The sequence below is a fragment of the Centroberyx gerrardi genome, chromosome 9, assembly GCF_048128805.1.
Source record: "Centroberyx gerrardi isolate f3 chromosome 9, fCenGer3.hap1.cur.20231027, whole genome shotgun sequence".
NCBI lineage: Eukaryota > Metazoa > Chordata > Actinopteri > Beryciformes > Berycidae > Centroberyx > Centroberyx gerrardi.
The window spans coordinates 25254490-25325723 of NC_136005.1; the positions used below are offsets into that span (position 1 = coordinate 25254490).

General features: G+C 42.5%; 4 protein-coding genes across 9 annotated transcripts in view; 1 reads left to right on the plus strand and 3 right to left on the minus strand.

The window, feature by feature from the left end:
- The first annotated feature begins 708 nt into the window (after positions 1-708).
- On the plus strand, positions 709-6818 carry mcoln3b (mucolipin TRP cation channel 3b). Its single transcript, XM_071917315.2, has 13 exons — positions 709-924; positions 1007-1174; positions 1636-1789; positions 1940-2015; positions 2120-2216; positions 2677-2776; positions 2960-3072; positions 3321-3470; positions 3696-3797; positions 4510-4632; positions 5043-5249; positions 5509-5639; positions 6117-6818. The coding sequence occupies exons 1-13, from the start codon at positions 709-711 to the stop codon at positions 6154-6156; spliced, it is 1677 nt and encodes a 558-aa protein (XP_071773416.2). The 3' UTR covers positions 6157-6818.
- On the minus strand, positions 6663-26927 carry LOC139925825 (G-protein-signaling modulator 2-like). 4 transcript variants are annotated; one of them, XM_071917317.2, is made up of 15 exons: positions 26797-26927; positions 17926-18147; positions 17240-17375; positions 16420-16559; positions 15647-15770; positions 15263-15378; positions 14482-14637; positions 13482-13590; positions 12829-12994; positions 11214-11314; positions 10802-10987; positions 10406-10568; positions 8978-9163; positions 8769-8884; positions 6663-7958 (listed from the first exon to the last, which is right to left on the minus strand). In XM_071917317.2, the coding sequence occupies exons 2-15, from the start codon at positions 18144-18146 to the stop codon at positions 7791-7793; spliced, it is 2088 nt and encodes a 695-aa protein (XP_071773418.2). In that variant the 5' UTR covers position 18147; positions 26797-26927; the 3' UTR covers positions 6663-7790. The 4 variants fall into 4 exon arrangements, with proteins under 4 accessions (XP_071773418.2, XP_078141634.1, XP_078141633.1 ...); XM_078285508.1 differs by lacking the exon at positions 26797-26927 and adding an exon at positions 24187-24310 and having other exon boundaries at positions 16420-16508; XM_078285507.1 differs by lacking the exon at positions 26797-26927 and adding an exon at positions 24187-24310 and having other exon boundaries at positions 16420-16550.
- A 1641-nt stretch (positions 26928-28568) lies between these two features.
- Positions 28569-35840, minus strand: LOC139925837 (alpha-2-HS-glycoprotein). Its single transcript, XM_071917329.2, has 7 exons — positions 35604-35840; positions 34391-34501; positions 33935-34022; positions 32639-32805; positions 32015-32122; positions 30552-30638; positions 28569-29398 (listed from the first exon to the last, which is right to left on the minus strand). The coding sequence occupies exons 1-7, from the start codon at positions 35838-35840 to the stop codon at positions 28886-28888; spliced, it is 1311 nt and encodes a 436-aa protein (XP_071773430.1). The 3' UTR covers positions 28569-28885.
- Positions 35841-69750: 33910 nt separating this feature from the next.
- The window catches only part of LOC139925823 (ephrin type-B receptor 1-like), a 43472-nt gene continuing 41988 nt past the window's right edge, over positions 69751-71234 (minus strand). For all 3 annotated transcript variants that reach the window (XM_071917314.2, XM_071917313.2, XM_071917311.2), the window contains exons 17-19: positions 70992-71188; positions 70664-70822; positions 69751-69862 (exon numbers count right to left, since the gene is read on the minus strand). In XM_071917314.2, the coding sequence (XP_071773415.1) occupies positions 69751-69862; positions 70664-70822; positions 70992-71188 (468 nt within the window). The remainder of the gene's footprint in view (positions 69863-70663; positions 70823-70991; positions 71189-71234) is intronic.

Below are 71234 nucleotides of genomic sequence, written 5' to 3' on the forward strand. Positions count from 1 at the left end.
CCAGGTGGAGTTAATTAGTCAAGTTGATTAACTTGCTGCGTAACTTTAGGGCTGTGTGGTGAGTTGGCCAATTTTGTCTTTAATACCTTTGTTATTTACTGTTGTCCGGATTGACATGATTTTTTTTGAACTCTTATCAAATACAAATCATATCGTATTTGATAGTTTAACGCAATGGTTGAAACTGATCAGGTGTCGGAATGCGAGCTGCTGTTTATTATTCAGCAATGTTCAGGTAGGAACACCTGACCTTTTCCGCTTAATCTAACTTCCTACTCAATCATTGATGTGTTTACTAAATAGCTACCCTCTGACACTTTAGACAATGAAAGTAAAACTATCCTATTAGAGCTTCTATCTATCCTGTGACCAACCAATACATTTGTGTCCTGGCAGCATTATGTATGTTAATATAAATCAGTCATGCAAGCTTGGCTATTGAACCATGATTGGACTATTTTGTTGAAGAAGTCATTCTGGTAGATAGTTAAATATTTTGACTTAACGTGTTAAAGACAGAGGTTCTCAAACCCTTTTGTGCCATGGCCTACAATAGATGTTGAGCCCATGTGGATGGGCCATGTAGTTAATATTTTCTCATTTCTGATTCTTACATTCCACTATGTTAATCTCAGTGATTTTATTAGCATTTGCCAATTCCTATCCAAACCTGGCACCAAAGTTGTCCATAAACCATCACTTTTAGACATGGAGGAGTCCAGTGACTCGTACTCGGTGCACGGCCACCCTTCCTGGCTAGAACATCAGCAACAGCAGCACCAGGAGGACCTGGACAATGTGGAGAGCCTCAGACGGAAGATCAAATACTACTTCATGAACCCCTGTGAGAAGTACCACGCTCGTGGCCGAAAACCATGGAAACTCATTCTGCAGATCATCAAGATTGCCATTATTACTGTCCAGGTAGTGAAGTCACACATGGCCTAAGCAATCGTCATGGTGTTGTTTTACCACCTTGACTAAAGATGTCTTTATCTCATCCCAGCTGGTGTCTTTTGGGCTGAGCAACCAGATGGTTGTCACCTTCAAGGAAGAAAATCTGATGACTTTTAAGCACCTCTTCCTGAAAGATTATGTTGATGGAAGAATGGCGACATATGCTCTCTACAGACAAGCAGATGTCTATGATCACATCGACTATGTAATTGAACAGGTAACTGAATGGCAACATTGTTTTTTTCCCCTCTTTATTGCAAGAAACACCATCAAGATTATTTCCTTTTATTCTCTGGAATTTAGTGGTGTCACAAGATGTTGTGGCGGTATAGCAAAATATCCTTTCCCATTTTGATTTTGTATTACTGTAAATCATTGATGGAGTTTTATTACTCTGCTCACATATAGGGCCCAAAAGCGTATAAAGTCCTGTCTTGTCATGGGACTTTGTTCTTGTCATGTCAATCTCTCACTTAGTTTTGTGGATTATACTTGTATAAAGCTGCTGTAAAATGACCATTCCTCTAAACAAACTAAATTGTTTCAGTCTTTTTTGTTCAGAAAGGTACTTATTAACATGTACAATAGTTTAATATGCACCAAGATACTGCCAAATTTCCTTATGTTTAAATAAAGTGCCTATATACCAACTGAGAGATTTCAACTGTCCATTTGTAGTATGGACTTCTGCGCAACATCACAGTGGGCAATCATGCATATGAGAAAGAGGGTGTCATCTACACCCCCATGTCACTGTGTCAAGAGTACTACAGGAATGGCACCATCTACCCCGGAAATGAGACCTTTGAAATTGATGCCCAGGTGGAAACTGGTATGATTATTGTTTTGATCTGTATTTTAGTGATTTTTATGGTTGAAATGCAACAGGCCTAATTGATGGGAGTAGAGAAATGGATAATACCAGTTTTATTTTGCAAAACGTTTTACATTGTAATATTTTTTTGTTGCTTGTCTCCAACAGACTGCCTTGAGATTTCTCCGATGTACCCCCAGTCATTGCAGGAATTACTTCCCAATTTTGAATTGCATTTCAAAAGGTTGGCAAATCAACATTTAAGCGTAGTCTTCATCTTATGGCAGGAACATACTGTTGTACATGATGGGAAAATTCCTAACTTCCCCTCCCTGCCGTGTTTTCCAGGTTGCTGTCTGTGAAGATCGTGTTTGTTCTCAAGGCCATAAACTTGCAGACAGTGAGGCATCGAGAGCTGCCAGACTGCTACGACTTCACTGTCATGGTGTGTCACTTGACTTGTCTTTATGGCTGGGTACACACTTCGAGGATCACGTCAGACTTTTTTATTCCAGCAGTGATGTGACACAGATCTGATCACTTCATTGCTGCCTTGACGGCGACAATGATTGAATGTTCCATTTACCGGGTCACGCAGCAAAGAGTTATATGGCATTGAAGAAAAATGAAATGAGTCATCTGTGTGAATCCTGCATTTAACTCAGCAATTTTAGTCTGTTCAGTCAACCATTGTGTGAAGCCAATAATTGGACACAGTTCTAAACAATTTGAAGTAAGTGCATTTTCCACACGGTGACCCATGTGTAGCCGTGGGGTTTGAATAGTTGAATGTTTAGCTTTAGGGCTTGGCTAGTGAATGTTTAGCTTCAGGGTTTGGCTGCTTGAATGCAAGCCTTCTTTAAGATTCTGTACTCCCCCTTTGAATACTACTCTCTGGTTAACAGATCACTTTCAACAACCTGGCCCACAGTGGCAGGATAAAGGTTGACCTGGAAAATGATGTGGAGATCAATGAATGCAGAGACTGGAAAGTAACTGGAGTATGTAAGTCAGATGAGCTGATTTTAGATGTATAAAGGAATCTGTGTTGCAGGATTGCTGGAGTTTATGTAGGCTGCTGTGTCATAGTGGTCTTGCACGATACTTGTAAATGTACTCACTTAAACTGTGTTTGAAGATGTGCTTCATTTTCAAACGTGCATAATCTTAATTTCTCTGTGCCTTCAGCTGCTAGAAACATATACTTCACTTTGCTGTTTGACTGCCTCATCATTATAACATGCATCACCTCCCTCACCCTCTGCACCCGCTCAGTGCTCAATGGGATACGGCTGCAGTTTGTAAGTCAACTGAACTGACACTGAAATAGTAGAGCAATTTCAATTTGTGTATTTTTCTCTAATGTATCCCATACAATGGTTGCTTTGTTCAGATCCAACAAGGGGTATGGTGGGGAGATACAGCACTGTGTTCATGCATGCTCTCCTAATATAAAGGGAATAAAGGCAAAAAAACATTGAATCACTCCTCAAATTGACTCCTGCCTTACACAGATTTACTGTTCAAGTATATTTTCTATTCCATATAGGAGTACACAGTCTACTGCAGGAACTGCAGTGGTAAAGAGGTTCCATGGTCGGAGAAGTTGGAGTTTCTGAGCGGCTGGTATATCCTGATCATTGTCAGCGACACACTGACCATCATTGGCTCCATTCTCAAAATAGAGATCCAGACCAAGGTGATGGGCTTTTGCTATCATGGCTGAGGTCAAATCATATTCCAATCAATTCAAAATGTGAATTGCAGTGTCACTCATTCTTTTATTAATAACAGAATATTGAATAATATTCAGAAAAAAGTATGTTTGATCACTATGCAGGTATGAAGTTTATCCAGAATATTAGTTACTGTCTACATTACTCACAGGGTCCGTCAAACATCTGATTTCACACTGTTTCTTTAGGCCCTCACAAGCTACGATGTGTGCAGCATCTTCCTTGGCATAGGCACTATGTTGGTCTGGATTGGTGTCATACGCTACATGGGCTACTTCAAGAAGTACAATGTAAGACTGGATCATTTTCATTTGCTTTTCAAATGTCCAACTTGCATACATACATGACATCTTCAGATTTTATGACTATATCATACCCAAAGCAATAACTTGGGTCACACCAAAATGAAAATGACCTTCGTCTTTCTAGCACAATCTATTATACCATACGGCTATTTGACCAAAAAACGCAAACAAAAGTTTTTTCTTGTGTTGTTATATCAAAATCTCTTTACTTCCTGGAAAACAGAAAATCTTTAGTGGTGACCTCATTGTGTACCAGGAGGCGTACATAAAAATTCCAGCAAATTAAACCATCACAGATTTTTGAACAATCCCGCTGCTTCGCATCAAATTAAACAGTTTCTCTCCCTAACTGATATCCCTACACGTTTGAGTGATCCATCCCCACGTTTTGTCCCATACCACGTTATCTGTCTCACTCATCGTCTATGGAGCAGTTGAAGATTTTACAACTTGACATCACATGCTCAAGTCTTACTTCTATGGCTTTGTTATTCATGCTTACTCAGAATAGAATGACTGGCCTCCTATATCACAAGAAAATAGTAATTGTTAAATGGGAAGGTAGTCTCAAATGCATTCTTCTATGTCTCCAGATACTTCAAGTTTTATCTTCTTCAATCTGCCCTGTACTTGGATCAAGTATTGTCTGGGTGTGCATGTTCAAGTCTATTACCATGTTTTCTGTGGATATTTCCAGATTCTCATCCTCACACTGAGGGCAGCTTTCCCAAATGTTATCCGTTTCATCTGCTGTGCCGGGATAATCTACCTGAGCTACTGCCTCTGCGGCTGGATTGTCCTCGGCCCATATCATGAGAAGGCAAGGAGTGTTTACATAATACAAAGAAACCTGGCTGGATTTACTCGGGATCAATCATAGACTGTAAAAAGGGATCAACCAAAACATGTTTTTTGACTGTGATCCAACTTTGTTCATTTCAGTGCTCAATAATCATGCAGGATAAGCATGATAAAAATGGTCAAAACTGTTTAATAACCAGCTCTATTTTTGATCCAGTGTAGACCCAGCCTTAAGGTATTATAAGGCCTAATGCAACCTTGATATAACAAGGATGTGATCAGAATTATCCCCCCCAAATTAGGAAGTAATGGGGGAGTCTAGAAAAGAAACAGAATCTTCATTAGAAAATATGTCAAAAAGCCTGACATCTTGAAAAAGAACATGATCACATCTCTGACCTAACTTTTCCCATCTTTGACCTCTGTTAGTTCCGCACCCTGAACACGGTGTCGGAGTGCCTGTTCTCGCTGATCAACGGAGATGACATGTACCCCACCTTCAAGAACATGCAGCAGAAGAGCAGCCTGGTGTGGGTTTTCAGCAGAGTCTACCTCTATACCTTTGTCTCGCTCTTCATCTACATGATCCTCAGCCTCTTCATCACCCTCATCACCAACACCTATGACACCATCAAGGTGAAGGATACTCTCACTTTAATTTGCATCATCAAATTTGAATTTGGAACCCAGTGTCACTCATCTTTAAATGACGCAGTTGTGTGCTGGCTCAATTTCAGTGTGTTAAGCAGAGAATAGTGCCGTTTCTCTTAAAGTTGGCTTATATGGCTGTTCCTGAGAATTCATTTTGTTCCACTTTTAACAAATGTTTCCCTTTTCTGTGCACAACAGTTTTGACAGTGCAGACTAATGCAACGTTCTGATTTGTATCGTTCAGCAACAGCAGCAGAGTGGAGCCCCAACGTCAGAGCTGCAAAGATTCCTGTCGATGTGCAACGATCTGCCGAACTCTGGGGTGTACCGGCTCGAGGAGAAGCGCAGCTGCTTCTTTAACTGTTGTGCGAATAGGTGAGGTCAAATGCAGCTTACTCCAGTGGAAACCAAGAGGCCAATGCCATTCCTCTGATCATTGCTTTGATGTTTTAAACTAGGGATGCAAATAGAGTGAGGTCCAAATGGCATAGGATGCTGTTTAATCACTTCAGCTACACCAGTGGCTCTCAATCCTGGTCTTTAGAAGCTAGAGTCCTGCTGGTTTTCTATTTCACCTGGTGCCTCAGCTCTCATGCAGCCTCTAATTACACCAGGTGAATGTAATTAACCACCAGATAGTCGAAAACCAGGGGGACTCTTGAGGACGGAGGCAGAATGGGATACTTCTCATACTATACACACTACATGCAACATGTAACTCTATGGCACATGTAGTATGTTTGGTTTGGTAGTATCCCATTCCGAACACGGCCTAGGATTAAAAATTACTGATCTAGACAAATACATAAATAATAGAAACAACAAAGATGATTTTTTTTTTCTTCCTTGCAGATGCAGGGGGCATGAAGAGAGGCTGACTTCAGTGGCATAACAGGCCTACATTCTGTTATGGGTACAGTTGTATAATGGACTATATAGCCTAAGCCATGTGACATGCACTTTAATACATGGGGCCCTGTGTCCACCCCCCACCCTTCTCTTTTTTGCTTTTGGAAAGCTGTAGTCATGGCAGCCAAGTGTTGAAATATGAATATTGAAAATCTGTTTGAAGCATAGTACTCTTTGGTTAAACTTGATGTTTTTACCATTAAGCCCCATGCGGGTCGATCAATTAAAAAACGTACTCAGTTGTTAGATCTGGTGAATATGTGATGGCAGGTCCTTTTCCTTGGAAGAAGCCATTGCTGAAAAGACAGGACCCCAGTGCACATGTAGCATAAATTACTGTCCACTTGTTTTGCACTCACCTGTTCTAATTGTATGAATCTGAGCCATTGATAACATTTGGTCTGAATATGATGCACTGGTACAGAGAATGCTTTGTAAATACACTAATTTATATTGATATATAGATGCAAAAGATTTGACACTGAAATTCTATTTTGTTTACCAAAGCATGCCACTTGAAGAAATCCCATGTACTTTGTAAATAATGAGGGTTAAATAAATGGAGTTAGAATGTAGATTAAAAGTTGTGGCTCTTCTGATTAAAGGTTTTATTTCCCCAAGGTCAGGAGAAATTGTAAATATAAAAGCAAGAATAAAACATTTCATTTTTTCTCACATTTGTCAATCCCCTGTAAAATCTTATCAAAGATGAAAAATCCCACTGATCAGTTAATTGCATTTACACATATTGGATTGCTGCAAGCATAACATTAACAATATAAAATGGACATTGTTAAAAAAAAAAAAAAAAAACAACCTCCAACACAATATACAGAAGCAGGAAACTATATAAATGGCTCTAATTACCTCAAAAGTTGCAGATCTGAGTGTTGGGTAAAGGGCCATTTATTTCCCCAGAGAAGATTCCTGTCATTTGGCCTTCTGTGATAAAGACATGGTTGGAGGTCTGAGGTGAATTAAAATCGAGATTAGGAAGATGATTGACTGTGCAATGTTACACATTTCCTGACTGGAGAACAGCTCCCTTAGGCATGACTAGCACATGCACTTGACTTCATGCCACACTTTAAAAACAGGGAGGTGAGAAGTTAATGGAAGAGTAGTCTCTTGACCCTCATCACAAAAGCTGAAATCTCTTTGGTTTGGCTTACGATCTTGGAATACAGGATGCTTTGTGTCAAAGCCAATGAACGACCACAACCCACAGCCTGTATGAGTAGCTTGATGCAAGCTTCCATAGTACACACAGAGTTCAGCGGTGCTGAGGTCTCTGGCAAAAGCAGCCAACAGGGAATACCACCGCAAGAAAAAGGTGGTGACTACCCAGAGGAGCCACCAACTAAAAAGGACCCTGAAAAGTCTGGAAAAAACTGGAATCTCTTATTGTAGAGTCTTACATGCCCAGTATCGCATTAAGTGGGTCCATTATTCCTTGGAGCATCCCTTGCATTCTTGGCAGTCTTGATGAGGTTGTAGCCTCACACGAATGTCATCAGGACAATCCAAAAAGGCAGGAAATAAAAGGTGGTGTGGGTTACGAAAACCAAAATCGACTTCAGCTGACATCCTGAGATAAGGTGAAACTCCACCCTGGAGTCAGTCTGGTTTGGACTGAGTGCAGCCAGGGGGCAGCAGCACCCTCTGCTCCTCCATCCTGTTGGCCTGAGAACGCAGGATGAGGCTGAGGAAGTCCTCGTCTGGAACAGTAGGTCCCTTAGTTGTAGGTGGGGGAGCGGCACACCGCTGGTCGTTCAGTCTGGAGCCCTGAAACAAATGGAGCGACAGTACAGTTACTTTAGCAGACACTTATCTAGAGCAACTTACAGTGTGGCACAAGAAAACATGTATGTATCGTTGGCATTTTAAAAAGGAAAAATTCACCCTCGGATACTGTTAAATAATACATTTATGATGAACAAATTCCACGAGTTATTTTGTGATGTAGTGTTGTAATTTCCTTTTTTGTTGTACCCACTTTCCGTCTACCTGCCTCGTCTATTTTCCTACATTTCCCAGAATTCCTTTCGACAAGACCCAGAGAGGAGACGTGAAGTATAGTAGTGATAATGGTGTAAAAGGACTTCCTGTCAATGTATGAGCCGCGCTGCTCACTCAAAATGCAACGTCTTTGGTATTTGGTACATTCCTCTTCTACAATGGATTTCTCCCTGTATGACTGTTGAACACTGGTGCAAAATGGTGAGTCCAGAAAGAAGCCCTGGCTCTTTGATTCTGAGGGGCTGACACCAAAACCTGATGTTTACTGTTAAATGTTTTATGTAGCTGAAAATTGAACACACAAAAGCAACGTTCAGTGTGACTGTTGGCCCAAAAATAAATCCTAGTGCCCAGAGATAGTTGAGTAGTTAAATACAGCACCTCTAATTAAAAAGGTCAGTGATTTGCCCACTCCCCTTACAAAAAGAATCCATGACTATGACCTTCAATAAAAGTAGCTGAGAAGGATTTGCATCAGTAATATGGAGCACACTCCTTATTGGCTATGGACAACTGAAAGGTCATTATCAATCAGAAGGTCTTGGGCAGCAAGCATATTAGAGTCCTTGTTTTTACCTGGCACTTGACAAGCATGTCAAAGAAGACATCGTCCCCCTCTGGGTGCTCAGCGCTGGCTTCCAGACGGCTGTACAGGGAGGGTGTGTGAGGAGGATCTGTGCTGGAGATGGGGGCTGGGAGGAGAAAAGGAGCACAGGTCAGGACGTGCGGACAGTGAAACTGTGGGAGACGGCGACAGTTGGCGGTACCTCCTCCTGTTTAATCACCTTGTGAGTGGGCTTGATCTGTGTTGGAGGTGGAGGGTGTGCGCGGCGGGTCGGAGCTGCTGAGTCGCAAGCCAGGAAAATGGCTCAGGCTGGCTCGCTGGTCGTTCAGACGACGGGCCTGGGAGCTCGCCAGCAGCTCCAGGAAATGACCAAGATCCTGCAATGGTGTCTCGCACTCCAAAATAGCTGGAAGCAGAGATGATTATTATCAGTGGGAGATTTGTTCAAATTTAACAAAGGGAGAATGGTGCGCAGGTAAATCGGCATTGTCCCTTGCGTTTAACCTCCATAACGTTAGCAAGGGGGATGATGTTAGCTTTGATTGACAGGTACAGTATACATGGATTGGTGGAAAACCTGTGACTCAAAAGCAGGAGGTTTTGTATGCATGGTGGCCTCCTATGAAGAATAGTGAAGAACATGCTTGAAGAGGAATCCACTACCAAACCTTCTGAACTGCTAACAGAAACTGCCCCCGCCTGCCTGTTTGTTTTTTATTGCTGGACTTGTTTTGTTTGATGATTCAACATACAATGCTAAAAACAAACCTGGATAGAGGATTGTTCCTCATAAGTACAGAAGGAGCTGGTCGCTCATAGTGGAGCATGCTTGTACTGGTACTGCTCTGACAGTGGAAGGGGTGAGCTCTGCCTTTTACTCATCAACCAGTCCTTTTTCCTTCTCGTCATCACATACATGTACACACGTATCCAGCACATAGGCTCCACCTTTTGTTAGAGAGCTTTTAGAGTTATCCCCCTAGATAGCCATTGTGAAGCTCCTATTGTAACATTTTTGGAGGCTGGTTCAGGATGTGAACCCAGGACCTCTTGCACCAAAGCGAGAATCATTCCCGTATTTAATGATTTAGCCCCTTCAAATCATCCACAGGTAAATAATATACATGAAGGAAATAAGAGCAGAGGGAGAGAGAGTGATAGGATAAAGAAACAGGAGGATGGGATGGAGGGGGTTTACAATTATAGTATGAATATGGAAAAACTCTGGAAAAAGAGTCATCTTTCACACCACAAGAAACACAAAGGATGAGGTACACAGCAAAATTGTCGGTGTTAATTGAATTCTGAACGTGTTAAAATCATGACTGCCAGTGTTTATACAAGTCCAATCAACACTTATTAACACTTGAAAATTCGCTGTGTACCCAACAGTTATTAAGGAAAGCACATATTTTTGGTCATGCTGCATTCACACCATATGACTGGACTCGAAATGCTATGTTTCCTAATTCAGTGACAGACATTGGAGGTTATATATCTTACACATATTTCACTCAGTTGATGCAATGTCATTCACGGGAAAAAATGTATTGTACTGCCTCGACTTCCCTCAGGACCAGTTCGTTTTTACAATTTCTTGCATATGGTGTGAACACAGGGTAAAACACAAAGGGAGGGGCCAACTCACACTTCCTCTCGGCTACAGGTGGGGTGGAGGAGGGAGAGGATTGGGCAGGGAGACGGCTCTGGCCGTCCAATAGGGAGCACCTTTGGTCGTCCATTCTGTTGCCCTGGAAACGAGACAGGAGGTCGAAAAAGCCATCCTCTCCCAGTGTGTCCCGTGATCCTGACTATAGTGTAAAGAAAAGCACCAAACACTTAAGTATTACAAATAGACTTGACAACATCAGAAAAGGCCATCAGAATTAACTAAAAATTAAGTTAACCAGTGACAGGCATCTTTGCTTTTTATAGTCATTTCCAAGTGGTCAAAAGTCAAAATTGCTGAAAAGAAAATTCTAGAAATGTATCTGAAGGTATAAAAGCGTACTGATGATGTCAAATGGTGACTGTTTAGAGGTACCTTCGCTGACGCTGATGGGTCCAGCTCAGGGACTGAGCGCTCCTTGCTGCTTTCCTGCTGGCCTTTAGGGGACGATTTGTTGTTCTTCTGCTTCTTGCTTTTCAGGCGGTGGAATAGGAAGAGCTTAGTGGAAGCCTTGATTGTGTTATTTTTGGAAGACCTGGCGAATACGTCCTCATCCCAGTCCTGTGCATTCAGTGTGCATACACAGTCATGATGTTAGAAGAACAGGGTTCATACTTTCGTGATATCAAGGAGGTCTAATGCTTTACACATACACAGATAGGCGGTAGAAATATGAGAATAATACACTCCAAGATGCGCCTTTGAAAAAATAATATTGCACTTTGCTATCAAAACAAAACGATTTTACATCAGACATTGTTGCCTTGTGAAGTAAATGTATACATACTGAATGTGGCTGTGTACGCCCAGGTGGACTTTTGTCTGGACTCGGTCTCAGCAGTTCCAAGTTTTCTGCACTGCCTCTCCTCCCTGACGGGGACTTGACTCCTGAAACAAAGACACAAAATCCAACAGTGTGGCTGAATTCATGGCTGTAGCCACATATGAGGACACCAAGGTCCAGACCTTGGTAACTTTTCCCCATAAAATTGAACATTTCCACAGCCATAAGCATAGGCGGTGGAAGTTGGGATACAGCGGGTGTGGCTACACCCCTATCAGCAGCTCCCCTTTATTGCCTCTGGTCTCCTGGTTTAGTTCATATGCGTCTGTGTGCAATTACGCACTCACAAGGGCAATGACTTCCTTTCACAACACTTTGTGTGTAGGCTGTGTACGGTTAGAAGCCTTTCTTAACTTGAGACTTATTAATTTCATAGACCCACAAAATCGGGTCCAACTGTGCAAGCGAGGAAGAGGAGTCATTTCCCACACGGTAACAGCAGCCTGAAGTGGCTGAACAGCAAAAGGAGACACCGGCAGTGAAATGCCTTAGTTAGTGGAGCTTCACACCTTCACCGCAAAAAGTCATTCATAAATGTTAAATGAGCCTCCAAAACTTTATGGCTCGTTTGGCTGCTCGTTAAAAAGTCGCTTGTGCCCAAGTTGGCATATAATAAAGCATTTATCTGACAAACATTTTATTATTGTAAGCTACTGCATGAGCTTTTGGATATCATTAAAAAACAATGTGGTATTTTGCTAATCTGTAGGAACTGCAGGCTTCTGTAGCTCATTAGGTGTTACAGGCTACTCCAGTTGTTCGTTTGGACTAATTAGCCTGTGTATCAGCCACTTGAGCTATTTGTTTGTATTCATCTATGCAGAGTAAATAACATAGATTTCATGATTTTCCATGTCTTTCATAATAATCTAGACATTTCAGTCTGTTTGGCTGCTATGGAGAAATATTCCAGACACTGAAAATCTTGGAGAGCGACAAGACTGTCAAGTGACGCATACACACACACCCACACACACACAAGCTAAATGAAAACAGACATGTATTTTTATCCAAACCAGTCCCATAACTTCTGTCAAAAGTCACCAAACCTGTGCATTAAGAAGTAAAATGTCACCCCCCGTGCCTACTTACAGCACCCCTTGTTCAGTCAGTTCAACAATGTATCACATTGTAAAAAAAAAATAATTAAAAGAATTGCAAGCAAATGGAGCTACATAGTATAATAAAATAGCTTCTAAAAAAACCCCTCTGTTCATGTTTTTTTTATGTCTGCAAACTCAGCCATGCTACAGAAGTTGCTTTGAACCGGACCCAAACCCTGCATACGGAGTAGCTCTTCAGGATGTGGCTTGTCTGGCAAAACCCCACATCTACTTTTAACATAATAACGGGGGTGTTGCGATCACTGGAGATGGAGGAGAATGTCATGTTTTCTAGAGTTCAGATGAACGTCATGCAATCATGCAAATTTATTGTAAAAATGCAGGAAATGGGCTTTAAATAGCCAAAATGTTTCTGATGGAGGACCCAAACAAAGAAATACATCGCTACATGTCCCAAGCTGCATTTGTGAATGTGTCCAGGAGTGCAGACTTACCTGGGAGGGAGTGGTAGCCCTGGTGGCTGGCAGGCAGGACGGAGCTGTTGGTGTTGGTGTTGCAGTAGCTGTTGAAATGGATGTTGGAGTTGGACTTGAGGCTGACGACCAGCCGCAGGTCCGACAAGTTCATCCTGGCCGTCGCCTCGCCACTTTTGTCTCCAGTCTGGACCGAACACATGAATACAGCTCAGTGTGAGTATATGACTCAAATACAAACAAATGTGACAAGATTTGATTGGGCTTTTTCAGTACACCGGTTTTGTAAGATGTGTGCACAAAACATTCCTTAAAAATCAGTAATATGTCCAATACAAGGACGTTCTCTGTGGATCCACTGTTCAATGTGATTAATTACAAACAGGCAGAAGGAAGGACCAGCATACAAAGTGACACAAAATTACCAAGGTCTTCTTTGCTGTCTTTGCAGTATGATTTTTAGACTACATTTTTTAAAGAAAAGAAAAGTAGGTGGTGGTGACTAAGGGTCCTGGCCAATATTGGTGGTGGCCAGTTCTCCATGAAGTCAAATTTTAGTTGTGGAATATTGCCACTTCCCCGCTGTTCCCCAGACAACCACCAGATGGGGGTGTGACCAGATGGCAGATACCGATTGCATTCTCCTAGGAAGGAGGTAAACAGTAAACAATCACCTCTTTGGCAATTTCCAGATGTTTCTCAGCAAAGTGCATGGCTTGCTCGTGATTCCCCAGGGCAGTGTGGGCATTTCCTAGACTCCAACATGCTCTGCCCTCACCGACCCTGCAGCAACACACAGAGAGAAACAGGCTGAGTAACTCCAGCTTGGATTATGCAAGAATGGGTAGGGCACACATTGTTGTACACCGGCCACATATAAACACAGTGAGTGGAGTGTGAATGAAATGGCCTACATAAACGAACAGGGACGGGGGTGTGGGAAAGCAACACCAATTCGCAGGAAAAAAAAATAGGAAACAAGTGAGGAAAACAATGCTGCATTATACATCCAGATACATTGGATATCGGGCGTAATCTTCTTGAATAAAGCTTTAATTAAAGTCACGATGAAATGAAAAATGACTTTCACCTTGTTAGCCAATTCTCTACATCACAACGTCCACCAAAAATGTATATCATATCATATCATATCATATCATATTATATCAGAATCCCATTACTTTTACTTACAGGAAAACCGGATATCTTTAATGGTTTTTATATGGCGTACCAATAAGCGTAAATAAAAATCCAAGCCAATAATACCATCACAGATTTTTCAACAATCCCGCCCTCCGCCTTCCCACCATATAAAACCTGCAACTTCGCAACGTTCAAAGTGAAACAAGTGGCGACATGGCATGGTAACACCCGTTTCGTTGGTTGCGTCCCAGTGGCTAGCATTTATTCATTCTGAAGAATCAAAATTTGTGACAGCTCAAGATCATGCACAAGCTGCCCCAACATGTCGTTTCAACCAGATATACTGTACGTCGAATCATGGAAGGAAGACACCATCGAAATGCTGTTTCCCTTTGACTTTAGCCGATTTATTGAAGTTCATTGTAGCTCAATGGGTAGAGCATGGCAGTAACAAAATATATGCAGCCACTGTACTTCAAAGGCAGTTTGTGGGAGTAAATGCCTACAACAAATGGCATTTATGGCAGATACCGGTCTTTGAGGTCCTGAGCGATGACCAGATGTTTGAGGTGGTAATCAATGGCTCTCTCATAGTCCTGCAGTAGTGTGTAGGTGTTCCCCAGACTGTAACAGGCCTGGGCCTCCACTGCCCTGTCCTTCAGCAGCCTGGCCAGCTGCAGAGTCCTCCTGGGGGCAAAACACAAGGAGGGGGGAGAGAGGAGGCACGTCAAAGAATGTCTAGGGTGGGTGCAGAAGAATGATAGTTATCTAGTCTTTTATTCTCTCCCTTTGTTGCCATTTTCTAAGAGCTTCTGTATCTAGAAAATGGCAGAGTAAGGGAGTGAAAAGTTTTGAATTTCATCCAGTAATGCTCCTGGATTATGAAGACACTGTATCGTTATTTGTTTGCTGTATTATTCTAAATACGCTTCGTTGTTGTAATTAATTGGATTGTGTTCAGTGCTCCCCATTTGTCTTATCCTTATCTATATCTTATTCTCTGCTGCTGGGATGACCCAATTTCCCAATAGGGATCATTTAAGTTTCCTCTAATCTACTTTATTCAAATTGATTCATGGTTGTTTATTCATTAGTATCATTTTGACATTGTTGCCCTGGCTGATTATTTAAGCTTCTTACTGCAGTCAGCAGACAGAAAAAAGTGAATTGTAGTTCAGAGGCAGAATCATGATAGAATGAAAAACCCTAACAACAACAACAACCTAATCATATCGTGTCCAAGTGTGATGATCATATAGGGAGATACCGGCCAACCTCCACCACCAGGTGAGAGGCCTGCTGGTTTACTTACTTGTAATGACCAGCTGCCACGTCAAACTGGCCGAGGAATATGTGAGCGTTGCCAAGGTTACAGTGGGCCCTCCTCTCAGCAGACTTATCCCCGAACTCTTTAGCGACGAGGAGGCGCTGCCAACCAGGACAAACAGTAGGGTGCACATTACTGCCACTAAGGTCAAGATTAACGGGCAACATTTTGAGGTAATCAAGACGGGGAACATCGCCTTAACAGTCATGGGGACTGACAAAATGGAGGAAATCTATGTGGATAAAAAGGCAAGGCTAAAAGAAAGAAAACTATAAATGGCAAATAGAGTTGAAAAGCAACTTGAAGCAGGTGTTGTGTAGCAGACACTGAAGATAGACTTCTGATTGTCACTAGTAGTTTGATGCTTACCTTTTCATGGGCGGCTACAGCGTTTTCAAAGTCTCCCAGCAGATAGTAAGTGTTACCAAGGTTACCATAGGTCCGACCCTGAGCTGCCCGATCGCCCATCTCATTCACCAGGCCCAGGTTTGCTCTTTATAACACAGGAGCACAAAAAACAGATACACATATACTCATCTTACATTCCATTCACATAATAAAACATCCTGCGGAAGAAGAAATAGATTATGTTTTGTTTCCAGCCCACACCCAATAATTCCCTCAGTTCAGAGACCATCCTGTTTCTTTTGTTTCATGATGATAAATTGACTGGGCTAAATATCAAAGGCAAGGACATTTTCTCACCTCTAGGGCTTAGTCAGTGCCACCGTCCCATTCAAGGCTGAGCTCATAAGGAAGGTTTTGTGGATTAACCGGCTTTACTGAAACGCAGTATTTCCTTGTTTAGAGATGTTAACTTCAGGCTTGAGGAAACAGGACATTCAAGGAAGACAACTTGTGCATTCCCATTTATGTTTTTTTTTTCCCAAATGTACAAATTTTCCAGGAAGTTGAGGCTACCAAGGTGTGCTTTAGAGACTCCGAGCATACAATGTTGTTCAGTGTCTTGACGTCATGTAATGTCTTGCTTAATGACACTTTCACAGGATACGTGGCTGTCGTGGGGATCAAACCTGTGACCTTTCAGCCAAGTCACTAACCATGACGCCACCTGTATCACTCCTAAGAGCCATCAAAATGAAACAAAAAGTAAACATCCTATAACAGTGCCACCAACTCACTCATAGTACTGTGTAGCTTTTTTCAGGGCGATCCTGGCTTCCTCTGGGAACTCTCCTGGCTCCGCTCCGATCCAGCAGATGCTCTTGCCCTTGGCGTGGTAAACGTTCCCGAAATTATACAGCGCTCGAGCCTGCCCAACCTACAGCACGCACACCAGATTTTCACAGAAGGAAACCAGAGTGACCAGCGTTGTAATTATACACTTAAAATACACTGACGCCAGACCCTCTTGTTTGCATGTGGGCTGGCAAACTATTCTAGATGCTGGTAAGCTGATGCTCCACAGTTACGGTGTGTACCAAAACTATTCGGTGGTTGCAGAGCATGTTATGTGTCATGATCTAAAACAACTACGCATCCATTTATTCTAATTTAGTTGTAAAAGTGTCTAATTAAAGCAAATGGGCCTTTTAATCTGAAGCATCTGACTGATCTTTTAAAAAGAGAACAATAAAACAAAATGTGCGTTCTGTGGCTTTACTGTCAGAATGTTTTTTAACCTTTTATATCACATTGCTTTCCATGTCAAAGCGGAATTCCAGACAATTTAAGAAGTTACTCATGCTATTCACGTATGTCCAAGAGAAGCCAAATCAGTATTTGTTAAGATGTGCAGCTGTAACTCAAAGCTAGAAACTAGAGGCCATCAAGATGCAGAGTCTGGAGCTGATCGACTAACAATGAATGGGAGACTAACTGTGTGGACTCAACAAATGTTAAACACCTAAAATTAAACACCTAAATAAGTTACTGTAGTCCTAAATTTTTATCTCTGGAATTCAGTGGCATTCCCTATTCATTTTTCATATCATGACTCACCTTATCGTACACGGCTCTGGTGATGTCTACATGTCTTTGGCAACAAACTACTGCTTCATCAAACCGTCCTAAAAGCTTCAATGTGTTCCCAAGGTTACCGCTGGCTTTGGCTTCTCCAAGTTCATCTCCGATGGTTCTGTGGAAAAACAGCAGCAACCAATCATGAATCTGAAGTGATGTTACTAGTTTACTGTAGTGGTGCTGTGTTCAATAGCAGCTACAGTAATGCTGCTTTGATGAATCCCACAATTACAAACTAGAGCCTGCTTTGTGGGCAATAGACAGAGCAGTCACACAATCATTTTGGAAATCCACTGTTTTCATTTTTGAGCCGTCGCGGTGATAGTTTGGGGAAATAGCCTGAATCCAATTTAGTGACCGTCACTTGATGGCAACTACATAACAATGGAGCTTGGATGTAGGCCTATGGCAGAAATTACCTAAAACCAAGCCATGTGTGCTTTCAACTTTGGTGGTACTACTTACTTGGTGAGTTCTTACAGTATAACTAGCTAGTAGTAATGACAGTAGATCATGCCAATGGAAACTTTTTATTTGATCAGGGTGTGGCAGCAGTTAGTAACTACCTGATGACAGTAAGGTTGTGAAATTTTTGACCTAGTTAGAGCAAGGTTTTGGTGATTTAATTTTTTACTGAATGATTTTAAGGTCGTGGAACCGTTTACCTAGTAAGGGTGAGGTCATGCCGATGGTACTCCAGGGCTTTGTTATACTCTTGCAGGTGGAAGTAGGCATTGCCCAGCTGGCTGTAGATGGCGCTCAGGATCTGGAGGTCCTCTGTTCCAACCTGGATGGCCGACTCGAAGAAGGACACACCAGCGCGGTAGTCGCCTACCTTACACAGCCGCTCACCTTCCAGAGCCAGCTCCAGACACGACGACTCCATCCTGCAGGGAAGTGGGATCTACATGAGAAGTGAATTACCCTAACCCACATCAGTAGAGTTTGGTATTTGCCACAATGTAGTTCAGGTCACATATAAGGGCCACTTCAGTCAAAAACATTTAAAACACAACCAAATATATATCCCAGGACATGTTTGTCGGCTTACTTTGTTTGGTCTTTTTAGTCTTGTCCTAACACTGACCATATACAGGCGTTGGTGTTAATCATTATTGGAAAGCATAGCATAAATGCAACAGCAAAGTAGAGCAGAGGGCCATCAAATGTGTGATGCATTGAATCCTAAAACGATCCTTTGACAGACAGATAATCTGAAAAATTGCAGGAGGGGGTCTGCTGTAAAATGTCACTGTGGGGTCCTTTCTCACACTGGTACAGTAGCACTCATACAGGGACAGTAGACGTTAGGCAGAGAGAAGGTCAGAGCGTATGAGCCAAGAAACAAGAACTGCATATCCAAAATGGGATGGACCATTTCCTGTCGGTCATGAACTCCAAAAACTCCAAAAATACCTTGGAATGAAAATGTGTGCCTTACGTTGAACCATGAACACAAAGTAAACTCAGACGTGTTTGTGGTAAGGACTAGCATCTTACGACTCCCACACCCTTCCTATTAAAGTTAAGACCGTTCCTTTTTCTCCTCCTTCCAACCCTCAACTAAAAAAAAATGGCTCAGTTCCTCTAACACAGCTCACAAGTCAAAACATAACCAACAACAGGTTCTTGTCTGCTGAGTGGGGGAAACTATGGGATTACATAATAACATTGTAAAACTAATCCAACCATGCATGGGTCCCTGCTTGGGTTCTAGCAAGGCACACAAATCATATGTGTACAGTACTGGTAAGAGGGCAGAAAATATCACCAGAATCATCATGAGTGAGATGCATTTCGTGTGGGAATAGAGACTCCTAGACAAACTCAAGCAAAGGAAAAGCCATTTACCAATCCATTCTGAAGAACCTAATGCAAAACGCACCACTGGATCTGATTTGGAAGCTTTATGATAGACTCATCGGTACTTTGCCATGTATGGGGATTTACACTTTTTTGTAGCTAACACTTAGGTAGCTACCTAGGTGTTAAATTAACAAGGAGAATACTTGCATAAACATAAAGCATGAACAATAACATGCTATAGTAGAAAGGAGCAATTAATTAAAAACAAATAAGTAATTGAAATCACAATATTGCAATTTCCAACTTGCAGGAGAATGCATTTTTCTGATGTCTTGAGAACAGGGTATTTTAGCACTGTGCAGAAACTCTGTCCTGCAAATGACATTGTATGTCAGAGAAACCTTTCAATATATTCAAACTGAGTAAACCAAGATCAGTTTTCCTCCCATATATTTATTGATGTAGAAAAGTCTGCTCAGCTCAGTTCATATGACTAACCTTAACCCTACTGAAAAAAAAAGAAATTTGAAATTTTGCCAACATTGTCCTAACCTGTCGCTAACTTAATTTAGCAGCTTCCTCATCTCTACATGCTACTAACCCACAACTTGGTGGCAAAAATATTACAAGTGGCAAATTCCAACTGGACAGCAGATCTCCTACAGGGAATTTTCAGGGAGGAAAGTTGAGAATTGTTATCTAAGCTTCTCATGTTTCTATGTGAAAGTTTGCCTTCTATAGCTCCATGAAAATAATATACCTATGCAATGTGTAGAGCATAGCGGTGGATCTGTACTGATTGGTATTAAGCCATTTAAAGACTTAGAAATAACGAAAAAAGATTGTTTCCTATGTCTAGATTTACTTGCTGCCCTACATCCAAATGAGGACAACTTATTACCTCTCAGTGTGAAGTGACCATGCTAATGCACAGACCCACATACCTGTTGCCTCTTCTCATTCTGACGCACTCTAGACATTTTGACACGACGGACATCTCAAGCTTCTCGGTCGCTCTCTGGAGCAAACGCAGCAAAACAGTCCTCAGCTTCTCTCCTTTGGTGTGCATACACATAACGCACGCAGCCACAGTGTCCCAACTGCCTAAAAACAAAAAGGCTCCGGTGGACCTGCTGCTGTCTCTAAACGTGCTTTGCCAGCCTACGGTAACAGCAAAACAAAGGACATCTACTCAGTATTCTCGATGGACCTTAACAGTCAGGTGTCAGGCACTGAGATCTTTTGTTTAAGGCGAATGTAGATTAACCCCGGGTTGTTCCCAAGCAGAAATGGTCGGAGAGAGAGTGGTCAGCCGGGTTTAGCCGATGGTCGCACTTCTCATTACCTCGGCTCTTGGTAACTTGCATCTCTAAGCCACCTGCTGGTGTGTGTCACTTCCAATTAGGCCAGAGACGCAGCGGTGATTATAGCCACTTTAAGTGGCTCCAGGGAACCCTAAGGCTATTTGCAACAACACCCTGTGAAATCATCATTCAGCGGCAGCCAGCATGAGTGGGTGACCACACTGTTGTTGACCCCTGAAAATTAAGTTGCCTGTATGATAATTAACTTTTAACGAGACAGGTCAAGTGAGTGTTACTCTTTCTTGGATTTCCATAATTCTTAATGATTTGTTGGGTCAAATGCCACAGGAATGGCATAACGGTGCATTAGAAAAGGAAAGACAGAAATAAATCCACACCGCATTACAATCCCCTATCCAAAGCTTCCAGTCACTCAGCTGTGGCCGATCTAGAGAAATCCACTTGTCTGAATTAACTAAGATGTCTGGCCCAAGGTGCCCTCCAAGGGAGGCAACAATATGTTGCAGCCAGCCACTATGCTGACCATGAGCTGCAGAGTGGGCCAGGTGGCATCAAAGCTACCACCTCAGTTGACCAGATGCCAGCTCAAACGTCAGGTCAAACGCCAGGAGGAAATTATTCACAATCCTAGACCATGTGGAATTAAGTTTCAGGCAAGTTAATGACAGCTAATCATGCTTAACGCTTCTCGCTTGTGTAACGAAGATATAGAGGGAGAGGAGAAAAATGGATTTGGGTCATTCCGTGTCAACTCAACCAGAGCTCGGCGGCTCGATAATTTTTCTCCTGGTGGAAGATATACATAAATGATGAAGAAAGCCCAAATATTAAAGCTCACTGATCATTATTTACTGAGTTTCCCCCAATTTTGTAGAGTGAGGGTCAAAACGATAATTTTCACCTATGATTTGGAGCAAGTTTAGGGGACTAAATGCGACACTGAGAAAGGTAGCAGCTCCACTATTTTTCTTTACAGAGAGACTTGGAGGTAGACTACAAGATTCTGGTTTCAGTTTCAGCACTTGATTTTGTGATGTGTGCCTATGGCAGCAGCCGAAAAACAGAAAAAACACGAGTGAGTGATTTTTCTGAAAGTTTAAATATCAATCACTCCAAAAGTATCAAAGATACCTCAATATTCTTTTCCTTTCTGGTTTAAAATAGAAATATCTCAGTGCCTATGCATTTGCAAGGCCCTGGGTGTTTTTTTCTCTTAGATAATGACCTGTGAATATAGCTCCAGAATTAGGCTAACTAGTCAAATTTGACGTTTTTAAAGGTCAAAAACCAACTGTGTGACACATGGTAGGAAGCTAGACTTTTGTGTCCATAAAGAAGAGGTTCTGATGTAAAAATAATATAAAAATTGGAAATGTATCTTTTTCCTTCATAAAAAAAAATAGGGCAAATATGACAAAAAAAGTATATGTTTTCGAGGGTCAGAAATACACTACATTGGCAATGTGTGACAAACCAATACATTCATTGTTGTGCAGAGGGCCTGTAAATTGAATGAAGAACTGTTCCTCTCATGAAATTCACGGCTGGGGGCAGAAAGTGGCAAAGTCAGGTCACTCACTCATGGACGGTTTGCAGGATCCTGCACTTCGTCAGATGGCCTCTAGAGGGCGCGCCATGGGGTCTGCACAGGATCTGTGCTTGTTTTTTGTCACATTTGCCGTCATTTTGTTTTAATGACGGAAAAAGATACATTTCCAAATTTTATATTATTTTTACTTCAGAACCTCTTCGTTAAGGACACAAAAGACTAGCTTCCTACCATGTGTCACATAGTTGGTTTTTGACCTTTGAAAACATGTCAAATTTGACTACTTAATTCTGGAGCTATATTCACAGGTCATTATCTAAGAGAAAAAAACACCCAGGTCCTTGCAAATGCATAGACACCAAGATATTTTTTTATTTTAAACCAGGAAGTAAAAGGATATTGAGGTATCTTTGATAGATTTGTAGTGATTAACATCTAAACTCTTAAAACACTCTTAAACACTTGTGATGTTTTTTTTTTCCATTTTTCAGCTACTGCCATAGGCACACATCACAAAATCAAGTGCTGAAACTGCCAGAATCTTGTAGTCCACCTCCAAGTCTCTCTGTAAAAGAAAAATAGTGGAGCTGCTACCTTTCTCAGTGTCGCTTTTAGACCCCTAAACTTGCTCCAAATCATAGGTGAAAATTATCGTTTTGACCCTCAGTAAATAATGATCAGTGAGCTTTAATATTTGGGCTTTCTTCATCATTTATGTATATCTTCCACCAGGAGAAAAATTATCAAAATCAAAAGTTCAAGCTGGCGAAGTTTCTGAAATTTGGTCGATTTGACACGGAATGACCCATTTGCCATTTAAGAATTATAACAATATGAATATGAAGCACAGGACCACCTCTAGTGCAGCTCTCCTACAGCAGTTGGGGCTTTGGTGCCTTTTTAAGAGCCAAAGCAGTGAGGGTGAGCACCAAAGTTAGAACACAGCCACCATCCAGTTGCTAACTCCCAGCTGGAAAACAAGTCTCTGCTGGTGCTGGGGACTGGGCCAGAAGCTTCCTGGTTATCAGACTGTCGCTAACCTGTTAGAGGTTACCCCACAGGACTTTACTGACAAACACAGGGTGAATGCACAGACTTCATTTCATATGTAGAAAAGTCCTTGCCAGTCTGTTGCTACACTGTCTTGACTAGGCTTGTATGCAATACTTGACATTTCTATGGAGTGATGCAATATAAAATCTGGTCGATGGCAATGAAGATAAAGTAGGCCTTGCAGAAATATATCATACTTGCATACATTTCACCGATAATAGACAAAATTAAAACAAAATACAAGATTTTGTTTCAACTATAATATCAATTAATCAAAGGCAACTGCAGCTAACAATTATTTTCATTATCAATTAATCTATTGATTATTTTTCAGATTAATCGTTACTAGAGCCCAAAGTCGTGTCTTAAAGTATTAATTTTATAATGATATGAAACTGAGAAAAACAAGCAAATCTCAGCATTTGTGAAGCTGTAACCAACAAATGTTTGGTATTTTTTAGGGATATATAAGTGTATAAATGTAAATATATAAATGACTATAAATTAAAATAATCGATTATCAAAATTATAAATCGATTCATTTCTGTCGATCGATTAACTGTTTCAGCACTACACTGGACCAGTGAGAATTAGAATAAATGTTCCTCAGAAAAAACAGGAGATGACAATTCTACCACAAAAAAGTCTTTATCGCTAACATATCAGATATTGTTAAATGTCCTTCCCCATTATTGATATCAGAAAAGGAAACAATCCTGTAATGGCTGAGTGTCAAAACAGGCCAAAATGTGAAAACATAGCCTGGCAATCAGTTGAATATCCTCATCATCAATGTTTCAGTAGTGCCATGAAATATTGACACTCGGGCCAGTCCGGCGTCCCAGCCCAGACCTCCTGCAGTCTGAACCAGTCATCACACAGCCAATGAGGTGTCGCCTTACTGCCACAAAAAAAAAGTTCACATGGATAACACTACCATTACTAATCCTTAAATATACATGGACACACAAATCCACAAATGTAGAAATATTTACATCAGTATTTTTAGATTGATATTTAAAATAGCTACAGTGGTATCATTTTATGATATTTTAATAATAGACCATCTCATGTTTTCCTTAAAAAAAAGAAAGAAAAAAAAAGTACATTGGAATAATAAAGTAGTTTCCTCGATTCCTGTGTAGTTAGCTTTTAGGAGATATTCATCTGAACACTGACAACACACAGCCTACCTGTGGCGGACATGCAGTGCATGCTCCCTGTCCTGTGCACAGTGCAGAGAAACGCTGCCATACATGACTGTGTACAGTCAGCCCAGCAGTCCTAATGAGACCCTGGGTGAACACGGCCAGAGGAGGAAGAACATGATGGATTCCTGTAAACTGCAAGGCTCGGGGGAAGGGGAACTAGGCAACTCGACTTAGAAAATAACTGAAACAAAAGTGAAAAGAAAGCTGTACACACTCGTGCATGAAAGCCATCATGACATGTTGAATACCGCCAGTCAAGGACTGCATCGGAGAGTGGGAGAATCCAGCCTTCATACGCACCTCTATCTATCTATCTCTGCCCCACCTCTTTATCTCGAAATTGGAGCTGGAGAGCAAGAGCAAGGACATTGTCATGTGTTAACATTAGCCAAGACAAACACTATCAAGTGGCTTTGAGGGGGTGTGCATGGCCAACTCTTGCAACAAATGTATCAGCAGTGCTTTTTCAATTTAATTCTGTTCCTTGCTACTGAATTTACCAATATCGATTTTATACAAGTTGTCAATTCCCATATCTGCCGCAGGCAATGTTGCCAATCTCCATTACATTTCTTAAAGCTGCAATGTGCAACTTTTTCACATTAAATTAATACAGGATATATTATACATGATCAGCCTGTGACCCTGTGTGTACATAGCTAACCAACTTGTTGGCCTGAAATTGGCTTTTCATTGATATTTGAGATGTTTGGGGGTGTACACCTTTTACTGTGGGTGTGTGCCGTAGGGGCGTGGCCAGCGCAGAGCTGGGTGGTGGCTATCAAAGTGAAGTTTGCAGCCACAACACAGGTAAGTCATAGTAAAAATAACAGGGAAAAAATGCAAGAACAGCAAAGCTAACATGCAGTAGACAAGGCCCGTTCAAAAACACGGGGAACATCAGCATTTCTTTTCCACACTGGTGCCATCTGAAGGAGACAAAAGGGCTGAAAAGTGACATAGAGTAGTATGCTGCTAGACAGGCAGGATGCTAGCCAGTTGCTACCTTTTCTACGTAGCAAGGAGATATTGAGCGGGACACTGGCAGCATACAGCCTCCAGACTTCACAGTTCTTTTTTGTTAGTTTTTTCTCCCACTTGATGTGAAAGTTGACACGGTCCTTTGTGTGCTAAATAAGTTTAATGTGCCAAGTAGGTTCTAAATTAGGTGCTAAATTATCCAACAGAGTTCATCAGAAAGCTCAAGATGAGTGACAAGCGTGAACTTGACCAATGAAGGGGAAGGAGGGCAGGATTTGCAATACACTTTACTGCCTCAAGGCAAAAAATGTGCATGTTGTAGCTTTAAAAAACCCCTAGGCTCAATACATCAACTGCAAAAAGCATGAGGGTCAGAAAAACTGCCAAAAAAAATGGGACAAATGGTAGAAACCTGTTGGGTGTTATTCTGAAGACGGTGGCCATACATTGCCATAAAGTTACATTTAAACATTTTGGTTTCATCTCCTGGAACCACGCAGTATTGTGCAATAGCTTATCCAGAAACAGTGAAGGACAAATTCTACACAAACTTAGAAGATGTGACCATGAAAAGATAACAAGACAGGGCAACCAAATAGTTTCCCTCTTAGGTTTTGCATTCCCAGTGTCGTTCCCTCTGTTAACCCTCTTTCAACTGTTGCTAGTGTAAAACTGAGAGGTGCTGGGGAGAAATGGTGGCATTTTGCATTTGAAATGAAAGCACTGTCTTGTCATTTACAGTCTCTAGAGGCCTACATCACAGCAGCCATGTGAAGTCCTTCCCCATGAGGAACACCGAGCTAGAGCGGGACAGGAACCAGGGGATTATGTTTGATTTCCTCTAAGGTTCAGTGAACTGGGGAGACTGAGGTCATTAAAGGCAACCATTCACAAGGCGCCTACACTTAGTATGACTAGTGATGGGACTCATCAAGGCTGATCATTGTACCCATATGTGACCTTGACAACACCAAAAACTAGAAGCTAATGAGCTAAAGTAGAAGCTTATGTTTCATAGAGCCTGAAATCCTGAAGAAAATTGAGAAATGAAATACTTTTTTGATAACAAGCAGGAATGATACAACCCTAAGGACAGTGTGACTGCAGTACTCAATAGTGAGTTTATAGTGACCTTGTCGTGCTTGATGGCATTTTTATCTCCTAACGTTATCATTATAATATTCCAAAAGGGGCTTATACTTTGTATAGTTTCCCTGTAAAATGTATCACCGGATTACTTTAGCTCTGTTTTTAAGGGAATGCAGAGACAGAGAAACTGCATGACACGGTTTATTTAGTGGAAATCTTGCAATGCATTTTCCGGTTTAAAGTCTTATGACATAAGTGATGACAGTGTTTGGGAAATTAAGTTCCTTCACGGGCTATAGTAAAAACACGGGTTAAACGAGACAGACGGAATTGAGTCACTTTTCTAAACATGCTAGCACATGCTCCCTGTTGGCTGGAAAAGAGAAGTGTGGAGAGACACTGAAGTTTGTTGATACAGTTAAGAAAGCTGCCACATAGCTAACGTTACTCTTTCGAGGACTGTAACGGGAGCCACAACAACAGGACTGACAGAAAATTGGGAGGTAAAACTAATCAACTTACCTCAAAATGAAGTACGCGAATACACCATGGACGTGGCTGCAAAATGTTCAGCGACTCGGAGTGGTCAAAACTTTTCTTCCCATCCAGTTGTTTACTGTGTTCTTCAGTCGCCCGCACCTGAAGGGAAGATTGGGTCAATGTTAGGGAAGCAGAAATTGGAGAAATGGAGAAGCCACTCCTCATGGTGAAAATCTGCCTCCAATTAGGATTCCACTGTTGCTGCCTTCAAGTGTCGTCGGAGATATCAGAATTACGACCTCAGCGCACATGAACGACCCATCAAAGTGTTAAAGTGGCCGAGATGTGACGTTAAGGGGGCGGAAAACACGGAAGCCGTGTCAGTGACGGTAAAAGCGACACTCAGCAAATTATGGCTGATAAATTAATCAAAACACGTAGGCTAATTACTGACAAAAAGCACGTGGATGTGCGGCATATCGTATTTACGACTGCCGAACTGAGAATTAGGAAAATACGAGGAGTACTTTAAGGCAGCAGTTATCAAACCAGACAGAATTAAAAAGGCTTCTGGTCAAAAATTTCAAAATAAAAACCTTATTGACGAATATGTGCTACAACGTTTTTTTGAGTAACAGTAAACTATCGAAGTGAAAATTAAGTATTTAAGGAGGCAGTTTATGAAAAAATAACTGTTTGTTTTACAGCATATCCTTTCCACAGCATATATTCATACCAATATTGCCATACATATAGGTAAATTAAAACGTCAATTAAATTCCCATACTCCTCCTGCCATTACAATATAAAGTTGCCCTGTGGCCGTTTGATTTCTAAAATAAATCTGCCCTCTATAGGCCTGGACGTGCATTACCCACATATTAGTCACACCCGGGCTCATACAGAGTGATCTGCCAACTCATGGAAACAGCTAGAAGGCCCGATCAAGACCTTGAAATTAACACCATCACCAAAATAACTACTATAATATTATTATAAACTACTGAGTACAACATACGCAGTGTAAGTCCTACCCATAGGAATATTAGAGGATAAGTCATTTTTCTATAGGGCTGATGGGCCTATATTTTTACTGTCTGATAAGTCAGCTCTACTAACCACTTGAAAGGGTAACCAACAAACATATTCATCCAGGTCCTCCATTCTAAAAGACTATTTTCAGTGCTAATAGAAGTAATGACCGGGTTTGTGAAGCCACTAGCCTCTGTGGTCATTTGCTAAACACAGTTGCATCACCTCCTGGATCTGTCCCAGCACTGATCAGAGCATTCACAGATGGCTTGGCTGAGCAAAGAGGCCATCTCTGAGAATCTGTTGAGGTATGCCATCCAGGCCCGGGGGCTCGTTCATTCTGGTTGTGTGCAGCTTATCAAACACCTCTCACACACAGATTTCAGGGAGTGTACATGCAGCCTGTGCACATGCACTCCATCGCCCAGAGGTAACTGAACCAAATTTAAACCATGTTCATGTCAGGCACTATTTGTTCCTGCTAAGGCCTGTTTCTTGCTCATAGCCCTATGTGTTGTGAAACTGAAAAATATAACTTAACTAAAAATGTCTGTGATTTGGAATGAGAGAGAGAGAGATAGAGAGAGAGAGAGAGAGAGGGAGGGTGAGAGAGAGAAATGATCAAACACACTCACGTTAGTGCATAAATAATGTAAGAGAACACTGCACCTAAATGTTTGGCTCACAAATAAAAACTTTATTGCTTCATATCACTTAACAGGTTGCAGTAAGCAATCATAGTAGCAGCCATGAGCAAAACAAGTAGTTGAATAAGTGTCAAATGTCTGGAAAGAAAACATGGGGAGTTCTAGGTTTGGCAAAATTTAAATGTTCAGGTAGTTGATGGGGAATTCAAACCAAGCTCTCCTCAAGTTGTTCAAACATTTGAAGCCATTTTCAAATACATATTTTGCCCAGGTTTAAGCATTACAGCTACAGTGGGAGCGCTATATTATAGTAGTGGCAGGGTGGTAATTTGAGGGTCAAATTATTAAAGGTCTACCTTCCAGGGACGATGTGAGGGAGCGGAGCAGTTCACCTGCCCGCCCTCCTCATTGGATAAATCAAATGTGAACAGTGGGCCACTGAGCAGCACCAGTTAAACAGTGGTGTAGCGGGAAGGGCCGGGACAGGAGCGGAAAGGGGAGGAGCCACTGGGGAAATCAGACAGGAAGATGGGGTTGTGAGCGGGTCCGGCCTCCAGCAAGGCCTGCCTCTTCTTGCGTTCGTGCTTCTGGTAGCGGAAGTTGAAGGGCGGGCGCAGCGCCACGGGGCCGCCTATCTCCTCGGAGGACGAGTCAAAAGGCCCAAACGGTGCCGGTTGCCGCTGGTTTTGTAGGACGGCGCCCTCAGCGGACTCGCTGGATGAAGAACTGAGGGGGAAAGAGGGGTCGAGCACGACGGAAGGGTCAAAGGGCGCGGGGTCAAAGGGCGTTGGGTCGAAGGCAGCCGGGAGCTCCGGTTGAGCAGCGGGGGGCAGCGTGGGGTCGGACGGGACAGGCTGAGGATCATTTCCTGGGTCAGGGAGCAGCGGAGGTGGGAAGGTGGGGATCATGGGGTCAGGGGTGAGGTCGTGACCCTGGGGCTGCACCGGCCGGAGGACGTCAACGTTCTGAAGAGGGAAAGACAAGATTACAGCTAAATGGTACTTTACAAAAAAAAGGCAAAAAGAGCCTCAAAATCCCACTTGGTAGAGGAGAGGCTAAATCATTAATTGGACATACAGTGATGCAATCATGGCAAAAGATATGGGAAGAAATCTGTTCATGTGAAGACTTTTAAAGGAAGGTGCAGGAGAGAGGAGGTGGTTTTTACACGTCTTAGATTTGGACATACAGGAGTAAATTCCACTTTGTTTATTATGGACAAGTCAAATAAATGTGAGGAATGTAACTGTAAAGAAAATGTAGAACACGTCTTGTTACAATGTAGTGAATTTGCTATGGAAAGGTAAGAGTGGTAAGAGAGAGAGTCGAAGAGAGTGGAATCTTGAAGGAATACTGGATGTAAGTGATAAGCAGTGGGAACTTATTAGGGCATGAGTTAGCTTTCTTCAGGATGCAGGGTTACTAAATAGACTTTAAACTATAATATAACAGTTATGTAAGGTATATGTTATCATGATACTACACAGTCCGGTACAGTAGGTGGGGCTATGAACCTAAATAAGTTGGTTTGCGATCCGCCATAAAACTCTTTACAAACTCATTCCACTGGATGCAAACAGAGGGCCAGTCATAAAATATTACATTACACAACACAGTTCTAGAGAGGAGGGAGAAGACAACATAATTATAGTACTGCATGCAATATAGCACAGCACTATGCAATTTGAAATCACAGGCACGCATACACACACAAACACAACGCACAACCTAAGATGTGACAAAATAATTATATGGCCAGTGGCATCAATTCATAAAGTGAAATGGTGTTTAAAAGGTTGCTTCAATAAAAAACCGAAACCAAACACAGAAAAAACAAAATATTCATTAAATCAAGGTCAGGACTGCACTAATGCAGTCCCACAGTGCGACTTGACTGACACTTAACATGATATTTTTGCAAAAGTTCTTCCACAAACTAAAACATTTACACACCTATTTATACTATTTATATAGTACTTTAATGTCCCTCTCAATTCCTTAAAGTTTGGGGTATACATCCTTTGTTTTCCCTTGTCATTAAACCACCTCTCTGCAGTCATTTACTGTAATTCAGTTGGGGACACAACATGGCAAACTACTCTGTTCTGTTTCCCGTACCTGTAGTTTGAACATCTCGCAGGACACCTGAACATCAGGATGGACGTCCATGTCTCCGTGCACAGACCCCGCACAGAAACCTGCGGTCTGACAGGAGAAGATAAGATGGGAAACTTTATGGATCGCCAGGAGGAAAGTGGGTCATTGCAGCAGCAAAAGTAATGGGATACTAATAGAGGAGAGGAGAGGAGAGGAGAGAAGGAGAGGAGGAGGAGAAGGAGAAGGAGAGGAGAGGAGAGGAGGGGGAGAGGAGAGGAGAGGAGGAGGAGAGGAGGGGGGAGAGGAGAAGGAGAGGAGAGGAGGAGGAGAGGAGAGGAGAGGAGGAGGAGAGGAGGGGGGAGAGGAGAAGGAGAGGAGGGGGAGAGGAGGAGGAGAGGAGAAGGAGAGCAGCGGAGAGGAGAGGAGGGGGAGAGGAGGAGGAAAGGAGAGGAGAGGAGGAGGAAAGGAGAGGAGAGGAGGAGGAGGAGAGGAGGGGGAGAGGAGAAGGAGAGGAGAGGAGAGGAGGAGGAGAGGAGAGGAGAGGAGGAGGAGAGGAGGGGGGAGAGGAGAAGGAGAGGAGAGGAGGACGAGAGGAGAAGGAGAGGAGAGGAGAGGAGGAGGAGAGGAGGGGGAGAGGAGGAGGAGAGGAGAGGAGCGGAGAGGAGAAACGAGACGAGACGAGAGGAGAGGAGAGGAGAGGAGAGGAGAGGGGAGGAGCGGAGAGGAGAGGAGAGGAGCGGAGAGGAGAGGAGAGGAGAGGAGAGGAGAGGGGAGGAGAGGAGAGGAGAGGAGAGGAGAGGAGAGGAGAGGGGAGGAGCGGAGAGGAGAAACAAGACGAGATGAGACAAGAGGAGAGGAGAGGAGAGGAGAGGAGAGGGGAGGAGAGGAGAGGAGAGGAGAGGAGCAGAGAGGAGAAACAAGACGAGATGAGACGAGAGGAGAGGAGAGGAGAGGAGAGGAGAGGAGAGGAGAGGAGAGGAGAGGAGAGGAGAGGAGAGGAGAGGAGATCGCCTGTCAAGATTCCTAAAGGAAGGATAAATTACAGCAGCCTTTTTAAATAATTACCCAATGTAGTGTCAGTTTCAAAACTAAAAATTAATCTGTCATGTCATCAAGCAGCACTTCCAGGAACTGCTTCAGTGATAGTAAACAGGGCAGTGACTGATGTTTATTTAGGTTTCAGATCGACATTGATTAGTTTTATAATAGTTTCATAGTAGAGTCACATTGTCCACAGAGTCATCAATTTGTTTTCATTGATTAAAGACTTTGCCCTTGTTTTTCTTTCCTTTTAGAAGTGACATGTTCATGTATAAAAATCTAGACCTGGCAAAAAATGACTGGAATGATATATGTTCCCTTAAGTAAGATAATAAAAACACACACTAAATTAACATTTTCCATATGTCTAATGTGCTATTTTGAATGTGTCATGGTGACATCTAATATTTAATGAGCTGACTGTCTTAAGTCATGCTGTATACCTCTGTGTCAGAGTCGAGTGTCAGTCGTTGGCAGGTGCCTCTGTCCGTCAATCCCTCTGGACACTCTTGGACTATGTACTCCACAAAGCTGGCTTTCACTGGCACAACCTGATGCACACACACACACACACACACATGCACACACACACAGACACAGACAGAGAGATGGTATGGTGTTTTGCTGTAATGTAATGGCTATTATCTCGCTTTTAGAACTGGGTCGACATCCAAAAGAGCGTTACCTCAGGTGGACCATCATGTAAAGAGTAGCAGTGTAATGAGCCTGGTTCCCCCGGGCGAGAGATTAAATTTCTCATTTGGTTCCCAAACAAATGGCTGGCCCTGACAGTAAGGTCTGAAGTGCTGCTAGTGATCGTCTGCACCCCTGCTAGACCGTCTGCTCATTATGGTTATTGTGGAGCAGCGCAATAGGCAATGAGGCTCATCTATTATGCCAAAGCACAAAGGTGTGCTCTGCAGCGCGCTCATGTATACCTTGAGATTTTGCTAAAATGTAATTTCCAAATAAACATTGCATTCGACACATTAAAATGTAATGAAATCAGCCCCGGAGCTTTGTTCCCCCCCCCCTCTCTAAGTTAATAACCTTATATCTAATCGCACCTGCGCGGCAGCTCTGGTGATCTTCTTCACCCCCAGCCCCGCCCCCAGTGTGGACTGTCTCTTATAGGAGGCCAGGGTGAGGCGAGCAGCGTTCACGGCCACCTGGTTGTCTACGGGCAGCAGGAGGGGACAAGTGGGACAGGTCTGCTGCAGCTTCTCCGGGTCGTCTGCAGGGAAACACCACAGTTTGGAGGATATTCAGGTTATATTCAGGTTATGCTTATTTAAAAAAATCTTGGACATTAAAATTGCAGTGACGGCCAGAGGTGGGGACGCAAGTCATGTGACTTGGACTCGAGTCAAATTTGAGTCACAATTTTAATTGCTTGACACTTGACTTGATGCATGAAGAGAATAATTGAGACTTGACTTGACTTGGGTTCTGGTGGCTTGGGACTTGACTTTAACTTTAACTTTAAGTCTTGACAGAAGATTTTGTGTTTGTGTAAATGACTTGGATTGAAAGTGATGAGATTTGTTCCACCAGACGACTGAATTTAAATTCTGTTTTCTGAATTTGTATGGAACGATTGAATTTATTGAAGTTGAAACTGATTATAGAAATCAAACTCATGATGTTCTCGCCAAGTTTTTATCCTATTAAAACCATATTGCATTGAAAAGTCCTAGATATTGTGTTGATATTAAATTGATACTGGACTCTTGATTTGTTCTGACTTGACTTGGTGTTCTACATAGACTTGAGACTTGACTTGAGATTTGTGCCTCAATACTTGAGACTGACTTGGCACTCGAGCAAAGTTGACTCTGGTTAGTGTAATATGGTCAGTGATCTAAATGATACAGGTAAAGGTAGAGTTTGTGACTAGGGAGAAACCAATAGTGGTCAGAACCTGAAGACTGCCAGCTGCTATTAACAGGAGGGAACAGCCTGAAAATGACAGCTGGAGGTAGTTATCAAGCTTGGGATTCTTGTTTAATTCCCCATTCTCTGATTTTCCAGCTGGTTGAGGGATTCGAACCAGTGACTTTCCAGTTACAAGATCGGTCCTGTAGGATTCAGGCTACTGTCTCCCTATAGTACTGTAGTGGCCCAGATAGAAGTTTGAGCCCTCATATGCCTTGTATATGAGATGATACATTATTTACAAGATACATTACGATATGTCAATACAATATGGTACTATTCAGTATCACAAGTATCTGATATCGTATTGTATCACTTTGCATGATATTAACACAAAGAGCTTTTTGAGTACAGCGGTGTTTACACTCTACAACTGTCAATCTGTGTCATTGTATATAACTACTAATGTGTGGACATGTTGATGTTACCTGGGACCAGAGTGCAGTCATAGCTGTACAGGTAGGAGTAGCCCTCTGTTGTGTGGAGGATGGTGGTATTGCAGTTGCCAGAGATTTGCTGGAAATAATAAAATCATTAGTGAAGTGAAAGGAACCTGGTTGTGACAAACAGCCAATTTACTACAAAGATTTGGCTACATTTCTGCTTTGTGAAGAGTACTAAGTTTAATGTGTTTAATTGTAAAATGGGCATTGTGGCACTTTAAATATGAAGGTATCTGGTATGCTCATATGCATACAGCATGTGGTATGGGCAAAAGCTTTGTATGCAATATTTAATAAAATATTCTAAATATTACTTTGGACAACGAATAATGGTGTGAATGTGTGTGTGACAGGTAGACATTGATTATAAATGTGCATGTATGTGTATGTATGTGTGTGTGTGTATGTGTATGTGTGTGTGTGTGTGTGTGTGTCCCCTACTGTTTCCATGAATGGTCTGATGTCACAGCGTTTCCATGGTTTGGGGCTGCCTATGTGACACTTGGTCTCCAGCACATCCAGGTCCAGGTAATACACATTCCCCGCTGGGCCCTGACACACATAACACAAACACACGTGTGCGTGCCCACACACACACGCACAAACACATTCAGATGCCAAGGGGAGGAGATGGGAGGAGATAGGTACAAAAAGTGCTGGTGGGCTCTGACTCTGATCTCTAAAAGGGACAGTTCCAGATTTTAGGAATCCTATCTGGTGTGTCACAAAATAAGAGTCCTTGCAATGGATTCCAAAAGTAAGCATTTTTCATTATGGAAATAATGGCAGCATGATAGAAATACCAGTGCAAATCAGTGAGACTCAAATTCATCAATACAATCTTCTATTAAGTCCCTTCATCTATTTAGTTACATCATTGAGGAACTTTTCAGGACGTGCTCTGTATAATTCCCAAAAAAACATAGATAGTTTGTACAATATTGATTTGGGTGGTAGCACTGCCACCAAATGTCAGCAGCTTCTGCAGGTGTAATGGTAGCATTTTCCATTCATGACAAGTGGAATTGAGCCTCTTAAAGTCCTGAGTTATCACTATGAAAGGGCACATGGGCGACCACAGCCTTCGGCAGCTGACAGCATGATGTTTATAGAGTCTGTTGTGCAAGGTTTGTCCTGGGGGTCCTGAACTGAAATGACCTGGGCTTTAACAGTCACCTATTTCCTGAGGGGCATTTTGATGGGGCGTGAAGGGGGCTGGCTTCTCCCTTCATGGCAGAAATGATTGCATGTATTCCCATTTTAATGTTAGATTTAATATAGGGGACGCTGATGAAGATCAGTCACAATGAAATGTGGCCAAACTTTCATTGTCCATATCTTTGGTTTAGTCCAGTGGTTCCTAAAGTTCTGAGTTTTATTACAGTCATATCTAACAACAAAGGACAAAATCTTATCAAATGAAGGTTGGTGGTCTAATCTATTTGGGGGTCCCACTGAAAAAGTTTGCCCATGGCTGGTTTAGTCTAACAGTGTCTGATATTTTTAGGGACGTTTTGGGATTTTAGCAAAAACAGCGGGGAAAATAACCTTTCCACCCCACTTCCCTTGTTAAACATGAACAAATCACCCACTGACAGTATCTCACAACAACCCCAGGCAGCTTATCCTACCAGCCATTTGTCTGTGTACTGACCTGAGCGTGCAGGTGGACGTTCGCAATGCGGTTGAGAGCAAACTTGTAGCCGTCAGCCCGGTCCTCGTTGATGTAGGTGACAGCCAGACGAGAGAGCTTCTCCACGGCTTTGTCATTACAGGGAATAGGAGCGAGTTCAATGGGCCCCAGAGCTAAACCCTCGCCGTACACACTCAGCGTGAACTGGATGGATAGCAGGGATAATAGCTGTAATAATGTCCAGATGGATTTGTCCATGGTGGCAGAGGTTCAGACACTAGCTGAGATGTAGCAGGCTTCAAGTGAAGTTTGTTCTCTTCTGTTTGCATTCAGTCCAGGCAGCGACTTTTGGAATGAAAACAGAACAGAGTTGTTGAAATGAAGCCAAGGACAAAGTTTATTTGGTGGCAGAAGGCTGGTCTTGGTATTTGTGAATGAATGTTCCAGTGGTTCAGTTTAACTTGGGGAAATTGCTTGATTGAAAACAAAAATAGGTTTGTTTTTTTTCATTTCTATGAAGCCTAAGATATATATACCCTGTTTTTCTCAATACAGAGTGTGATTTTAATCCTGATCAAAAGGTATACTGTGTGTGTGTGTGTGTGTGTGTGTGTGTGTGTGTGTGTGTGTGTGTGTGCATGTGTGTGTGTGTGTGTGCGTGTGTGTGTGCTTGCATGTGTGTGTGTGTGTGTGTGTGATATGGGATAGCGGTGACAGTAGTATAGAGAGAGAGAAAGATAATACTATGGACATTGTGTAACCCATTCATACATCTGATCAGATGTTGCTGTAACTTGGCTGCAGTTGCTTCCTCTCACCACATGATGACAACGTAGAGCGATCGGTCATCTGTAATCTGGTGGACATTAACAATGCGGATAGGCCTTGCTGCGCTAATTACATTATAACAAACACCGAAGAATTCCACTGTAGGTCATGCCTGTGGCTGTAATGGCAGTATCTCACCACTAGGTGTCACTGTGTGTCTTGTCTGGTGGCTGAGGGTAATGGAAGGAAATTTGGTGAGTCTGTTTGCTGCTCCACCAGGCAGAACTGGGTTAATTATTCACTGGAATCCAATTAATTAATTTTAGCATTTCACTGCTGTTGTGTTGGAACCCTGTAACTCTGATATTTGTGTTTTCCGTCTTTATTTTCCTGAAAACTTGGCTGGCCCTTTATCTCCCTGAATACATTTCATAAGGGCACATGAGAATTATTCCAACTATTCCAGACCAGCAAGTCATTTACAAAAATTCAAGGGAGTTCCTGATAAATAGGATGTGCCAGTTTTTCATTTGATAGTAGCAGTGTGTTTAGCCAGGCTGGACTGCTTGATATGGGTAAGGTTCACACTTTTGGAGCAATCCGGTTGGTTCCATTGTTCAAGACAAGGTCAATCAATCACCGTGTCTGGGCTAAACAGGAGTTGATTACATTCTTGGACACAGCCATGCACTCACGCTCACACGCGCGCACACACACACACACACACACACACACACTTGTGATTTATCACATCGTTTCTACAATGTGAAATGGGTTATATGGATGTTTTGGAAATCCTGTCTGTGGACACTTGATGAAAACAAGAAGAAAATGTGACTGTAAAAGGTGTTGTTGTTCCCAGTAAGCACACAGTTTGAGTTTTGAATCATTTGAGCAGTCAGTTGGTAAGAAACAATGAAGGCTTCATATTTGAGCTATAGTTATAAAGCAGAATATAGCTATGGTTCTATTTAACCATTTTAACAATGGTGCTATTAAGAACTATGGCTAACTATGGCTGCCTTATAATTCTTTCTCTATGATTATGAGCCAAAAAACCCCAACTTTGCTACTGTTTAGAGCCTGTTGTTGTTAGTGTGTGTATCATGTAGTGCTTTGTTCAATTTTGTGGTGTTTTGGCTGATAGGAAACGAGTGCACCTTGAGTAGTTCAAATATCTGAAGCCTTATTCAAGTATAGTGTTTTTCTTTTTTTTTGCACTCCTCCGTCTAAGGAGAATGCTAAAATCCATTTTAAATAGTCATTGAACCAGGGTCTGCTCCCAGAAAAACCAACAGAGACTGGAGGAGACAGACACGCACTCAGCAGAACAAATTCCACTAATATCACAGCAAAAGAAGCTCTGCCTTTATGTGAAGTGAGTGTGCGTATGTGTGTGTGTGTGCGTGAGGGGAGGTGCGTCTGCATGCATACAAGTATACGCTAGTGTGTGTGCGTGCATCGTGCGTTTTTGGGGGCGCGCAGAGCCATGCATGCATGTGTCAGTATTACCGGCAGCCAGTTGTGTTGCAGCAGAAAAGCAGAAAGAGTCTGTGGGGGAGAGATAAGAACGGCGAGGCTGCTCCGAGGACTCGCTCTACCAGCACAACGCCAGGCCCAAGTTAGACAGACCTCCTTTGATGTGAGCACAGAGTAATCTCCCCTTCTGCTCGCTACGGAAGATGCCACGCTGTAGCGATGCCCGGGCGATACAGAGGGGCTGGCGCCACCGGGGCCCCTGCTGTTCACTTTATATACAGTGTTCTGAGGCGCGAACACGGCCCTGGGATAGGATAGGATAGGATAGAGGAGGATAGGGTGGAAGAGAAGAGAAGAGGAGAGAAGAGGGGAAAAAGAAGACAGTAATGCTTCTCAAATGTATGAGAAATTAGATTTTTTTGGGTGTGGAGAACTGACATGTTCGACCTGCGGAAGTCTCCAACACTGGAAGGTGCAGTTTCCACAGACTAGTGCTCTCCCTACCTTTGAATAAGCGGGTATGGCTGCCCTTCCTAAAGGACCTGGCACCTTAGGTAAAATAATTCCATCCTCCATTTTTAGTGCGACAAGGTCTAAATGCGGTTCCACAGAAGTCCATTAGTGCCGTTGCAATCGAGAGTTCTTTAGTGTGACATGGTCTAAATGGTGTCGCAGAGAATTTCTCCGGGATTGGTTCCTGCGGAGAGTTTTAGTGCGACATGGTCTAAATGACGGTGCAGAGAAGTTCATTGGTATTGTTTTCAATGGAGACTTTCAGCGTGACGCGGTCTAAATGCTGTTCCGGGGACCTTTCCACCCTGCCAAGAAAACAGTTCTGGGGGAAATACTGGCGCGAATTTCCTACGGGTCTGACACGGCGGGCCGGTGGGGAGGACAAGCATTGATTTCCTTACTGCACTGCACATTTTAGAATAACAAGGCCGATGCCATTCCCCCTCATTCCCTTTCTAATCGCCCTCTGCCTGTGGGGCTTTTGCGTCACAGACAGATCTTTAACGCCTTGTCTTTTATCGCTTCGCTACTCTGTCCATCTCTCGTCTGCAAGTACTTCTTTGTGTGAATGAATAGTACTAATTTAGAGGATGACAGGCTGCCTTTTTACCTCTTGCAAGCCATCCCTCGTCCTCTCTCTCTTTCTCTCTCCCTTTCTCTCTCTCTCTCTCTCTCTCTCTGTCTTATACACAGATACACTGTTTCTTTTTCTGTTTCTTCCTTGTCTTTCGAGATGCTGCTGAGAGTTGTTTCTTATCTTATTGGTCACAGTCTGCACTGAGACGGAGAGACAGAGGGGTGGAGAGAGGGGAGGGAGAACAAGAAGGGGGATGGATAGTTCCCTTATTTAATTGGCTTCAAACTTCCTCCTGGAAGACTTCAACTGCTTCCTTTGCTGTTGTGGCCCAAATGTGGACACTGACGCTAAAACCCATTCATTCCACTGCAATTGGTCATGCCTGAGCACAAAGCCCCACCCTGAGCTCACGTTAGCAGAGCTTTCATTGTTGATTGGCATTCGCTGCGGCAGCGGTCACAAATGCCTGCTATTTTATTGCATAAAGTAGCCCAGCGTTCGACTGGTAATTTCCCCGTCATGTATTCAGCTGCTCTCACTGCACAGAAAATGAATGACAGCAGGCCACCCACAGTGAAACATTAGTTGTAATATGAGGTATTTCATGTTTTTATGCCCCCCATATGCCTGCATTCTGTTAACAGGGGGAGGGCGAGGGAAAAAAGAATACCATTCACCTTTTTTACACAATCCATTAGTATAACCCTTTGCCGAGGAATGTATTTTTACACGCAATTTCCTTTCATGGATGAACCGTAGCTTATTATAATATTATTATAACTCTTCAAATATGGTAGAATTTGATTTATTATTCTATGGTACGGCTACTACAGTAGACTGCCATAAATGAGGCACTATCATTCCCTTTGTTCCACCTTAAAGCTGCATTAGGCAAGATTTTCCCATAAAAACACACCCATCTTATCAGCCTAAATCATGAAGTGGGGCTGCAATAGAGAAGAGCGTCCCATTCCCACTAATTGAAACATGGTAGATTTGCCCTATTTGCTCAAATGAAATTCAGATTTTAGGTATGATCGCTGGCAGAAAATCGAAACTTACCAACTGTCTCACCAACAATGGCTGAACCAATTCACCTAGTCCACGCCAACCAGACACTCACAAGAAGACATTTCCGTCTGACGAGTGTATATTTTACTGACGTCACACATGATTTTTGGGTAGTGAAGTCCTTCAAACTTTCAATAATTAAACAGTTATCTCTCACTGCCACTTGGGCCCGCCAAAGTGCAAAGTTGCCTAGTGCAGCTTCAGGCTACTGTGATTAGTTGTAAGCAAGCGCTGATGCCGCAGATGAATTTCTGGGGACGGAGACATGAGCTGCACAGCAGTCAAATGAGGCCATTAGCAAAAAGTCCATCACCCTGGATTCTGGAGAGAAAATACAGGCGAGGAGAGTCATGTCACAGTGTATTACAGGAGCCCGGGACTGGGGTGATGACGCATACTAGGAGAGATTGGCTCAATCACTGAATGTGATTGAAGTACCATGTGTGGTACTCCAAATTCTGGCTCTCATGATGCATTGCCCACTCCTCATTTTACCTCCTAGGCCTACTCTAGCATGCATCTCAACCAGTCACCTGCTACCCAGAACTCGGAAAGTGCGTGAATGTGTGTGTTTAAATATGTGTGTGTGATATGTCTGTCCGTGCGTGATATGTGCAAATGTGTGCGTACCCATGTACTCGTTCCCGTGCGCGTGTTCGTGCGTGTGACGAGAGAGAGATAGGGGTTAGGAGGAAGTCACAGAGTCAATCCATGACCTTGTCTAACCGACTGGGTATCAAACTCACGACAACTAAAACTTTTTCAGCCCTAAAGCCTATTTATACACCCATACAGGCCTCTTTGATGTCGGCACTTAAAAGCACCACTAACTCACCCTGGAGGAAGAGCCTGGCACAGAGAGAAGGATGCTCTGGATCTCGCGCAGTGCGTGTGTGTGTGTGTGTGTGTGTGTGTGTGTGTGTGTGTGTTGTGTGCGTGTACGTGTACGTAGTTTGTGTAAGTGAGTGTGTGCGTGCATGTATGTGTGTATGTGCGTGTGTGCGTATGTGTGCTCACCATCCCTGTTTAAATTTATGATGACTAATCATTTTTTTTAACTTTCATTTTTCTAGACTTTGCACCTCTTGTCTCTTTCATGTCCATCTGCTCCGACTGAGGTGAAGTGATTTTCTAAGCCTTCACAAAGCAAATTCTCTCTGTACTTTTTATCATGGGATTTTACCAACTTTTTTTTTTATCATTTCACTTCTGTGTTCTATGTTATAACTAAACCTTTTCTGTGATTTTCCATTTTTCTGGGTGTGGTGCAGACACCCCTAACACAATCCGTCCTGTCAACAAGTGACTGATCTGCTAGCCGACATTGTTTTATTCAGACTGTCTTATATTCCATGGTCTTGGGACGTCCTTGGCAGCAAGCCAGTTCAATTATCTAACGCTTTCTCTTCCTCCAGAGTAATCTTTTAATCTTACCGCGACCCACCTCAGTCCTCAGTCAGTCTTTGAAAATCACTTAACATTTTTTCTCCCTTTTATGTCCATCAAGTGTCTACTGCTTTTTCACTTCACTGCATTTTTGTCCTGTTCTGCTGTCGTGTCATACAGCTACACCGACGCCCGCTTCATGTTTCAAAGTAATAATCGGTGGCAATTTCATATAAATAAAATTCTACCTATAGCCAGTTCATGAAAGCTTTTACATTCTGTTCTAAACACCCGGTGTCTGGTAGGTCTTTCCTGGGAATAATCCTCTGGCGCACAGGAGGTGATGACTTTTACATTTCTGGTTTGTTTGGAATAAATAGAAGAAGAATTGGGTAGTTAGCATGAGCAGTGATAGCCACCATGGCTGAACAGACAAAGAAAAGAGCGACACCTACAGAAATTCAAACTGCATCAACAGAAAATCCAAGAAAAAAGACATCACAGTACTGGACACCCTGTTTGATTGACAGGTGATTCTCTGGGAAGAGCAGTGCAGAAACACCACAGCAATGAGCGCTGAGCACCAAAGATGCTCACAAAATAAACCCCCCCCCCCCCCACAAAAAAAAAACAAACAAGGATTTTCAAGGATTACCACTTTAAAATGAAAATGGAAATGGAAGAATTGTAGGCCAGATCAAGTTTTGAATATAATAAAAAATCGCTCGCTCACTTCACCGGAATTGTGCTTTCTTCTTACTGGTTTGATGTTCCTGGTTTGATGTTTGAATGAAAACAGCAAACGGTTACAGCAAAATGAAAATTCAGGTCTATGCGCCACTCCCACCCAGTCTGCCTCTTTGTCTGTCTGCCTGCCACGCTGTCTCTGTGTCTGCCTGTCTGTTGCTCTTGTTTGCTTGGCCGCCTCTGACCGACTATCTGCCTGATTGCACCCTTCTCTCTCTCTCTCTCTCTCTCTGTCTCTCTCTCTCTCTCTCTCTCTCTCTCGGCCCATCAGATCAGTGTTGCTCTGCAGCCAGAGAGGAAGGAGGTGTGAAAAGCTCATGCAGGGAGAGCAACCCGAGGAAATGCCAGCCAAAGAATGACTGAAATAGGAAAAGTGTGTCTGTGTGTAACTGATTGTGTGCACATACGTGTTTGTCTGTGAAGTTACGTGTGTGTGTGTGTGTGTGTGTTACATCCCATTCCCCTCTCTGCAGCTTTCTACCTGTCTGATTTTCTTCACTTGAATGGAAAAGCAGCTCAGCTTGACAGTGTTATAATGCATGGCATGAAACATGAAATATCAAAACCCTGTTGTTTTAGTCAAAATGGGGCTGCTATAAATACGCCGGCACATTCGCACACATGTATGCTTCAAAACGCACAAGCGCACGCAACACACACACACGCACACACACCTGTGTCCATATATAGAACACATTTACGTTTGGGTGTAACAGCTGCACTTACTGTCTGCAAGCTAAACATGAAATCCGTTTTAAGATGTGTGCACACCTGCCGTAACGTCGGGGAAGTGGTCGCCCGGGGTCAGAATGCACGAGCGGCACGGGGAACACGATGATGTAGTCATTTCAACACTTAAATCATATATGTTTCAACACTAAAATGCTGTAAGAGAGGAAATGGTGAGCGTTGCCCTCTGCCATTGATATCGAGCATTAATGGATAAGAGGAACACTCCTCACACCACACACACAGTTCACTGGGTCCTGAGAGGGGCCGCTCTGCAGCTTTATCATCCCTGAAAGAGGAAGTGGTTTGTGGTATTAAAAAGGGAGACAGGACTGGGGCAAGCTGGGGCGGGTGGAGCGTTGGTCAGGAGGCAGACAGAGGCAGGTTCCCATAATCCTAATTCACCCTCCATTATAACATGTCTCTGTCCCAGCAGGAGGGATGGACTGAGCAACAGACAGCCGATGCCCAGCCGAACACCAGGAAAAGTCTATCCAAGATTTACACATACAGTAGACTGCTGGACTTATCACTGAAAGCGGGAACATAAATTAAGACAAGCACTGGTTGCACCGGATAAACAAAATGCACAGGCGAACCAGAAGGCATTCTCACTGTCCTTCCTCTCCATTCAGTGCATCAGTCAAATACATCCCATCTGCAGAATAATACGATGCTATTGAAGTGGCCTGGTTTACCCTAAGGAGTCCATGAACATATCATATCAGTCCAGATTGTAAGAATTTGTTTTGTGAGTGCATGCCAACCAAATATATAGGCATATAGGCATATAGGCTATTACGCCTTGAAAAATATGATCCCAGACACAGATTAAAATAATATTATCTGGATCTTCTCTTTTTACTCGTTTGCACTGTATGTTGGAATGTAATTTTTGAGCCAGGTTTTCAAAATGAATGCATGGCATTGGTTCTGACTACCAGTTCCCAATTTTGGTGGTTGACTATTCATTGTACTCCTGTAGATACTGCATGTGCACTGAAATTGAAAGTATTATACCAAAGTGAAAAATCACTTTCATTTCCCCATTACAGCCCCTGTGAATGGCATCAAAGGAAAGAAGACATTCTGCACTGATCTTTTTTCTGACAAGTCTAACACTTTCACTGAGCATTACATTGAGTAATGTATTTAAGCTTGAGACACAGTTTTGTAATGGTAGTGCCATTACATCATCATTATAAATTGGGGTGTCTTAAGCCAGTAAGCTAATATAGGCTTACAGAAGTAAATCAATGAGTTTATATTGGTTTAAATATACACTGGATTGCCATTTCGAGTCTCCAAATGTATTAAACCAAATGCTTTCATGGAGGGAGGTAAAATGGCCACCGCAGGGTGTGCCATCAAAGTGTGTCAACAGGTGAAAACATGGGATTGGTGTATAATTCCCAGCGTTGTAAAGAGCTCCGGCCATTGTACTTTTTTTGCATGTATAATTTTGCCTGTATAATGCCGCTGAACTCCGGAGGTAGCTCCCACTGTGGGTCCCTGCAGTCCCCATGCTTTCACATCTGGCTAGCGCTTTGATGTGGCAGGTGTGCCATCTACATGCCACACACACACACACACACACACACACACACTGCCACCATGTTGGTGAATACAAGAGACAGGGAGAGAGAGAAAGAGAGGGGGAGAGAGAGAGCTGCACTGGCAAGTACAAAGAATATACACATTGTCGTTTTGGTGTTCAGGGAGTGTTTTTGATACAGCATAATCAGATTTACATCTTAGGTTACCGAGGCTTTTGATGAACAAAAGAATAAGCACTATCTAACACCCACATGGTTGTCAGGAGTAAGTCACCGGGGACGGGAGATGACTTGGTCTCACTGCTCGTGTGTGAAAGACTTGATCTAATACGATTTCACCTCCCAACGGTAAACTACAATTGTGTTTTATTAAAAAAAAAAAAAAAAGTTGGGTTTTACACACATGCACGTACGCACACGCCTGTGACCTACAAAAGTACCTTGAAATGTTGCACAAGTGAGCAGGAGCCACAGTAAAAATGTGTCAAAGGACACAGAGAAGGAGAAATGAAAAACACTGTCTGGTGTCAATTCTCTGGCTCACATGCATCAGGAGGTTGCAGGAGGTTGTCTTTGTTTTGGGGGGTTGCAAGCCGAAAAGTTTGACACCCACTGGGCGAGAGAGAAGAGTTTTCTCTCCCTCTGGGGACCCACAACTGTGATCCAAAAAAAGATCTTGCAAGCTAATATGTAGGTTTATCTAACAGCATGATATATCTTGTTTTAATCCTCCGTTTATCTTGCATTGCAGAGACTTGGGAAGGCTTTGGCAAAATAACACAGCAGATAAACTTTTCATATCAACTTCCATAGAATCATTTTGGGGCACTTTTTAATCCTCCTGTGACCCACCTTTAGGTCTTTGACAAGCAGTGGCTTACATTTAAGATGTAACAGGAGAGTATAGGGTACCCCGCCCCAACACACACACACACACACACACACACACACACACACACACACACACACACAGAAACATCTATCCTAAAAATAACAGCAATCTAATTAGTTTTCTGCTTTGCGTATGTGTTTGTGTGTGTGTGTGTCGGTGTGTGTGTGTGTGTGTGTGTGTGTGTGTGTGAGGGCAGGATGGGGCTGCAGCGACAGAGTAATTAAGAGAAAAAGTCTTTGATCTTAATGAGGCTTTTCTACAGTCGTCAGGGAGTGAGGGGATGTGTGTGTGTGTATGTGCGAGTGTGTGTGTGGGTGTGTGTGTGTGTGTGTGCCAGATAGTGTGTCTACTTTCTTTAAAAAAATAAAAAGTCCCCCCCAAAATAACCTCGCTCAAATGAAAAATAAACTTTGATTCTATGCAAAACAGTAAGAAAGTTTTCTCTCCGTCTGCTCTGGTGACTTTGTGCTTTTCAGTGGCCTCTGGTAGCCAAGCAAGCTCAACCTCCTTCACAGTATAGGCTAACTACCAGAGGGAGACTGCTTTTAGTCTCCCATAACAACACTACTGGAATGGTCATTTCCAAAACACTAAAACACTGCATATTCATTTTGGAAAAATATCATTACCTGAAGTTTAACATTTATCCACTCTGTAAAAGTGGCCTAGTTTTGTCACTTAAAGACTTCAATGTAAATAAATGTCTGTTTTGCTCTACTGCTGATGGACATAACACAATAGTTATTCAACCTATACCCAGTTCATGACAGCTTTTACATTTTGCTGCTGCCGCGTGAAAACCTTGTATCATCAAAATGTCAGCTTTTCAGGAATGAAGAATACAGACACTTTTAGCAAGAGTTAAAACATGAAAAACACCAAAATTGGAGTTACGAGGTTTTCACATGACAGCAGTGATTTGCTGTTCTAAACATCCAGTGGCAGGTTGGTCTTTCCCAGGAACAAATCCAGATGCTGTCCAGTCCCACAGCACCTGCAGCATCAACTGTTGCTGTAGCTGAAGCTACTAATAATGAGGATAACCACATCATTCACCACTGTATTGTCAAGAAGAAGAGATCCACTCTAATATACAGCTACACTCCGGTAGGTTAGCTGTCTTTCAGTTTCATAGTAGCTTCAAAATGTTTCCTTAGCATTGGGCAAATGTAATAAATTCCACACCTGTGGCGCAAAATTGCTTTGCTAGCTCAGTGTAGTTGTAACTAAAATATTTGCTGTTAAAAAAAAAAGTTTATGCACATTAGCAAGACTGTAACACCAGGTGAGCGAGCATCACTCAATATGAGGTGAGAGAGCGCCGTTTGGTTTTATTTTAGAACAAACAAGACAACTCAACAACTGTCAGGCACTGACTAGCAGTGAGGAGGTGCTGTAGCCTATAAAATGCATCATGGTGATGGGATCAAAGATACAAAGCACACACCAGTTTTGCCAGATGGTACGTCAAATCTTTGATGCTCAGTATCTCAGAGCTGCTCCAAGCTCACAAAGAACTGGGTAGTTAGCATGAGCAGCGACAGCCGCCATGGCTGAACAGACAAAGAAGAAACTTCATCAACAAAAAATTCAAGGAAAAAGGCATCACAGTGCTGGACACACTGTTTGATTGACAAGTGAGTAATGAGCGCTTGAACAGGAACATGTGAATCACCACTTTAAGCTACTTACTATCTTTTCAAAAGTCCCATCATTTGTATTAATTTTGTGCTATCAATCAATTTGTGAGAATAGTTGTCACTTGTTTGAAATGGTGGAACCTCTGCCATTAGTTTCCTCTCAACTTTATGACTAATTGATTGGTAGATAATTTGAATGCTGAACAGCAGCAGCTGGAGTCCACTCCACTCAGCAGTGAGAGCGATGTAGCTGAACAACACCAACAAACATGGCCCCCGATTGCTCTAGAGGGGCTGCTCCGCTGAGAACATCATTACCGACTCTGTGTTGTCAGCTAAATCAAAGCAGTTTCCCAGGCTTTGATAAAAGAGTCTGGGGCCGACCGGGGCTGCAGCTTGACGCCGGGTTACGGAGATGAGAAGGGTCCGACGATAAACTACCATGCTTCTGTTTTCTGAACTCTTTGTTGTTGTTTGAAACCAAATCATGACTGAGCCAATGCTATCAAACAGAATAGAATAGGGCTGCAGGAGAGAATAGAATTAGAATAGAGTCGAATTTTAGATGGAGATCTGTTATGGAAATCCGAGAGCTGTGACGATGAACTGTGGCTCTGTTCTGTCTTCCTCAGTTTTCTGTTTTCTCTCTGTGGTTTGAAGCCAGATGATTAGTGAAGTGATGTCATCAAACAGAATATAATAAGATTGCAGAATAGACAATGTTATCAAACGGAATAAAATATAACTGTGGAGAACTGAACAGAACAGAACTAACTAGAGTAATGATATAGAAACAAATAGAGAAGAAAAGACTAGAGCAGAGTAAGACGCTGCAGTAGACTTGAATAGTGCCACTGGCCGTCCCTTAAAGGTGCAATGTGTTTTTTCTTTTACTTCACTGAAGATGATGAGCGTGTTGGAAGTGATTTTTCCATCGGCCTGTCAGTCGTTCACATGCCATTGAGAGAAACTTTGAAAGCTTTAGCTCCGTTTGCACTAGTTTTGTGCTGTAATGTCCCTTTGTGCCATAAAGCAATCGAGAAGATTTCTGACCCAGTGGCACACAATGTAAAATGCAGTGTACAGACTGGTAGAGGCTGTCAATCTGGTCTGTGATGGTCTCATTTGTTTATGGTAATTATACGTATGTCTCAAAATTAATATAGTAATGGTTTATTGATGCCAAAATGCTACATGTAACACTTTTAAAGAGGAAATGTGTTGTCCACCCTTGACAAAGTGTCATGAGCAAGAAAATGAAATCCAGGTGTTTTTCTCCTGGCTGACCCTACATTCTGGCATATATACATACAGTATATCCATATTTTTGTGTCTCAGAGGAATATCACTGTTATCTGGTGAAAACCTTGTATTGTAAATGTCAGCTTTTCCTGAACTAACAAACTTGCTTTTAGCTTGACTGCCATGCAGTTTTGAGTTCATCCAGTTGGTTTTTGAAAGGGTTTCATAAACCTAAGGATTGTAGAATTTTCTCTTCCTATAGAGAACATTGTGATCTTTCAACTGAACATAGATATGAAAATTACCAAAATTGGAATTACGAGGTTTTCACCCAACAGTGACGATCACAAATTCCTAATTACCCTCAGCTGTAATAAGTCTGATGCTCCAAAACGTTTTCCATGCACAGAGTAATTTTCACCGACCAAAAACTGTTTAAACCCATTCAAATACTTTGTGAAATGCCTGGATGTCATTGGGTAAATGAACAAGTGTTTCTCACTTCTTGAAAACTTGACCTTTTTCCAACACAGTCTTTTTTTCCCCTTTCTGGGCCACAGATGATAGGTGTTTCAATCTAAATGGAGCATTTGGTCCAGACAGCCTCTGACAACCTCAGACAGTTTTCTCATTACTGTGATGGCATTTAGCATTTAGTCATTTTAACATCCAGTTCCACTCTCGTCTGCTGACTCAGAAAACAGCCTGTACCCCGCCGCACCAGCCCAGACCCAAACAGGCTGTACACTGGGACATGTACATGATGTGAAACTGCTTTGCTGGAACAGTAAAGCTTGACTAATAGACTTATTAAGCACATTGTATTTGCCTTGTGTATGAAATGTGCTATATAAATAAAGTTTGCCTTGCCTTGCCTTGCCTATTAGTTGTGAAAAAGAGAACTACAAGGAGCTATGAAGACAGCGTGAGTGAGATTTTTGCTCAGTGGGTTTGTTGATTTGTTGGTTCACCGGTTTTTGTTAGTTCATTGTTTCGTTGGTTTGTTGCTCTCAGTTTATGATGCTGCAAAATTCTTGTTCTGAGTCTCTTTCTCCATCTCTCTGTCTTTTTCTCTACTGAGACACAAACACACACATACACACAGCCTTTTAGTACTATAAAAAAATCCTTTACATTCCCTCCCTCACCCCGTGTTCACAACGTGAGCAACATGATCAACAAGTCACCAGAAAACCATTCATTCCTGTAGAGCTACGCGAGCAGGGAAACTCGTTTTCGTGGTCATTGGCCATCAACAGCCAATCAGATTTCAGTGCTCCCTTGTTTCCCAAATGATGTGATTTTGTGTCATGAAGAATAGACAAGTGCAAAATGACAAAAAGTTGATTACAGTCATTCAAAGGTTTCCAGTTCTCTACTTGTAGTGTTTCTTTATTTGAAACAACAGGTAAAAAATGTCTCAAAAATGATTGGAGAACAGTTGCATCTATCATTGGGGTTGATGCTAAGCTCTGAAGTCATTTTTTCTGTGTATTTTTCCCACGGTGCAGCTGAGGGCATCACCCGGCAAATTCAGGTCAGTCAGTCAGTCAGTCAGGTAATGCTTAGTGAGTTACAGTACCGCACTGATGACGGCGACTCTACGCTGATGCACACACAGGTTGTGTCAGTGTCATCAGTGTGGTAGCGTTTTGTGAAAACTGAAGACTTGATTAGAACTTTTATGGTGGCGTGAACATGATACTAAGCCCAAGGACACTTGACGTAAGTTTGAGCCCCCAAGGAGCAGGCGTTTGGAAGGCGTCGCTAGATGAAGTTCTCTCTCTGCTGTTCATTTACATACATCCACGTCTTCCGTTGGCCTATAAACTTTAACGGTAGGTAACGTTATTACCTGTGGTATTTAAGTGACGTTAGTGGAATTATTTAACCGATAACCGTATCATAATGCTTCAGTGCATTGAACACACGCGCCATGGGTCTGTACAGGACCTGTGCTTGTTTTTCAATGTTACCTAATTGCTAGCTTAAGCAATGGCAAAGCAACAAAAAGTACATGATTTGCCTGTTCATAACTACACAGATCAGCAATCACAGCCTCTCGACCGGCCGACAATCAGTCAGAATAGAGTGAACCATTGACCAAATTGAACCCTAATCATTACTAACCTTCATACCAAAACTTAAAATGGCCCCTCCAAGTGTGAAACAACAAAATGCCCTCACTGTGAAGGATTTACTCTGTACAAGTACATTTGCTCTTCAGATGAATAGAAGTACAAATGCACACGCACACACGCATGCACAAACACACACACACACACACACACACACACAAATACACATGCTCGTAAACACCAACTGAAATCCCAAACAGCTACACTAATCTGCTAAAATTTGCACAGCCAGACCAAATAACAAACATATAACCCGGCGGTGTCCAGCCATGTGCATGCAGGTTTTCATTCCAACCAAACACTACAGCAGCTGATTTCACTGATTGTTCCTCCTCTCTGATTGAAGGTGTGTGCATCAGTGAAATCTCCTGCTGTGATTGGTTGGAGTGAATGGCTCTCGATGGCAGATAGTGGGGGGATCACTGGTATGAACAAACCGTCCAAACCGCGGCTATTCTTATCTGTTTCTTCTTCTTGACCTCTGAATGACACACTGGGGAAGAACTATCCCCGACGCACTGGTGCTGCAACCCCTCCTCTCTCTCCGGTGCAATTATTTGGAAAATCCCGCAGTACTAATTCAGCGTAAACGCAAGGTGGCGGGACTTGTCAAATGCCTGCCACAGTACCTGTACTGTACACCCCACTGCTGCACAATACAGTATCAGGAGATTAGCCCCTGGCGTACAGTGAGCCCTTATCTTTCTGTTGCAGTCCGGATTATTTTGCTTGATGTCTTGGAGGCAGCGGTGGGAAAGAAGCCATGGTGATGTAATGAAAGCAGAGCCCATCGAATTAGAAAAGGATAGACTGGACACCTCCTGGTACTGTATTTTATGGTAATCTCCTCCAGTGTACCTAAGACATACATTTGATGGATGGTTTTCATGGAATTGAGCCTCATTTCTTTGTGGACAGAGCGCGAGACTCAGATGGTTTGCACATTCAACACGACCGGAACTAGATCCTGCAGCCAAGAAATCCCTTCACCATGGCAGCACATCAGATGTCTATGACACAGACACCGCCTGTTTATTTCCAAGACAGCAATCACTGTATAGCAGGCATTATAGAAACTTGCTAAGTGACCGTTCAAGAATGTAGAATCCATTTGGAATTCAAAGGACTCACAACTAGTTCAATCCAATATGCATATAACCTACACAGGAAAATGAATTTATCAAGTTTTGTGTGCACATGTGCATTTGTGTATGTGTGTGTGTGTGTGTGTGTGTGTGTGTGTGTGTGTGTGTGTATGTGTATGTGTGTGTTGCACAGAGGGATGCCTGACTCCCAATAGATGTCATTATTTTCCACTTGCGGGCTCTCATCTCAGCATGAGTGCAGAGGTATTTTTATTATTCTGTCTGTGTTTGGTAGTGTGTGTGTGTGTGTGTGTGTGTGTGTGTGCATGCACATGTGGTTCGGTGGGTGGTAGGGCACATGTGGGAGGGTGGCATGCGTGTGTGTGTGTGTGTGCGTGCGCGCGTGTGTGTGCATATACTGCTTCACAAAACTTGTGCCTCTCAAACAGTTGCTTCCCAGACTCTTCCCTGTGCTTTCTGGTGACTGTCAAGTGGAGAAAATCTCATTTCCAACTAAAATTTCTCCAACAAGGAAGCTACGGTGCATCAAGTGTCACAGTGTTGAGGGAATTGGTTCAAGTCGCTGGCACAAATACAATCTTTCATCTCGTTCAGGAGCAAGCTTTTGAATTAGCTGGATCTGCGGCGAGGCTGTCTATCAGGCTGGCAGGCAGAGGGCTTTAGGTCGGAGAGCGGGGCGGGATTCACCCCGAGAGGAAAGAGATGACACGATCAATTATACAAGCAAATGCTGCAGAAAGCTTACAGAAAGTGGTAAGAAGTGGTACTTTTATGCATGCTGCACCTGAATAAAGGCAGCCAGGCGTCACTGTGCTCCTGGGCTGCAGTCAGCACCACGGACAGCACCACACTCTGCTGCAGGTCCAGCTCACTGCACTGGACAGACTGGGGCTGGGGACTCACTGCAGGACTTTTAAAGGTCCCTCATTCATATTTCATGATTTTGTTTTCAAAAATACAACGGCTCAGGGTAAGAATAATGTTCTATGATGTTTTGAAAATAATAAGTGCGGTTCAGCTAAAGGGGTTGAATTTATTGAATGAATTTGAAGACTAAGTGCTCACAGGCAGGACAGTCATAATACTGGATCCTGATTAGCACAGCTTCAGTTGAGGTAAACCAGCCGGTTGGAGGCTTTCCAGAGGGGTGTCAGTTCAAATGCTGCAAACTTGCCTGAGTGGAAAGGTTTTAGCAATTGTATAGTGAGCTGAGCCAATCAAGACCAAGTCCAGTTGTGATGTATTGACTGGCGTTAGTCCAAAACTACCTGTAAAAAACGACAGATTTTTAAAAATGTGATATCTTTAAATTTAACCACCAACTAAACCTTTAACAATATCGTCATTAAACACCTTTGATCACATATGTGTAGAGAGGAAAGACGTCAGAACCTCAAATCTCGCAGGAACTTGGGATTCCAATCAAAACAAAACTTACTTCAGTTACTTCAGTTCAATTAAATTAAATTCAGTTCAGCTCAGTTAGATTCAAATCAATTATTTTCCCCTCTATACTCAAGATATTTCATGTTTGTGGGAAGGTAGATGCAGAGCTTTTTCATGGGAGATTCTTCTGTTAATCCACAAATCCATCCGCAAGTATGTGAGTGCTATTTATTCTCTTTCCCAGAAATATACACAGAGTTGAGTTGTACTGACTTGTACAATCCATGTCTCAATTGTATCAAGGCTTAGAAATCTTTATTTAACGCCTCTTGTCATCTACATGAATCATCAGAAAAAATAAAAATGAGTCACTGGGAAAAAAAAGGAACACATTGGGAAACTCCCTTTCCCCCTGTCCTTACTTCCCACTCTCTCCTCGCTTCTTAACTCTGCTCTCCCTCTCTGTGAAGCTGTGACCAATACGATAAGGAGTAACTTCCCTGCAGCATCGAGAGAGAGAGAGAGAGTGTGAGGTGGGGGGGGGGGCAGAGAGACGGAGAGATAGTAGAAATAAAGTGGAGAACTGGGTGGAAAGTGAGACAAAAGCGAAGGCGAGAGAGGCAGAAAGAGAGAGAGAGGGATAATGAGGATAGACAGAGCCGAATATTTCACCGCGAGAATATTTCACACTTCACATAATATTTCATTCTTACCGTCAGATTCCAGGGTTTGAGATTCTACCCAAGGCGGACAGATTGACAGACTATTTTTCATCAACCGTGCTTTTCCTCCCCAGCTCCCGCAACTGTAAACCTCTGACTAAATGACTGCCATAAATCCTCCACAAATCCACATATATTTCTGTCATACTTCTGGTGACAGCTGATTATTTCTGGAGTGGTTAATGTGTGTATTCACAACTGGAGTGTATTAATCGAAGTAACCATAATCAATTGAGTTAGAAATAGGACCAGCATTGCTTGGCTGAAGGGAGTGGGAAGTGTGTGTGTGCGTGTGTGTGTGTGTGTGTGTGTGTGTGCTGATGTAGTTGATATGATATAAACCAAGGGATCATTTCGATAATATATTTCCAGACTTTATCATCTCTGAATGAACACAGTCAAATATTTAATAGACTCTTTTCCCAGTCTTACTGCATTGCTTGTCGTAATTTTTTGGCAAATTAATTCAAAAAGTCTCCCTTGACTCATGACCTCATATTTTTCAGTGGTAGGTTGCAGGAAGATTTACGTGGGTTACCAAATTATTGTGTCAAAATTGGTGCCAAATGGAATTGGAAATGTGTTGTTGCCTATATTCTGCCACTGGCCCACAAGATATGTTAGCATTAATAAAATACTATAGGCTGCTGGGATAGCAGCCAAAAAATAGAGATTTGTCACACATGAGCCTGCAAAATCTAATTTGTAGCAAAAAAAAATAGTTTGAAAATGTGGGTCTACAGAGGAGAAGCTTCAAACACCAGTCTATGTAGATACTTCACTACTCACTGAAATAATTAGTAGAAAAGTGAGATGATTATCATGATGAGCTGGACTGTCTGCGTGACCTTTGACCCTTAGTCTCCCCTTGAGGTCAGAATCCCCCCGGAGTCCTCATTAGACTGTACTGGAACAGCAGAATCAAGAAATAACCTTCCATCTGTATAATAAGTGGTCTAGTTTTCTAAGTGGATCACTGTGTTTCATCCATTACTCACCACTATCTTGGTGAGAAGTGGAAAAACCCTCCAATGCAGCATTTAGACCTTGTGACACCTTAATGCTCTACTAAAATAAATTCTTTGAAGAAAGGTGGTAACTGTGGCAGTTGGCACACACTGCCAATTTAATAGTTGGGGAAACACTTGCAGGTACAGTGTTTAAAGGTTCTATTTAAGCATCAATCATTGTCAAACTAATAGTGATACTGTACCTTGGTATAATTACTGTAAACAAATAAGAACATGGTGGAGATGATTAGTAGCCGCTATCTCACACCAGTGGTATTGTTAGTACGAGTGTTTCTCAAAATGAAGACCACATTCATTACCTCCGCCAAGGAGGTTATGTTTTCGGTGCCGTTTGTTTGTTTGTCTGTTAGCAGGATTACGGAAAAACTGCTGGCCCTATTTTCATGAAACTTCGTGGAAGGGTGTAGCATGGGCCAAGGAAGAACCCATTCAATTTTGGAGTGGATCCGGATCCGACTCACAAACAAGCAATAATAGCATGAACCTTGGCGGAGGTCTGCGCTCTCCGAGTGCCCTTCTAGTTCATAATTGTTTTAGAGCAGTGCACATGTCAAGGACCACATTTTGTATGAGCTGACCAATCACAATCAAGAAGAGGCGGGATTTCACACTATGTAGGCAGCTGATTGGATCTTCTGCCTCCATCTTCAAAGCTGCAGGCAGTCTCCTCTTTGCCACCGTCAAAATAAATACACATGCATTTTGTTTTGGTGCCAGGTGATGTCACCACTTGTACTCTATAGAAGGTGACATCACCTGGTACCAAAGATCAGCCAATAGCAGATGGCAATTTCAGTAGCATGCTTTTTACCATTAGATGTCAGGCTTTACACAGATTTGGGTTTGGTGTGAAGTTACTCTTTAAATCTGTTTTTTGGAAACCCGTGCAGGCTGACCTAGTCTAGTTTGGGCCATAGTTTGCTCATTTGTCTTTTCAGTGACAGCCATGTTTGCTCCAGTCTTGCACCATCCTGCTGTTGCTAGGGAGACTTATGATTCTATAGCATCTATTATTTTAGAATGTTTGGCATGTCACCGTGGCGATGGAATGTAGGGTATAGTCGCAGTATATAATTTGCAGTGCTATAGAAGAACAGAACAACTGGGGACCCACACTGCAACAATCAATGTCTCTAGTCAAGCACTGGGCCGGGCTGGCCTGGTTAGTATGGAGATTGGGTGCTGGAGGTTAAACGAGGAGAAGACTTTCCTTTCGGGAGAAAACCAGGCGTCTGCTCTGGCTGCTAACCATGTGAAATATTCACAAGGCCAGGGACTGTACTGGGACTGTGCTGCATAACGCCAAGACACAGAGACAGGGCACATAAAGAGACTTTGTTCTAAGGAGGAAGAAGATAAAAAACGGGAGAGAGGGGTAGCGGCAGAGGCAGAGAGATATTTTTCGAAACTGTGAAGACTACTGTTTCTGAAAAAGAAGCAAAATCACCACATTTCAGACAGAGGAATCTGTGAAAACTTGAAAATCCAGTGCATTCCAGTGCTGATTGAAAAGTTAAGAAGGTAATCAATCAATAATTTAGCGCAGATTCTAATTTAAAAGAAACCTCCTGAACCGCGCTCAGTGAGTCACTCTGAGCTCAGCACTTAAACTAACTCTAATGTGATGCAATAGTCGTGCAACCGAGACACACCGAGAGAAAAATATGCAGCTTACCCTGCAGAAGTATGCATCTCTTGTATTTTTTCATATTTTTCTGAAATTATGCGCTGGTCATATTAGTCTTATATTAGTAAATCAGAGGCAGACGCTGACTAATTTCTGACACTGTAAACACAAACTGTCCCTCGAGAAGCTCCAGTATTGCTCATATCAGTAAAATTGTAGCCTAGAATGCAGATTTGTACTGCAATAACATTACTTACATGACATTTCTTTACTGAGGAATATTCTACTGGTGAGAGAGAGACAAAGAGACAGAAAGAGAGAAGAGCAGGAGAGGAGAGGAGATGAAATGCAGCAATGAATGCGAAGCAGATTTCAACACACAGTATTTCCAGTTCATCTTTGGCACCTAAGTCAGTGATTTTTTTTTTTTTCAATTTTACGTTCCACTAGCCTTGCTCCAACAAAACATCTAACCACTTTAATATCTAATTTATCCCATGAAGGAAGTGTAGATGTCTCCGGGGAAAAGCCTTTTGACTCGAGGAGTAGAAGTATTCCCCGGTACAAGAGGAGACAGGGGGGCGAACGAGGCGGGCTGATTGCTATTCTGAAACACAGCAGAGAGGGGAAGAGGGAGGGAGGGAGAGAGAGAGAGAGGGAGAGAGAGAGAGAGAGGGAGACAAGGCCAGCCAGCGTCAAGAGAAAATCTATACACTGACAAAAGAAGGAAGAAGCGGTGGGGGGTCCAGGGGAGAGAAGTAAAATTACTGTAGAGATGCAGAAAGAGCAGCATAGATAGATGAATAGATAGATGGATGAATAGATGGATGGATAGATAGGTAGATAGATAGATGTATAGATAGATGAATAGATAGATAGAAACCCTATTATGGGTGTCAAACTTTTTCTCTTACTCATGGCTCTCCCTACCTTTCTCTCTCCTCCCTTTCTCTCTCTCTCTCTCTCTCTCTCTCTCTCTCCCTCTCTCTCTCTCTCTCCCTCCCTCTCTCTCCTCTCTCTCTCTCTCTCCCTCCCTCTCTCTCTCTCGTAGATATTGTCACAGAGCTCAGTCCTCGGTGTTGCTGTGAAGCCCTGAGCCATCCCATCTTTTCAAAGATGATTTAAAAAGAGATTAAAAGAGAGGACCAGATTTCTCCACAGTCCCCCGTTGCCATGGCGATACAAAATTGAGTCTCTCCCTCTCCCTCTCTCTCTCTCTCTCTCTCTCTCTCTCTCTCTCTCTCTCTCTCATGGAGTCAAATCAACATGTAGGTGCGGTCCTGAACACAGAGGCAGACTAACTGCAGGGTGTGTGTGTGTGTGTGTGTGTGTGAGTGTGTGTGTGTGTGTGTGTGTGTCTAACACGCCTGTTATCTTGCTTACTACGCTGCCACCCCCTTGCTGTTGTTGTTGCTTTTGTGTGGTGACAGTGAGAGCCTGAATAAATCACACCAGTGTGATCTCATGTCAGGGGCGTCCTGCACCCACCACTGCTGCCGTGTAAAAACCCTGTATCTCCACAAAATAATTCTTTTACACTTACTATGAATTTATGAAAACTTTGAAATGAGGTTCTGAACATTTCCCAGCACATTAAAGGGATAATCCATGTGATTCTTGTTTTTTTTAATTACTATTTTCTCTCCATCTTTGGTGCTCAGCGCTCATTGCTCTGGTGTTTCACTTCCCAGAGATCACCTGTCAATCAAACAGCATGTCCAGTACTGTGATGTCTTTTTCCTTGGATTTTCTTCTATTGTTTATTACAAACAAACCGGAAAATGTAAAACGCATCACCTTCTGTTTGCCAGAGTATTTTTCCCAGGAAAGACCTACCAGACACAGAGTGTTTAGAACAGCAAATGTAAAAGCTTTCATGAACTGGATATAGTCTGAATCACTGTTAGTTTATATAAATCAAAGATAGACGGTAGCAAAATAGACATTTATTTCTATGAAAATGTTGTGATTATTACTTTATCAAGCGCATTAAGGTTTGAATTTTCTGGATGAATAGACAAGAAAGAAAGAAACAAAAAGAAAGAAATAAAGAAACAAAGAAGTGAATAGATATTGATCAAATAAGAACTCATTCAAACTGCCCAGGGTTGGATATTGACTGTGCGTGTTTGTATGCATGTGAGAAAGAACGAGAAAAAGACAGACAGGTAGACACACACACATTAACAAAGAAAATAACAGAAAAAATAAAGTTTCCCATAGGATGACATCGATGAGCAGAGCAATGTTGGATCAATGTTTCTTAAATTGAATATTTAACATTGACTCGTGATTGATTAAATGTTAGTTTCCTCTCATTTAATCCTTCAGCGGGTCATACTGTGTCAAGTCTTTGGACCATATCCGTCTGCGGTTTTACTCTTACGGTCATCTTGGGCTTCGTCCAGCATCTGTTTGGGATGTACGTGCTTTCAAAAAACTATTCCGGCAGAAGACCCGAGCCGTAAAACAAGATTAGACTGAACTACTTCCTACAAAACGCCACGAGACCGAGGGCGTCCTAGGAAAGCAACACAACCACTGATCCCTCCAGAAGAATCGGCGGGCTAAATATAGACTTCAGAGGCTTCAGGGGAGAAAAGAACAATGGGATGCAGGAAACGGAGGGAGGAGGGAGGAGAGGAAGGTAAGGAGGGGGGGAGAGAGGCTGGAGGAAGGAGTACATGATGGAGAGGGAAAAAGGGGCTGAAAAGGGTTAGAGAGGAAGGGAGAAGTGTGAAAATGCAGAGGGAGCAGGGTGGTGAGGAGGTGATGCTTTGACCTCTGACACTCAAAGCACACTCCAAGTTTCACTGGGCCAATTAAAAAGCCCTAAACTCTGTGGATGCATATTTCCATAACCAGGTTTATCTCGCATCTACGTGTGATTCCAAGGTTTCTGATGATATGAAACATGCCAGCAGCTTATTTAACACGTCCCAATTCTTTAATGATGATTTACCATCATAACAAAAAGGCATCCAAGGTTTAAATATTAAACAGCATCTTAATTTTGGATGAATCACTCAGATATAGACGCGCTATAGCTTGAAAGTCAGCAGATAATTTGCATGGCATTGACCCAGGATAAAGACGAAGTTGTTTATCTTACCTTTGATTCGACTTCAGGGAGAACTTAAGGGGAAATTAAGTTGAGTTGGAGTTTAAATAGTGGAAGATGAAAGTTTCGTTTGACCCAAATTTTCCAAAATGAAGGTGCTCAGAGCAAAGTCCTGAAAAACATGTTGTTTCATCTGGATCTGCTGAAACTGTATGAGACTGGATGAATCTGGTCAAAACACAGTGCAATATTTCTTGAACTAAAATGCTGGTCCAGACAAACTGAGAAGAGAGAGAGAAAAGATTGTCATGGCATTTTTACCTGGATCCTTAAATGTTTTGGAGATTGTGGGCTAAATCTGGTCAAAATTTTGTAGAGTTGCATCATTCCTCAATACTGTAGGAGTCAGTTGCCACTTGATAGTGGGGTTAGACTGGTACATTAGGCCGATATTGACCTTTTATTTAATACTGGATATTGTCTAGTCATGTGGTCCACTGCTGATATGATAGAGGTTCCTCCCGGACCACAGCTGCAGAAAAAAAGTCTTTAAAATCTGCAGTGGAATTTTATCATCTTTGGACATTTTCTTAAACAGTTTTTGTTCAATTATGTTTTTTGTGAATCAATTTTTCATTTAATGGCAGTAATGTATCCAGAGTTTCCCCTGCCATTGAATAGGTGTGGTGGGTCACCCTGCCTTGAGGAGCTGTTAACCCTAAAATAATTTCATTAGTCTGGGTTTCAATGGAGAGTTTTAGTGTCCCATGATGGTCTAAATGCTCTTTTGGAGGCCTTTCAAGAATACAATTCTGGGGGGAAATTGAATCCTTATAATTTTTTTGGCTTGGAAAAGATCACAAAATATCGGCTATTGGTGACTTCAGTCTAAAAATATCAGCATTGCTACTGGCCTTCAAAAATCCATACTAGTCTCAGCCATTGTGACCAACTGTGACTCTTCTATCATCTACACCTTGAATAAAGTTATCTGCTCCTACTGGACTAGGGCACCATGCACCTGTGACGTTACGAGGTCAAGTGTGATTTAAGCCACATGTCATTGTCTCTGTCATGTGTTTGCTGTTCACAGTCCAAAAAGGCAGGAATGCCATAAACATCATCTTTCCAAACACGGTCTTAGCCCCCTGCTGGGGTCAGGCTGGTCCCGTGTCACTCTGACCAGAGATTTACAGCTTTGTTATTGTCTGTGGAATTTCCTTTAAACCTCCGTAAAGAAATCTGCTGCTTGTAAATACGCTCTTACTTCACCAGCGTTCCCTGCTGCCTCCACTGTGGTTCACTCTGGGTACTGCTGCTTACATACCCAGAAATCTGTATATGCATGTGTGTGTAGGTGCAACTGACACAAATAGTAGTAATGCACACAGGATTCTGATAAAATGTTGAAATGATTTTAATTGTTTTAAACTTTATTGTTTTTTGTCCCCCGCGGGAAATGTCTGTCCCCCTACCAAATTACACTGGTGGCCTAATGGTGGCGCTATAATTACAGTAAAGGTCAAAATTATTAACTCAAACATGGTATCTCAGACACCACTGGACCAACTCTGATGACACTTGGAGGGACAATGCATTTTGGCGCTGTGTACCGGCATACACTGGTTGGCCAACGGGGATGCTATAGCCTAATTAAAGGTCAAAAATTCAAAATTGAAAGGCTGTAACTGCTACACCACCGGTCCAGTTTTGATGAAACTTGGAGGGGAGGGATGATGCATCTTGTTACTAGTTGGCCCAAGGGCTGCCTGCATCATTCTTGGGCGACGATGTGTTAACTTTTCATGGGTAGAAGTTAAGGTCCTGCAGATGAAACTCAGTATAGCATAGAAAAACAAAGTTGAAAAAAAACCAAATCTCAGTTGAGTGTTACTGCCTACATACTTCCTAGTTGTGGGTTTAGAAGGACTGCATTTTCACCTTTATTATCACCTTATGAAACTGACTTTAGGTTTATGTACATGGCTCATATTCATACACTACACAACTCTGTTTCCAGTGAGGAAGCAGGAAAACAGACAGTTGCACATTTACAGAAGCTAATTGGCCGATTTTTGTTGACATTCTCCTTTACCCCTCTGATTTTCTTCAAGACCATTTTGCTGTTAGCGTGTTGAAAATAACCAGTTAAAGTTAGAATACTGAATTACAAATACAATTTGCAAACTAAATCACATGTATACTGTATGGGACTGTAGTTAATTCTCAATTGCTTAAAACTGACAATATAAATAGTAGTACATTTTTTAAAATCTTCATAGCTTAAGCAAAAAACAAGATCTGCTTGTTGGGATTTAAAGTTTTGTCAAATACACCGCATCACGCAGTGTGTTTTGCTTATCATTTGGCTGTGGGAAACATAAATCCAAAAATCCAAACAATGTCATGATTTCACTTCTGATTTAGGCCAATTCCACTGAGTGAGAAGCTTACCTGCATCTTAAAAAAAACAAAAAAAACACAGACAGATTACAGACAATCTTTCATTCTCATTCAGTGACAGGGATCCAGACATACACGACTTTACAGAAAAACAAAGAGAGCCGCCACCTTGGCAGCAAACATATTAGCCGTTGACTCTGAGCTTTTGCCTTAGCGGGAAAATGTGCAGCCGAGAGCGTTGAGAGCACCAAGTGAGCTCAGTGCAGATGTGTGAAAATCTCCCCGGTGCTGTGTCATATTTATTTAAGCAGCCTACTAGATAGAGATAGCTGCTGCTGACTGCTGCTTAATAATAGATAACTGTTCATTCCTGCAAAAAAAAAAACAACTCCCCGTTATTCACCGTTTCCTGCAGACAGCTCTGTGAGGGAGAGAGAGAGAGACAGACAGCAAGAGAGAGAGTGTGTGTGTGTGTGTGTGTGTGCGTGAGAGAGAGAGAGAGAGAGAGAGAGAGAGAGAGAGAGAGAGAGAGAGAGCACGTCTCCTCATCTCCAGGAATGCGGTCCGGAGAGCAAAATGCCTTACACCAGTACACCACTGTAGGAAAAGAAGGGGAGTCAATTATTTATTTGGAGCTTTGGACTGCGTGCGTGTGTGTGTGTGTGTGTGTGTGTGGGTGTGTGTGTGTGTGTAGGGGGGGTGGGGTTGGGTATGGTCAGAGTCAGAATCGAAGTGATGAGGTGGCGCGAGGATGACTCACTTTGTGTGACACACAAACAAAGAAAGACACACGCACACACATGCACATGTACAGAATCACATGCTAGTCTCTTTCTGTTTTTTCCTTCCTCCTCTCTCTCTCTCTCTCTCTCTCTCTCTTTCTCTCTCTCTCTCTCTCTCTCTCTCTCTCAGCCGCTGATGAAGTCATGCTGCCACGCCCCGGCTGCTGTGTGCCACCACTAACACGCCTGGCCAGGTCCTGGTGTGTCGCCGCTGCTTGGAAGCCATTAACCCTTGAGGCAGAGGGTTACGGGGCTTCAGGCACGGCATCATCCATAAGATATGAGTTCCATTTGCCGCCTTTGGCCTGCTCCTCTCCTCTGCAGGCAATGAGATGCAGGCAACACCTTGAGTCCACGGAGACAGGTAATATTGCCTTCAGTAGAGACGGGGATTGGCAACTGGGACACCGCAGCTATATAAAGGACGAGGAGTGTAGAAGTTGGAAGTTTTGAAGACTCGATGTATTCTCAGTGAGTCTGTGCCGGCTGTGGAGTTTTGACTTTGCATCTTGAATTCAGAGTTTCAGGGGAATAAATGGAGCATGTGTTTATTACCTTCCAGCAGCAGGCCACACTTCATTGTAATCAAGTCCCATTCTCTGTCAGTTATCTACTGTTAACGGGTTTATGTCAATTACACTCCTAACGAGTATTCATAGCGCTCATTAGCCGTTTACGATAGTTCCTATGCTGTTAATCTGTTTCATATGGATTAATGGGGCTCGCGGTATTCTAAATAATACAGTGCAGCAGACTCCACAGGCTGGAAGGTAATGGCTTTCTTTTATTAGTGAATCTAGCTTAAATGTGATTCAATTTACCCCGCCTTCTGGGTTTTTGCTAATGAGTTTGCGCTTTTGTCAACTTTTGTCAACTCAGCGATGTTAAATGCTTTGAACACTCTGGAAAGTACTATACAATTCAAATTCTTCCTCATTATATTTCTCTTTTGTTGAAAACTTTGCCACCTATCAATTAAGAGTTGCATGCAAAAACACCAATTTGAAAAGCTGACATCCACTCATACAAGTGACTAATTTAATCTGGCATCAAAGTAAAACTCATTATGGAACATTGTTGAGGTTATTGCCTTTGTTATAACTTTTGAGAATGCAGTTGCCTCCTTTAATTTACTGAGAAATTGACTGTATATCAGGTAAAACTTTGGCATAGTGTTGCCCACAGTAATGAAGATAAAGCAGAAGAAAACAAGAAGACTGGGCAGTATCATTATCAATATTACATCTTTGGTTGGTATTTTGTCATTTTCTAAAGACATTTTTGAAGGCAAGTAAAATGTATTCACAATTTTCTTCTTTTTCTTCTTCTATTGAATATATTGTTGGAGCCAATGATCACCGAAGCTGATCACTTTGATTGATTTGTCTTCTTTATTGACAAACAGTGCATCGTAATAGTAAGATTCAGAAAGGAACAGCTACAAACTCTCACACACTCACGGTGTACAAACATTTTACTGTACATTGAACAGCGCACGCACGTTATATTACACACACCCACACCCACACCGATGCGTGCACGTGCACACACACGCACACACACACACACACACATTATATTACAGCATTATAATACATTACAGTGGGATGCTCTGACCATGTGAGCAATAACAATAACTTTGACAGTATTGTAGGACGTAAACGGAGAAAGGCAGAGACTATAGCTGATCATTGAGCTGAAATTTTTTTTTTTCCCCAACAGAAAACTTAGAGTACATACATACTGAACAGTGCGGCAAGCAATAATAAAAAAGAAATCAAACAAATGAAAACAGATAAAACCTGTTGTACGTGTCCAGAGTGTGCAGTTCAGTTTGTGGAGACACTGTGAACAACTGCTTACCCTAAGTCCTGGTGAAAGTTTCTCTGTATCAAACAGTCTGGGAGGCTGTTTTCAGTGATGGGATGGTTTGTACCAGTCTGGTCGATTTGCTCTCTGGTCTAAAAGTACCACAGACCACCTGACGCTTATTTACCAAACACTCAGAGCAAAGAATATCGGGTGAAACCGAAGATCAAATCCTCACAGTCTGGCTTGCCTAGGCAAATGATTTGGATTGAGAATACCTTTACCTGCGTAGCTTCGGGGAGAGAAAGTCTCCAAACCCACAACAAAACACTGCAGGTGTGTGTTTTTTGTTACGGTGGGACTTGCCAATATATCTATAAGAGAGATGCAGGTTAAAAATGTTTGGTGAGAATACTGTGTCTGAGAATAGAATAGATTGCTTGACCCTCTTGCTGTCAAACCGCCTTGTGTGAGTCAAAGGAGACAGTGGAAATGTAGACTAGAGAAAGAGAGAGAGTTGTGGGCATTAGGGAGGGAAATAAAAGAGGAGGGCTGGGTAGACTGAGAGAGAGAGAGAGAGAGAGAGAGAGAGAGTAATCTCTCCACACCCAGCCTCATTTTTATTCAAACATGGAGTCTAGCTTTGCCTCTCGCTCCTCTCTACCTTCCCGTTCTCCCTTTTCTCTCTCTCCTCTTCTGCTGTTATCCCTCCCTCCTCCTCCTCTTGCCCCTTCTATTACCTATTCCCTTTCGCTCTTTTCCCTCTTCTTAGCCCTCTACTCCTCTCATCTCCTACTTATCCGGTCTCACCTATCTATCACACCAGAGACACAGGAGTGGAGTAAAACAGTCCCGTCAGACCGGCTTCAAGAAATAACAAGCAATTAAAGGAAAAATCCACCCTAAAACACTTTAACACTGTTAGAAAAAACGATGTTGGCGATGTACCTTGTATTTCTGGGTTTGTTTTGTTGTATTTTTCTTATTCCCACGGTTAACTGGCCAGACATAAACAATGTGAAGTAATGTCAAGATATTTCCAGCACAGCTATAATGGAGTTTGATAGCAGAAAATGTTTCAGCTACCTAAAACATCAGTGGTAAACGTCAGGTTTTGATATCAGAATCAAAGAGCTTCTTACTAGACTCTCCATTTTGCACCAACGTTCAACACTCATACAGGGAGAAATCCATCGTAGAAGAGGAGAGAGACCAGTTTCTCCACTGACAGTAGCCTCAATAGACCAGAATGCAATGCAGCTACAACACGTTGTGTTTTGAGTAAGAGGCGTGGTCACCATCGTGATAGACAATGTTCACAAACTCGTTCTCTGCGGCTTGTCGAAAGTCATTCTGGGAAATGTAAGAAATCGCTAACCAAAGTAGAAGTAGACAAGGCAGGTACAACACTTCATCACAAAATAACTCCTGGAACGCATTGAACTTCACAGATTGGTAATATCTAACAGCGTAAGAGTATCTGAGGTTGGATTTTTCCTTTAAGGGGAAAATCCACCCAAAAACAGTGTCCTGGAGAAACCTTTTATCTTTATAAAATCGCCTTTTCAGGAGTTGACAGGCAGATTTTCCCATTGACATCAATACATGTGGCACTTTAAAGTAGCTTTTCAATAGTTTGGTTTGGTTGCAGGATCGTAAAACGCTGTCTACATGTGAGAGAGAGTGTCAGCTGTCAAATGCAGTCAAAACACACAAAAAACATTTGCAAGAATGGAAGTTTGTTGGGGGATTGGTGAATCTTAGAAAGTAGATCTTAAAAAAAAAAAAAAACTTCCAAAAGCTAGATTTCAGAACCTGTTATCAAGAGATAAACTCTCTGATGACAATAAATTGGATGTGCAGTTTGGATTTTTACCCCCAAATGAGCATCATTTGATCTTAATTTAGCCTTGATCCAGAGAACATACCCAGAAATTCACCATGGATATTATCAGACAGCGCACTAAGTCTGGCGACTGTTCATTCCCTAGATTTGTATCTCTTCATTCTCTAGTTTTGGAGACTTGTTCATACGCACAAATATAGAACTGTCAAAGAGTTCTGTATTAAACGAAAGAGTTTCAGTAATATGTGTTCTCTTTTAGGGTGGATTTAGGGTGGATTTACCTTTTAATAAGCACTTCAGAAAGCTAACATAGAACTGATCTGGGAAATCAAAAACAGTTTTCTCCACTAACTCTTCAAGCACTTCATTTTGGATTAATCTCTTAATATTGTGTATGTTTTACCCATAAAAGAGCCCCTTTTATGTGTCAATGTGGACAATTCTGCACAAACTCACATCTACTCTGTTCCTGAGATATCCACTCTGTGGTGTATATTTGTGCTCAAACCAAGACGAGTCATAATATAAATACAAGACGAGTTGTTGTTCATTTTGCCTGTCAAAGACATCATTTATCCCTTCATCATCTTTTCACAAACACTGAAACAGTAACATCTGAAAGACTGGCTATATCTGAAAGCTCATAGTTAAGTTTATTACCAGTAAAACGCCTGAAGACAGAATGAGCCATTGGTAGGACACACCATACTTAGCTACAGATGTTACATTATGTATTAAGATGCCTGCCTATGTTGATAGCTTTTATTTATTTCTTCTGCATGCCATTTTGTAGGTGGCGTGCAATATGAGCTTTTAGGCACACAAGTTGTCTCACTCTTTATTAAACCCCCAAGCTAACGCTGAACCAATTTCTCCAGAGGCATCTATTTACAATGAATTACGCCTCTGAACCACTGACACGGTCCCAGTCGATCTCAATACTTCCTGATAAAATGTTCAATAAGCTATCGTTGCCAGGCAACAAATGCAATTCCGGTCACACTGGCGGAGCGGAGTTTTGGCGCAAAGTGAAAACTGAATGACTGGGGGTTTAAAATAGTTCCAGGCCTCTCAATGTCACAACTTTCATAAATAAAAGACTTGGGGCGTCCCACCAGTGGAGAGCGGTGGTGCGAGACAAACACAAACACAGCATTCTGTAGGACACTTTAGAGTCATGCAGCGGTTAAAAGCAAACAACTAAACACCGTCACTTCTGTTACTGGGAGCGTGGCTCGCAGCAGATGAGAAATAAAACCCCTATCACAAATGTCCAACCAAGCTCACAGACTGTAATCCTCGGGGTGTGGATGCACAAAACACGCATGACCAGAGGTTTGGACTGAAGGGAGAGCGAGCCTGGCATTGTTTCACCGTTGGTAATCTGCTCAATGCTGAGATGAAAGAGATATCCCAGCGCTTCTCAACCAGTCTGCCCTGGAGAGAGAGCTCAGGTGGGCCTTCTTGATATTTGGCTCCAGTGTGAAGACGATCAGAGCCGGGCATCACATCAAAGTCACAAAAACACGATGAATCAGCCAGCAATTTCCTTCTTTACCCTCAGCACATTTGTATTTTGCTATCATTTCTCGAGAGATAACGCTATCTTTGATTTGACATTTCTGAGAAATCAATCAGTACGTCAGTGTTCCTTGTAATTTTGTCTTGCGTAAGTAAGGCCCAGCATCGAAAAGGTTGGCGTCCGCAAATGTGGATGTGGATAGGTCGCTGTCATTTCATCTGAACGCTGAAACAAGAGTATTAATCATTGATGTCAATCGGGAATTGGGACCGTCACAACAGTGCGTGGAAATGATGACAGGTCTGGGAGCCACCGCTGCTGAAATTGAATTGGTAGAAAGGGCACTTGCTGGCGTAGTGTGATGATCACCCATCTGGATGGCAGCCATACAATTTTGATGGTGTTGTCGCAGAAATGAGATTTGTTTCATGTGTGGACAGTACATGAGCGTAGCACATTGGATTTGTGTTTTTCTTACGCACTGTGTTAATGCTTGATTGGAAACCCAATGTTTCATGGCAGTCAGCTTAGGTTTTCCAGCCAAATCACACGAACGTTGGTTGGGGTTTTCTATCATTTGAGATTCTCTGGCCACTACAGTGCGTTTACAACAGGGGAGACTCAGCTGTAATTACCCAGTACACACAGTCTCTTAAGCTGTCTTTCCTTCTCTTCTTCCATACTTCCTAGCTTGGCTGGTGACTGCACTCCTGTCGCTTTGCTATGTTCTGATATGTTTCATCAAATTTTGTTGCTGTTTTCTGATCCGTAATTGACTTTATTCAGAAGGCAATTCTGCTGATTGTAAAACATCATGACTTCTGTTACGAGTTCCCTCTCAATGAAGCACAGAGTATGTAAGTAGGCCAGGCTTTGCTAGTTCTCTGCGTGGAAGAGTTTTATCTTTTCATGGCTGCATGAAAAGTACAAAAAAAAAAATTGAATTCTGAAACCTAGTTTTTTGACTGCAGTCCACAACACTTCAAAGTTTGTTCAAATGATGAGTCATCCAGAGGAAGATAATCATAGGGAACGCAGAACTAACAAATACTCCAGTGACAATTAATTGTTCTGTGCTGTTGGCAAAAATGGAAGCAAATGAGCGACTAGGAAGTAAACATCCCATATCATAATATGTACAGGCTCTTCAATATGAAGACAAAGATTCAAAGTCCCGTTCATCTGTTGGCTGAGAGTGCCTCAATTAGCCGTATTGTCTGGATTCAAAGGGTGGCGTTTTGACCTATACACCCAAACTGATTAATAGGCTCATCAAAACATACTGCTAATTTAAACTACTTTGGCCTACTTTGGGTCTTGACCCCTAGATTGAGAAACACTGCTTTAGAGACCTTTTGTCATGCTTTTGGTGCAGTTTGTGTCCCTGTACCTGTTCAGACACACATTTCTCTTCACAGTAGTATGTGCAGGTGCTTTCTCCTTGTATAAAAACCAGGCCATGTCATCCATGAATCACACAGTCAAGTTGGTAAAAGCGGGTGCTGTATCAGGAGATACAGTAGTTACAAAGAAAGTCCCCCCCCCCCCCCCCCCCCCCCCCTGTTATGAGTGTAAGTATGAGTCTGTGATTGTCTGATTCAAAGTATCTGCTATTTGCAAAACTGGTCTGTATATGGGAGGCAAACTTAAAGTTTTTATGTGAGTGGGAGTGGGGGGTTCCGACAGCAGTTTGACTGAAACTGTAGCCCCTTTAAGGTCAGACAGATTCAGTAAAAAGAGAATGAACAAAATGGTCTCTCACTAGTTTTTTTTGGTTTTTCACTCATCACTTATTTTCACTTTCACTTCACAACTCGACTCTGCCATCATTTTGCGGTAGCCATTTTGCATCCCTCCCAGTAGGCATTCAGTTTAAATCATGTTGGGAAGCCCAATGGTGTGAGTGAAATTAGTCCAATGAGGGACCTGGGGACTGCTGTGGCCCGACAGACTCACTAGAGGGGTCAAAGTGGTTTCTCCAAAAATGTACAGCGGTTGACATCTCGCCCCCTATTGTCAAATGAAAGTGTATGAGTGTTAACTAGAAGTGGGAAGGTGACTGGTCATCAGTGGTCAGTCTACTCTCTCACGGACTGTACACTGGTCAGGATGTTTCATATCACTCCCCTCTGTGGTTACACAGACTCAGTAGGAGACTGGTCATCGATGTTGTGTCTCATTGACTGGACACTGGTCAGGATTTTCTTCTGGTGTCCGGCCAGGGAGACTCCGATCCTCTGCAGGTCTCTGGTAAAACACACAAACAGACACACAGATGAGATGTGTCTGACGATGATACAACTTCATGAGATAATCTGGACTGGGTTGTAATCACTTACAATTCACTCTATTCAAGAAGTGGATATTTCTCTGAATTCAAATATTTATCTCAGAGGATTCAACATATATACACATAGATTATATGACTTATTTACACTGCATTTTACATTGTGTGCGACCAGGTTATATTCGGTGGGAAATCTGCTTTATTGCTTTACAGCACAAAGGGATATTGATTTAAGGCACACAACAGTCTGTGCTGTTCTTCCAGCATATATGGAGCTAAAGCTTTCAGAGTTTCTCTCAATTATAGATGGTGGAAAGAGTGAAAGGCCGAAGGAAAATCACTTCCAACATTCATCCTCTTCAGTAAAGCGAAAGAGAAAACAAACGCATGTGGAGTGATGGAGGGGACGAGCAGCAGAGACCCTCTTTGTGACAGGAACTAACAGGGTTTATGGGAAATGTGGTCTTAATTTTGAGGAACATCAGCACTAACAATATCACTGGTGAGACCGAGGCTTCCAATCGCTGTGACCATAGTCTCATTTGTTTACAGTGATTATACCAATGTATCACAGTCAATCTGACAATGATTTATTGATGCTTAAAAATGCAACATGTAGCCCCTTTAATCATGAGGAAGGAAGGAAGATTGTTCAGAAAGACAGACAGACATTCACACAGAGCAGTGAGCTGTGTGAAGAAGGAGGCAGGAAGGGAGAGACAGACAGACAAAAAGACCGACAGTTAGACAGGTAGACCTACTCGGCAGTGAGTTGGGTGACGAGGGGCAGGGAGGTGAACCCCGAGCCCAGGAAGGAGTCACGGTACTGGGTCATCTTCAGCGCAGCCAGCCAGTCTTCCACGGAGCTCACCCTGCTCAGGTCCGGAGCCCCGCGGTCTAGCAAGGGATGATGGGAAGGACTGTGGAGAGTAGGTGGGTAGGGATCAGAAAAAAGCATTGTGTCACTGAAAAGGAGCAGTGAGAGAGGGATAACACTGTGCGGTTATACTGTACGTGCCTGTGCATATCTGTGTGTGTCAGAGTGTGTTTGGGTATGTAAATGAGCGCGACTGGTGTATCTCCCCTCACCCAGGAGTCATGTTGTTGGTGCCGGCTTTGAGAGACGCGGGGTTGCGTATCATCTTGTCCAGCATGCTGACAATATCGGGGAACTTTGGCCGGGCGTTCCTGTCTTTCTGCCAACAGTCCAGCATCAGCTGGTGTAACACTACTGGACAGTCCATAGGGGCTGGCAGCCTGAAGTCCTGCTCTATGGCATTTATCACCTGGGAGAGAGGGAAGAAGGGAAGGAAAGAGGGAGAATAAGAGGGA

What these genes read in the sequence shown, in the direction of transcription:
- mcoln3b (XM_071917315.2), top strand. Translation starts at nt 709, where the DNA reads ATGGAGGAGTCCAGTGACTCGTACTCGGTGCACGGCCACCCTTCCTGG. An exon ending in TTGCCATTATTACTGTCCAG is followed by an intron (nt 925 to 1,006) that starts GTAGTGAAGTCA and finishes ATCTCATCCCAG; the next exon opens with CTGGTGTCTTTTGGGCTGAG. An exon ending in TCGACTATGTAATTGAACAG is followed by an intron (nt 1,175 to 1,635) that starts GTAACTGAATGG and finishes GTCCATTTGTAG; the next exon opens with TATGGACTTCTGCGCAACAT.
- LOC139925825 (XM_078285506.1), bottom strand. Translation starts at nt 24,251, where the DNA reads ATGTATGGCAGCGTTTCTCTGCACTGTGCACAGGACAGGGAGCATGCA. An exon ending in GCTCAGGACCTCAAAGACCG is followed by an intron (nt 13,591 to 14,481) that starts GTATCTGCCATA and finishes GTGTTGCTGCAG; the next exon opens with GGTCGGTGAGGGCAGAGCAT. An exon ending in GGGCTACCACTCCCTCCCAG is followed by an intron (nt 11,315 to 12,828) that starts GTAAGTCTGCAC and finishes TCTTTGTTTCAG; the next exon opens with GAGTCAAGTCCCCGTCAGGG.
- LOC139925837 (XM_071917329.2), bottom strand. Translation starts at nt 35,840, where the DNA reads ATGGACAAATCCATCTGGACATTATTACAGCTATTATCCCTGCTATCC. An exon ending in TCAGACCATTCATGGAAACA is followed by an intron (nt 34,023 to 34,390) that starts GTAGGGGACACA and finishes TATTATTTCCAG; the next exon opens with CAAATCTCTGGCAACTGCAA. An exon ending in CACTCGACTCTGACACAGAG is followed by an intron (nt 30,639 to 32,014) that starts GTATACAGCATG and finishes TTCTCCTGTCAG; the next exon opens with ACCGCAGGTTTCTGTGCGGG.